This window comes from Hordeum vulgare, chromosome 5H (genome assembly GCF_904849725.1).
Source record: "Hordeum vulgare subsp. vulgare chromosome 5H, MorexV3_pseudomolecules_assembly, whole genome shotgun sequence".
In the NCBI taxonomy this organism is placed as follows: Eukaryota; Viridiplantae; Streptophyta; class Magnoliopsida; order Poales; family Poaceae; genus Hordeum; species Hordeum vulgare.
In genome coordinates, this window is record NC_058522.1 from 7,102,402 (window position 1) to 7,174,490 (window position 72,089).

A 72,089-nucleotide genomic window follows, 5' to 3' on the forward strand; every position below is an offset into this window, starting at 1 on the left:
GAGGTACAAGGGGAAGAAATCGGTACATGTTAGGTCGCCATCACTGCGTGAAGCCAAAAGCAATTGTCGGCCACACAATTGGATGATATTTCTCGTCCTGAATGTACTGCCATTTTTTAGTTTTAATTTTCTGCTCAATGAATAGTTATTTCACAATCACGTCAACAGTATCGCTGTTACAACGGCTTTATTGGTGACCACGCCATACATCGTTGTCGGCTGCAGCGCTTGAGCGGACTAATGAAGCTTGCAGCTGGTGTTAACGAAGTTAAGTGAATTATACTGAAGTCTATCTGTCTATTCTTCTATTCTATTGTATTATCTATCTATCTATCTATTATATACTAAAAGTAATATAAGGTGAACCAGGAGCAAGAGAAATACTATGTTAGAAAATTCCACATTCGACATTAATTAGAAGATATCAGCCGTCGATTGCTATATCTCTTAAAAGTAAGATTCCGTGATAGCTTAACATTTACAATATGGTGGGCCTCAAAGGATTTACGTGACACATGTCCATGCACATATGTTTAGGGAAATACATTTGCCAAGGAAACAATGTATAACTAAAAATACTGTACAATCTCATACGTACAATCCTCAAAAATAAACAGGATCTTCTTATATCTGTTAAAAACCTGGATCATTCAGCTGTCAATAGTAACATGTTGCGAGAGGAAAGAAACGCCTATCACGTTACCTTTTTTGGCGTGCCTGCCTCACAAACTCATATATGGTCAGGTATCATATATAGTTATATCATTTTTCTTAGTAGTTAGGGATATAACATTTGAACACTTCCGGGTATCTTCAAATGATTATCCTGATATTGGTGGCTAGCGGTTGGAATTTAAAATTCTACTGGTCAAATACCATACCTTTAATTTTACATATCATTTTTCCCGGGACAAACTTAAATCTCTACATATGGTTATATGTAATGACAATAACCCAATTAATGGCTCTTTACATGGAACTCGTCTGGGATGCACTCTGAGCTTTACTGTTTTTTACTATTACACCGAGCTTTACTTCAACGTACCGATAAATATCACGTAGATGGCTGAATATCACATGAACTAATCAAGTGTCAGCTCAACATACATCACTTTTGTGTACTTATCTAATATCTGAAATTAGTTGTTTGCGCCTGGGAAAAAACATATACTCTATAGGTTATGAAATATAAACTTAGTTACATGTATAGATGGATGACTATACAAATGTAACAGAAAGATAACAATATGTGCATTATAGTACAATGTTAAAACGTGAAAAAATATATAAAAAATAATTATTTAATAAACTATTGCACTTAACACTGGATGCTATTATTATGAGAGAAAAAGCTCCACACTGACCATTGAATGGAAAATTAAAAATTATTTTACATAACTTAAAAATTAATGATATAAAAAACAGCCATCCGTGATTGTCTCTTTTGCAGATTAGGCATGCTAATATGGTCACATACTAGCACACATTGATTATTTTTAGTGCTTATAGCTAGCAATTACAATGCTAATGTACCATAGTATACTAATAACCTCACAAATTGGTGCCAAAACGTAAATAGATTGGATTCTTTTATTGGATTTGAGATTGATTGAAGAACCTTATTTGCATAGTCGGTATCGAACAAGGGGAGGATCAGTGGCGGGTAATTATACACGTGCTTGCAAAAGAGAGGAAAATGACACATATGTGACATAACAAATACATATGAGCCAGATTGTGAAATATTAAAATAAGGGAACAACAAGGTGAGATTTAAACAAATTTCTAGAAATAATAGTACATATAGTTTGAACTAGAGGTTAGTCTACAAGACTTGTAGTGGCACTTCTTTAACTACAGCTATGATAAATAACACCATTGACACAGTTGGAAACAAAATACATAAATTTTGGAACCACACTCATATACATAATAATTCTCATAGCTTGCTCCTTGAAGATAGTATCCATGTCTTCAACGTCATATATTTCATTACAATAAATGTAACGGAGAGACAAAGATCTAGAAAAAGGTAAGTAAATTGTATATTTTCATTGTTTAGTTTTCCTACATATGTCGATAATTACTTTCATATTCACTCCATTTATATAATTTATTATTATTCCATCAAAACATCACATAAGAATAATCTCAGCTTTATTAGACACTCACCATTATGGAAAACATAAAACTTTATAGTCATACATCTAAGGTTAGTGGGCGATAATTTTAATGTTAGAATGGTATATTGATGTTATGTAGAACTAACACTATGGGCTACATCCGAATGATATACATGCCATAAATATATTACATTTACCTAGTTATTCACCCATAAATTTGAAAGTATTATAAATGGAAAATGCAACTCCGATAATTTAATTTGAATTTATCCGTGGTAGTTATAGAATGGATTGTTTCATATCGTTCTATGTGAACTCAAATATTCATAAAAGCATAATTTCATTTTTCAAACACTATATGACTAAAGATGAGGCCCTCACATATGTGAGACACTTTACTAGTTAAATCAACAAGGGCTTGAACCTTTGCCCAATAATTAACTGGATATGCCTGATAAAATCTTATCAAATGCTTAAACACCTCACTTAGAAAACTATGAACTTAATTACAGGAAAAGGTATACAATTAATTAATATACTTAACAAAGTTAACACAGGGTCCCATCTCATATAAAGAAGATGTTGAATTCACCATGATTAATTTTATTGTGATCAACTAATTTACAATTGTATCCAATTCCAAGATCTAACCCACCTTTAAATACAAAGTCTATCTGTAATAGAAGTCGTATGTTTCTTACAATTCCAACAAAATCCACATTGACGAATATGCATGCCATCTTAAAGTTATCATGTAGAATCTTTGTGTCCTTTACACTTAGTTATTTTACCATGAACCCCGCTGCAACTTCATCGACTTTAGATGACTACACCTATAATTGTAGTCCCATTTTCATTCATCACCGACAATGCTCTCATGAAAATTAAGTTCTTTCCCGTTCATCATCATCACATTATTATAAAATCATCACCATTGTAGCCTCTTCCTTAATCTACATGAAAGTAAACAACTCATATCAGGTTTTACATATATTAGTTACTTGAACTCACCATCCCAGCCTTGTTGAGTGTGTGTGTGGAACTTGAATAATCTTTTCGGCTACTTTTATTCACACAGAATAACATGGAAGTAGACATCTTAGAATTTCCACACATGCATATAACTACGAACCCAGAAACAAAGTAAGGGAGAGGCTGGATTGCATGCGGTGCATGAAAAGTTCCGCGGTCTGTGTGCCAACAGCTGGTTCTCCAGTTAAAACCTTCTTATCAAAAAAGTGTTCCCCATTTCATATTATAAAGCAATCATCATCAAATACAATGAGAGACCGAACAAACACGCACCATCACCGCACACAACACACACACCCAGGGCTAGATACAAAGGTGCCGGACACGACATCCCCCCCTACCGACAACCAAGCAAACTAGAGATGAGCGAGGTGGATCGTTTGGAGCCGACGGAGACCTCCACCATGATCATCCACAATAGAGAGGTGAACCGGACAGACCACGAATATATGCATAAAAACGGTGCCTTCCATAAGGGTGCGACCATGGATAGTCGCCACCACCCGATCGCAGAGATCAGGTTTTCACCCGGGGGAAGACGACAAGAGTGGAAACACCACGACAGAGCCTTCAGGAAGGATACAATGTCAACCGCTGCCACCATCTTCGGGCAGTCAAAGGACTGGGCAAGTGGTGTACCTCGGCGCTCAACCCCCCCCCCCCTGTCGCACCCTAGCTACGTCAACCACCCGCAACCACGTCGCCCGTGCGTCCATCGTTGCCCACCCACACCTAAGACACATGCTCCGCCCCCAAACGCCGCGCCTCCCGCCGCCAGAGCCGCCGCCCTGCAACCAGACAACCCCAAGATCTACACAAAGGCACCAACCGGCGACCCTCAACCGACAGAACTACCTACATGTGCTTCGCTGGAAGACCTGCACCAACCCGTTTGCAACCGAGGAAAGGGGGAAAAAGGGGAGCAGACGAATCCAGACCAACACCCTCGTGTCGGCGAAAGGTGATGCGAACGCACTGAGGCTACCCATTCCTCCAACCAAGTTCCCGCCGAACACGAGGGAAGGGGGAGAAGGAGGAGCGGACACATCCGAACCGACAAACTATGCCGGCGACAGGTGGCTCCACCGCATCGAGGCCACCCATCCCTCCTACCAAGCTCCCCATTGAGCACACCCTCGTGTCGCCCACCATGGAAGACGACACACATCCCCGCAAGGCCACCAGCAAACATGTACCCACCGGTGAGGGGTACCAGACCCACCCGCAGCCGCAGCCAAGGAAGATCAGCAGGGGAGCCTTCCCGCGCCAAGCGCCACCGTCCAGCCGCAAGGGCCCGACTGGACGGGGGTGGATGGGTAAGGTGCAGACTAAATCGGAAAGGACAGAGAAAAAAAAGTTATGCACGGAGCGAAAAAGAAAGGAGGGGAGTACCACCAGTCAGATCTCTAGTTGACATACACGTGTATATGTTTACTTCCTACAAAATTTAATCTGAACCACACAGTTTATTTCCTACAGTGTATCTCCTCCTCTCACTCTTCCTCCAACGGCTCCGACGAGGATGAGGACTCGGCCTGCCCGTTGCAACCCAGACCCTCCCTACCCCCAAACAATTCTGATTTGTATCCATGATGTAATTTGGAGGTCCGATTTTTTCTTCTTCGTTAATAATATCACAGGTGCCATTTCTTTGCTAAACTTTGTTAATAGACAAACCGATCTAGTTAATAGAACAACCGATCTAGTTTGGTAACCTTGAATTGTAGAATTGTTTGACTTATTTGCCTTTTTATTTTATTTTACTGCTTATAGTGGGTGCGTGGAACCATATTCACCATTGCATTTTCGAGATCCAACCATCTAAAAAATTAAGATTACATGACTTAACATGGTGTCTCTCCGAGTGCCTCCAGTTACTAGATATATAAGATAGCAATGCATGGAGAATCTTTTTGGATGGCCTGCCAAAAGGGAACAATGTACTATGAAAGAGATACATGTCTTAGAATTTTCAAACCTCTACCTAACTTATTGAATATTGTATTTTAGTTAATGAGCACATTTGTGTGACAATACTGAAAGTGACAGTTACAATATCACGTGAATTTTGCATTCAGTGTTCCTGTGTGTCTCCAGTATTATACACGTGTGCCATTTAGGGGCCTCTCCTGTTCTATCTATAAAGCCAACCAGTTCACAAGGCATGCATCACTAACCTTAGCATTATCATAGACAAGTGATCAGCTGAGCTCCATCGTTCTCCAGCAATGGTAGCCTCTGTGGAGATTCGCCGCTGCCCACACTCGCAGCCTGTGATGAACGACGACCAGGGCAGCCACCTGTTTCACCACCCCACCGTCTGGGGGGACTTCTTCCTTGGTTTCAGGCCATTCACTCCGACGCAGGTGAACTAAATATAATTAGCACACACCAGTATTGTACTTTCCTGTTGGAGGCTGGCATCAAATGAACTAGCACTACTTCCATTGCACAACTCTAAATAGATGTACGATATGCATTAATTAAACAACTTAAATTTTAACACACATCATGTAGTATATATCCTTTTGTTTAAACATATTTTCATGCAAAATGGACCGTGGAAGCATAACCTCGAACACTGTGCAGGTCTAATTGTCTAAGACAACATGCATTGGGACACCAAGTAAGTACTAATGCTACATGCTCTTGCAGTGTCTTCTCATGAAAAACAAGGCTAAAGTAATGAAAGAAGAACTGAGGACAATGATAGTAGATTTGCGTTCTGTTGATCTGCCTCAGAAGCTTGAGCTTGTCGATACTTTACAACAGCTTGGTTTGGATTACCACTATGGGAAGGAGATCAATGATTTGCTGTGTGGGATTCATGATGCCGGCGATGACGCCAGCGATCTTCACACAGTGGCCCTTCGGTTTTATTTGCTCAGGAAACAGGGATTCAATGTTTCACCAGGTATTACAAACATAACTAAAATCTCAAAGAGGTGGACAGGTGTGATTTTCTATAAATATTTGTCCTAATAGAACTATGCACTATACATGACAATGCCGCAGATGTATTCTTAAAGTTCATAGATGCCGAAGGAAATATTACCTGCAACGACACAAGAAGCCTTTTGGCCATGTACAACGCTGCCCATATTCGAACCCATGGTGAAGAAACACTCAGCAGTGCGATGGCTTACACAAAAGACCATCTCCAGCGTGCGGTGGAGCAACAAACAATTCCACCATCAATATTGCTCGATCAGGTGCGGCGTGCGCAGGAAACACCTCTTTTCAGGAGGCCTCAAAGAGTTGAAGTGCGACACTTCATCTCAGTTTATGAGAGAATGAGTACAAGGAATGAGGCCATTTTGGAGCTTGCAAAGCTGGATTTCAGTATTCTGCAAGCTCTGTACTGTCAGGAGCTGAGGGCTCTTACTTTGTAAGTGACTCTCTATGATGAAATCTGCTATTATGTCGGTATAATTTCACCTACTTTCCCTTGGTGGAATTTATATTTCATCACTAAACTCTAAGTCCAGACACAACGCGGTGCCTCTTAACTCTTGACATGCGTTTCATATATACCATCTATCGTACCATTACAATCTGAGCTCATGGTTTATTTGCAGGTGGTGGAAAGAACTTCAACTCCAAGACCATTTGAGCTTCGCACGAGACCGGATGGTGGAGATGCACTTTTGGATGCTAGGAGTTCTATTTGAGCCACAATATTCATACGGACGAATCGTGCTCACTAAGTTCTTTACATTTATATCGATCTTTGATGACATTTACGACAGTTACAGCACCTTAGAAGAAAGCAAACTCCTCACCATGGCAATGGAAAGGTCTCTATATAGAAGTGTGGGATAGGGTGGTTTTAATAACCAATTAATGTGTTGCTTGATACTAATTCTGGAACAACTAACCATTCTTGTTAGGTGGGATGAACAAGCTGCTGAACAGCTCCCAGGTTACATGAAGTTCTTCTACAACAAAGTACTTGCTACCATGAAGGTTATTGAAAAAGACTTGGATAGTCAAGGAAACAAGCATGCAAACTATGTAAAAAAGCTAGTAAGTCGATGTCTCATGAACATGTTCAATTAAACAAAAATATATCGTTAAATACTTGCATAAGATCATTATGTATGGAACGCAACTAGCACTATGGTACGGATCCCCTGAATCGCATTTAGCAATTGATGCAGGGCCATTTGCATGGGTGTACAAGTAGATAAAAGTGATGAAATCATCATGGCTCTGCATAAATTTGAAGTATAAAATATTTTAACCCATCAACAGTGTAGTCGATGTATGGTGCATGGGTGTAGAAGTAGATAAAAGTGATGAAATAATCGAGGCTCTGCATAAATTTTAAGTTTAAAATATTTTAACTCATAAACTGTGTAGTTGTTGCATGGTTCATCTTAACTGTTGACTTCGTTTAAAAAAACCTACAAAACTAATATTACAATATTTGTTGCTAAAAGTTATCACCTAGCTTATGTTTTCTTTATGTTCGCTCGTAAGACAAATCTGCTACATGAAAGAAATATGTGTATGGATATCGACAATTAATTTTCCCAGGAAAAATAAATATACCATTGTACTTGTGCAGCTAATCGATGCTACGAAATGCTACTACAACGAGGCAAAATGGCGTGAGGACAGCGAAACATCAGTTACTGTTGAGGATCACCTGCGATTCTCGGTGCCTAGCTCTTGTTGCATGCATATTGTATGCCTTGCCCTCGTTGTCATAGGGGCAAGTGTTGACGCCATCGAATGGACCATGACCTATCCCAAAATCATGCGAGCTTCTTGCATCATCGGCCGTGTCATCAACGATGTGGCTTCACACGAGGTTACATACTTAAAACTGAAAATATATGCCATGTTTGATTTTATTTGCAGTTTTTGGTTCATCGATAAGTTTGGCATCCTTTTAGTTTGTAGCTTGTCTCTTATATTTGGTGATGAATATTATGCAAAAACATAATAAATCCTAGTTGTGTGCAACAGGATGTCTATGCCAATTAAAAGACAGCTAAGTACATTATTGTAATCCCTCCATTCTGAAATAGTATCTAAGACTCTAAACACCTACTCCCTCCTTTCTGGTTTATAGGGCTCATCTCAAAATTTTCATATTTCCATTATAATAGGCTCATTTTAAGTCTAATTGAGTTAAAGTGCTTTGAGTCTCACACCATATTTAATTCATAGAGATAAGAGAAATGACATTAGTGGCTATGCATGCATCTTTTTCTATATGCACCATGCAAGTCCAATGAAAGGAAGGATGCTACATTTATTGCCTTGGAAATTGAATATGTGAGAAATATTTCATTGGCTAGTTAGAACTAGTGACATCCACTCACAGTTCACCCTGGTTAATGAGATTTCAGATTTGAGCCCTATAAACCGGTAAGGAGGGAGTATATGCATATATCATTGTAAATTATAAACTTGCAGAACTTAAATGTATTAAATCTAGTGATATTATTGTAGTTGAAAAAGCTCGAATAATTTCGTATATACAGCCAATTCCCTTATAGATATTTGAAAAAATATTTTCTAGAACACCATCTATTTTGGAGGCGGGATAATAGTTAACTGGTCATACAAACTACATACCATAAAATATTGGTTAACTAATAGAAAAGTTATTTAACTAGAGAAGGATAACTGGTCTCTGCATCAATTGATGCATTGATGTATGTAGCCATATTAATAGAAGGTAATATCACTTTGTTAATATGACAATTTTTCCTCTCTCGTGAATCAGCGAGAACAAGAACAGAGCTCTGGTGAGAGGCCCGTGATATCAACGGTGGAAGCGTGCATGGAGGAGAACAACTACACTGCAAAGGAAGATGCATACAGAAAGCTCAGGGAGCTCATAAAGGAGTCATGGATGGACATCATTGAGGAGATGCTCAAGTCAGCCGCCACACGGCCGACAGCGCCCCTCCTAGAGGCCGTGGTGAATTCAACACGGATGTTGGACTTCTTGTACAAGGATCAAGACGCGTACACCGATCCACGAGCACTCAAAGTGGTAGTAGATTCTATATATGCAAATCCTATATAGAGAAAAGTATTTCAATTTGTATAAGCACATAATCATGCTATGAGAAACCATATAACTCACCACTCTATCATGCAATGTATCCATGATAGAACTGTGAGAAAAAAATGTACTAGGGATACCCCTTTAGTGAAAGAATTATTGTACTCCAATTGTATCTTACACAAATTTTCACGTCCAAACAATCTGATTCACATTTATGCTTTAGCAGTCAATAGATACCAAGTGCTAAGGACCACTAGTACAATGCTGGTGGTGTGTCGCAGTCGGTGTTAAAGAAAATATACATTTGCTGCTCATAACGGTTTTAGCAAATGCATTTTAGGCATACTATTTCCTTTTTTAGGCAATCGTTTCTTGCCCAAACTGAATACAGCTCTTGGTGTGGACTTCCATATCATTGTCGATACAGAACAATCCATGTGAGGCCACATGAAGAATCCTTTGTGCCCCCACTGTGAAACCGATAGGCGCAGCTCCGCTACTAACTTCATGAAAAATATGTTTTGTGCGGCCAAAAGTTTCAGAAAACGAAACCGCTATCTGTTGGCCAAACAAGTTGATGAATGGATAGCGATGTTTCTTAGCTAGGACAGACAATGTCACAGCTGTCACAATGGCTTTATTGGCGATGCCAATAATACTACTCCCTCCGTTCCAAAATTCTTGTCTTAGATTTGTTTAGATATGAATGTATCTAGTCAAGTTTTAGTATTTACATACATCCACTTCTAAATAAAGTTAAGACAAATTTTTTGAGACGGAGGGAGTATTATTGTTGGCTGCAGCACTTCAGCAAACTAATTATCGGTGCTTGTAGCTCGTGCTAAAATGCTATCAAGTGTGCTTCTGTATAACCATCTGAAGATTTCTTTTGTGATCAATATCAATAAAAAAATAGTCTAATCAGTTGTTGGGTAATCTATTAGGGCATGTGAGTTAATCACGTTGCCCTGTACACATAAGATTAGGAAAAAAAGCCAAACCGAGTCCTAGTAGTATTAGGATACCTAGTCCTAGTCTATTTCCATAGTCTCTTGTGTATGTGTATAAAAGACACCCTAGGGGTGGTGATTGTAACACCAGATTAGATAGCAAAGCAATATAAAGTATTACAACGGGATCGACACGAGCCTGTGGCCATCAACGATTCAGTGCCTTCGTGTTTTTACGTTCTTGTTGAGAGAGCCGAGTTGATCCGTTGCCACGTGATTGATCCAATCAACCGAAGCTAGCCGGGTGAAGCGTATTCATACTCAAGTCTCTGGCTAATTGCACGACGTGTGTACAGGGGCTAATGTGCTTGTTCGAGTTAGCTTTGCACGTACACATACGTGGTGCTCCTGGGTGTTTTGATCTACGGTTTAAAAGCCAACAATTGGTATCTAGAGCCTCGACGATCTACGATCTACGATGACGGACAGCGACGCTGAATCGGTCAAGTCCGGCAGTGGCCGTGCCAAGGTGAACAAGAACGACGACAAGGTGGAGAAGGACGGCAAGTCAGCGACCAGTGGTGGGGAAACGGGCGGCGCCAACGTCCAAGCGCATCGCAACATCCCCATCCAGTACCCGATGCTCACCGATGTCAACTATGGCGTGTGGACGGTGAAGATGAAGATTATTCTCCGAACCCTCCGAGTGTGGCAGGCAATCACGGACGACGACGTCGATGACGAGTCCGATGAAGGTGCCATGGCCGCCATAGCCCAGTCCGTGTCGGATTCCGTGTTGATAACATTGGCGGAGTTCGAGACGGCAAGAGAGGCGTGAAACGCACTCAAGGAGATGACGATCCGAGAAGATCGCGTCACCAAGGCTCGGGCACAAGTGCTGAAGCGCCAATTTCACAAGTTGCAGATGGAGGAAACTGAATCGGTGAGCGACTACGCCATGCGTCTTACTACTTTGGTGGGAGAGATCCGCGCGCTTGGTGCAAAGCTTGAGGAGACCGAGATTGTGGATAAATTTTTCAGTTCGATGACTGACAAATTCACGTACATCATCGGCACGCTCGAGCAGCTTTACGACATCGACGACATGACCATAACGGAGGCGATCGGACGCCTGCAGACGTGAGAAGAGAATGCTCGTGGTTGTCGAAAAGGCAACGGAGGAGGTAGTGACCAACTCATGTACTCGCGTGCAGATTGGGAGTCCCCAAGTAGAAAAGGAAGGCGTGATAGCAACGAAGGCTCAAGCAACGCAATGCGCGGCGGACAAACCGGAGAAGGCAAAGGAAAAGGCAAGCCACAAGGTCGTGGTAAGGCAGACCGATCTAAAGGGTGGAAGTAACGTTACTTGGATATGTCCGAGGTCAAGTGTTATAACTGCAACGAGATGGGTCACTTTGCAAAGAATCGTCCGGAGCCTGACAAGCGGGAGATCAAGGCTAATTTGGCAAAGCAGGAAGACGAAGGTCCAGGTCTTCTGATGGCCGAAGTTTGTGATCTCGCTGAAACGGTGGTTGTGAAACCAAGCCAGAAGCTGCTACTTCATGAGAAGACTGTGACAACTAAGTTATTCGGGGATCATAATGTGTCGTGGTATCTCGACACGTGTGCCAGTAACCACATGACGGATGCAAGGAGAAATTTCTCGAGCTGGAATATGATGTTGAAGGCTCGGTAAAGTTTGGTGATGGTTCAAATGTGGAGATTTGTGGGCAACGATTTGTCCTCTTCGAGGGTCTCACAGGCGAACATCGCATACTCACCGGAGTGTACTACATCCCACGACTTCGCAACAACATCATCTCTATTGGGAAGCTTGACGAGAATGGATGCAAGGTGGATATCCAGAACGGAGTGATGACGATCTTCGACAACCTCCGAAACGTGCTAGCTCGTGTTACTCGCACGCGGAACAGGCTCTATATCCTCAACCTTGGTCAATCTCAACCGGAGTGTTGGCTCGCCAAGAGTGATGATGATTCGTGGTTATGGCATGCTAGATTTGGACACGTTAACTTCTACGCTATGAAGAAGATGTCAAAGATGGAGATGGTATCCCGGATGCCAGTTATTGACCATGTTGACCGAGTATGTGACGGGTGCTTGGTTGGAAAACAGCACCACAGGTTGTTCCCTGCTGAGTCTACCTATCGTGTAAGTGATGCACTCGAGCTGCTCCATGGTGATCTATGTGGCCCTATCACCCCGGCAACTCACGCAAGAAAGAAGTATTTCTTCCTTGTGGTAGACGACTACTCGAGATATATGTGGGTCGTTCTCCTATGATCTAAAGATGAGGCGTTTGAAGCGTTCAAGAAGCTGAAGGGTGCAACGGAGATGGAGCACAAGTTGAAGGTTCGCGCTCTAGGATAGATCGCGGCGGAGAGTTTACGTCGAACCAATTCAACGACTACTACGAGAAGATTGGCAGAAAAAGGTTCCTCACGGCACCTTACACGCCGCAGCAGAACGGGGTCGTTGAAAGGCGCAACCGAACCGTCGTTGACATGGCAAGGAGTTTACTCAAGAGCAAGAACCTGTTGGGACTTTTTGAGGAGAAGCTGTCTCGACGGCGGTCTATCTTCTCAACCGGGCTCCAACAAAGGTGGTGCTCGGCTAGACTCCGTATGAAGCAATTTACGGACGTAAGCCGAATGTGTCTCATCTACGGACGTTCGGGTGTGTGGCACATGTGAAGACGGCGGAGCCACATCTCTCAAAGCTTGTCGATCGTAGCACCAAGATGGTGTTCATCGGATACGAGAGGAGTTCCGGCACCAAGGCATACCGCTTCTACGATCGACAAACCAAGCGTCTACGGATTTCACGCGACGTCGTGTTTGAAGAAAATCAACCGTGGAATTGGAGTGCCGCAACTGACGATGCTCCAAACGGTAACATATTCACAGTAGAATTTCCAACTGATGATGATGTAGGGGAGGATGTCCAGGTGGTTGGCAAGACGCCAAACCAAGGTGACCACAATGTTAGTGATCATCATGGTGCCAACACCGACGACGACGTGCATAGGTCGCAAGGAGATAGCGACAACGCCGCGCACGACACAGGCGGAGATCTCGACGACAACATCGACAACGATGCGCATAGTGACGACGACAATCAAGATGATGGTCACGGTCACGACGACTACGCCGACGACGCGGATGTCGATGACACGCTCGGGACTCTGCCATCTCCCTCAAGTGCATCAACATCGACACAATTTGTGTCACCTCCTTCGCAAGCCACAATGGACTCCTCAGGGCCTCGTCGCTACAAGACCCTCAAAAACGTCTACAAGTACACAAAGCCAGTTATGCTCGAGTACTCCGGACTATGTCTGCTCGGAGTTGAGGAGCCGGCGAACTTTGTAGAGGCGAGCAAAAGTCCTAGCTGGATGCACGCCATGGATGAGGAGATGAAGGCGATTGAGAGTAATGACACGTGGACTTTGGTAACCCCACCTCCAAACCAAAAGGCGATATGTTTGAAGTGGGTTTACAAATTAAAGAAGGACATGGAGGGTGCCACTGTGAAGTACAAAGCAAGACTCATTGCAAAGGGCTGCGTACAACATCAAGGAGTTGACTATGATGAGGTGTTTGCACCGGTTGCTCGACTCGAGACGGTGAGAGTGCTCCTAGATTTGGCAGCACAAGAGGATTTGAAGGTTCATCATATGGATGTTAAATCCGCTTTCCTCAATGGAGATCTCACAGAAGAAGTGTACGTAGAACAACCCCTCAGCTACGAGAAGAAAGACGAACAAGCGGAAGTTGAGAAGCTCAAGAAGGCACTTTACGGTCTGATGCAAGCGCCAAGAGCTTGGAATTCAAAGTTAGACCAAAGTATGGTAACGCTCAGGTTCAAAAGATGTGCCCTCTATGATCCGAAGGACAGTCTACAAAGCACCGAAGAAGAGGTGAAGATTGAAGACACGACCAAAAAGGAGTGTTGTCATCGAGCTACGGACGAGCCGACGACAGTAAAGACGGTACATAAAATGCTGCAAGGGACGGCAAAGGCCATGCCAATGATAACAGTTATGAGAAGCAGCAATCGTGTTTGGGACCCAGGTCGGAAGTAAGGACATCGTGATAAGGGGGTGAATGTGAGTTAATCACGTTGCCCTATACACATAGGATTAGGAAAAAAGCCAAACCGAGTTCTAGTAGTATTAGGATACCTAATCCTAGTCTATTTCCATAGCCCCTTGTGGATGTGTATAAAAGGCACCCTAGGGGTGGTGCTTGTAACACCAGATCAGATAGCAAAGCAATACAAAGTATTACGACAGGCGCGACACGAGCCTGTGGCCATCAACGATTCAGTACCTTTGCGTTTTTACGTTCTTGTTGAGAGAGCCAAGTTGATCCGTTGCCACGTGATTGATCCAATCAACCGAAGCTAGTCGGCTGAAACGTATTCATACGCAAGTCTCTGATTAGTTGCACGTACGTGTGTATAAGGGCTAATCGATCAAGCTGTTAGTGTGCTTGTTCGTGTTAGCTTTGCACGTACACATAAGGGCTAAAAATGATGTACGTGCAACTAGCTTTCCAGGAGCACCACGTATGTGTACGTGCAAAGCTAACTCGAACAAGCACACTAGCAGCTTGATCGATTAGCCCTTGTACACACGTACGTGCAACTAGCCAGAGACTTGCGTATGAATACGCTTTAGCCGGCTAGCTTCGGTTGATTGGATCAATCACGCGGCAACGGATCAACTCGGCTCTCTCAACAAGAACGTAAAAACGCGAAGGCACTGAATCGTTGATGGCCACAGGCTCGTGTTGAGCCTATCATAATACTTTGTATTTCTTTGTTATCTGATCTGGTGTTACAAGCACCACCCCTAGGGTGTTGGGGAACGTCGCATGGGAAACAAAAAATTTCTTACCCGCACGAAGACCTATCATGGTGATGTCCATCTACGAGAGGGGATGAGTGATCTACGTACCCTTGTAGATCGTACAGCAGAAGCGTTAGTGAACGCGGTTGATGTAGTGGAACGTCCTCACGTCCCTCGATCCTCGCCGCGAACAATCCCGCGATCAGTCCACGATCTAGTACCGAACGAACGGCACCTCCGCGTTCAGCACACGTACAGCTCGACAATGATCTCGGCCTTCTTGATCCAGCAAGAGAGACGGAGAGGTAGAAGAGTTCTCCGGCAGCGTGACGGCGCTCCGGAGGTTGGTGATGACCTTGTCTCAGCAGGGCTCCGCCCGAGCTCCGTAGAAACGTGATCTATAGGAAAAACCGTGGAGGTATGTGGTCGGGCTGCCGTGGAAAAGTCGTCTCAAATCAGCCCTAAAACCTCCGTATATATAGGTGGGAGGGAGGGGACCTTGCCTTGGGGGGTCGGCCGAGTCCAAGGGGGAAGGCTCCCCCCCAAACCGAGTTGGACTTGGTTTGGTGGGTGGGAGTCCTTCCTTCCCTTCCCACTCCTTTTTTTTATTTTCTCTTTGATTTTCTTTCCTAGGCGCATAGGGCCCTTTTGGGCTGCCCCACCAGCCCACTAAGGGCTGGTGTGCCACCCTCAAGGCCTATGGGCTTCCCCGGGGTGGGTTGCCCTCCCCGGTGAACTCCCAGAACCCATTCGTCATTCCCGGTACATTCCCGGTAACTCCAAAAACCTTCCGGTAATCAAATGAGGTCATCCTATATATCAATCTTCGTTTCCGGACCATTCCGGAAACCCTCGTGACGTTCGTGATCTCATCCGGGACTCCGAACAACATTCGGTAACCGACCATATAACTCAAATACGCATAAAACAACGTCGAACCTTAAGTGTGCAGACCCTGCGGGTTAGAGAACTATGTAGACATGACCCGAGAGACTCCTCGGTCAATATCCAATAGCGGGACCTGGATGCCCATATTGGATCCTACATATTCTACGAAGATCTTATCGTTTGAACCTCAGTGCCAAGGATTCATATAATCCCGTATGTCATTCCCTTTGTCCTTCGGTATGTTACTTGCCCGAGATTCGATCGTCAGTATCCGTATACCTATTTCAATCTCGTTTACCGGCAAGTCTCTTTACTCGTTCCGTAATACAAGATCCCGCAACTTACACTAAGTTACATTGCTTGCAAGGCTTGTGTGTGATGTTGTATTACCGAGTGGGCCCCGAGATACCTCTCCGTCACATGGAGTGACAAATCCCAGTCTCGATCCATACTAACTCAACGAACACCTTCGGAGATACCTGTAGAGCATCTTTATAGTCACCCAGTTACGTTGCGACGTTTGATACACACAAAGCATTTCTCCGGTGTCCGTGAGTTATATGATCTCATGGTCATAGGAACAAATACTTGACACGCAGAAAACAGTAGCAACAAAATGACACGATCAACATGCTATGTCTATTAGTTTGGGTCTAGTCCATCACATGATTCTCCTAATGATGTGATCCCGTTATCAAGTGACAACACCTGCCTATGGCCAGGAAACCTTGACCATCTTTGATCAACGAGCTAGTCAACTAGAGGCTTACTAGGGACAATGTTTTGTCTATGTATCCACACAAGTATTGTGTTTCCAATCAATACAATTATAGCATGGATAATAAACGATTATCATGAACTAAGAAATATAATAATAACTAATTTATTATTGCCTCTAGGGCATATTTCCAACAGTCTCCCACTTGCACTAGAGTCAATAATCTAGTTCACATCACCATGTGATTCCAACGAATCCAACACCCATATAGTTATGGGGTCTGATCACGTCTTGCTCGTGAGAGAGGTTTCAGTCAACGGTTCTGAAACTTTCAGATCCGTGCGTTCTTTACAAATCTTTATGTCATCTTATAGATGCTGCTACTATGTGCTATTCGGAAATGCTCCAAATATCTACTCTACTATGCGAATCTGTTTCACTACTCATAGTTATTCGGATTAGTGTCAAAGCTTGCATCGACGTAACCCTTTACGACGAACTCTTTAACCACCTCCATAATCGAGAAAAATTCCTTAGTCCATTAGTTACTAAGGATAAATTTTGACCGCTGCTAGTGATTCAATCATGGATCACTCTCTGTACCTCTCAACAGACCTTGAGTCAAGGCACACATCAGGTGCGGTACACAACATGGCATACTTCAGATTCTACGACTAAGGCATAGAAGACGACCTTCGTCTATTCTCTTTATTCTGTCGGGGTCGGGTTTTGAGTCTCACTCAAATTCACACCGCACAACGCAACCAAGAACTCCTTCTTTACTGATCTATTTTGAACTCCTTCAAAAACTTGTCATGGCATGCATCTTGTCGAAACTTCCATTAAGCGCTTTCGATCCATCTCCATAGATCTTTGATTCTCAATGTTCAAGTAGCGCAATTCAGGTACTCCTTTGAAAACTCCTTTCAAACAACCTTGTATGCTTTGCAGAAATTCTACATTACTTCTGATCCACAATATGTCAACCACATATACTTATCAGAAATTCTATAGTGCTCCCACTCACTTCTTTGGAAATACAAGTTTCTCATAAACCTTGTACAAACCCAAAATCTTTGATCATCTCATCAAAGTGTATATTCCAACTCCGAGATGCTTGCACCAGTCCATTGAAGGATCACTGGAGCTTGCATACTTGCTAGTATCTTTAGGATCGACAAAACCTTCTGGTTGTATCACATACAATGTTTGCTCAAGGAAACCGTCGAGAAAACAATGTTTTGACATCCTACGTGCAATATTTCATAAATAATGCATCATCAACTAACATAATTCTAGCAGACCTTTAGCATCGCTACGAGTGAGAAAGTCTCATCATAGTCAACTGTTTGATCTTGTTGAAAACATCTTTGCGACAAGTCGAGCTTTTCTTAATAGTGACTTATCACCATCATCATTTGTCTTCTTTTAAAGATCCATTTTACTCAATAGTCCTATGACCATCAAGTAGTTCTACCAAAGTCTACACTTTGTTTTCACACATGGATCCTCTCTCGGATTTCATGGCTTCCAGCCATTTGTCAGAATCTGGGCCCACCATCGCTTTCTCCATAACTCGTAGGTTCACTGTTGCTCAACAACATGACCTCCAAGACAGGGTTACCGTAATACTCTGCAGCAGTATGCGACCTTGTCGACCTATGAGGTTTGTAGTAACTTGATCCGATGCTTGATGATCACCATCATCAGCTTTCACTTCAATTGGTGTAGGCGCCACAGGAACAACTTCCTGCGCCCTGCTACAATCTGGTTGAAGTGATGGTTCAATAACCTCATCAAGTTCTACTACCCTCCCACTCAATTCTTTCGAGAGAAACCTTTCCTCGAGAAAGGATCCGTTTCTAGAAACAAACACTTTGCTTTCGGATCTGAGATAGGAGATGTACCCAACTGTTTTGGATATCCTATGAAGATGCATTTATCCGCTTTGGGTTCGAGCTTATCAGACTGAAACTTTTTCACATAAGTGTCAAAGCCCCAAACTTTCATGAAACGACAGTTTAGATTTCTCTAAACCTCAGTCTATACTGTGTCATCTCAACGGAAATACGCGGTGCCCTATTTAAAGTGAATGCGGTTGTATTTAATGCATAACCCATAAACGATAGTGGTAATTCGATAAGAGACATCTTAGCATGCACCATACCAAATAGTGCGTGGCTATGACATTCAGACACATCATCACACTATGATGTTCCAGGTGACATGAACTGCGAAACAATTTCCACATTGTCTTAACTGCGTACCAAAACTCGTAACTCAGATATTCATTTCTATGATCATATCGTAGACAGTTTATCCTCTTGTTACGACGAACTTCACTCTGAAACATAATTGAACTTTTCAATATTTCAGACTTGTGATTCATTAAGTAAATACTCTTGCATCTACTTAAATCGTCATTGAAGTAAGAACATAATGATATCCACTGCGTGCCTCAGCACCCATTGGACTGCATACATCAAAATGTATCACTTCCAACAAGTTACTATCTTGTTTCATCTCAATGAAAACTAGGCCTTGCTCATGTGGTATGATTTGCATGTCACTAGTGATTCAAAATCAAGTGAGTATAAAGATCCATCAGCATGGAGCCTCTTCATGCAATTTATACCAACATGACTCAAGCGGCAGTGCCACAAGTAAGTGGTACTATCATCATTACCTCGTTTCTTTTGGAACCAATATCATGAACATGTGTAACACTACAATCGAGATTCAATAAACCATTGAAGGTGATTATTCAAGCAAATAGGATAACTATTATTCTTTTAAATGAATAATCGTATTGCAATAAACACGATCCAATCATGTTCATGCTCAACGCAAACACCAAATAACAATTATTTGGGTTTCACCACCAATCCCGATGATAGAGGGAGCGTGTGACGTTTGATCATATCAACCTTGGAAACACTTCCAACATGTATCGTCACCTCGCCTTTAGCTAGTCTCTGTTTATGCCGTAGCTATCATTTCGTGTCACTAATCACTTAGCAACCGAATCGGTATCCAATATCCTCATGCTACTAGGAGTACTAGTAAAGTACACATCAACATCATGTATATCAAATATACTTCTTTCGACTTTTGCCAGCCTTCTTATCTGCCAAGTATCTAGAGTTGCTCTGCCTCAGTGACTGTTCCCCTCATTACAGAAGCACTTAGTCTCGGGTTTGGGTTTAATCTTGGGTCTCTTCATTAGTGCAGCAACGGTTTTGCCGTTTCACAAAGTATCCCTTCTAGCCCTTGCCTTTTCTTGAAACTTAGTGGTTTTACTAACCATCAACTATTGATGCTCCTTCTTGATTTCTACTTTCGCAGTGTCAAACATCACGAATCGCTCAAGGATCATTGTATCTATCCTTGATGTGTTATAGTTCATCACGAAGCTCTCACAGCTTGGTGGCAGTGACTTTGGAGAACCATCACTATCTCATCTGGAAGATTAACTCCCACTTGATTCAAGCGATTGTCGTACTCAGACAATCTGAGCACACGCTCAACGATTGAGATTTTCTCCTTTACTTTGTGGACAAAGAATCTTGTCGGAGGTCTTGTACCTCTTAACAAGGGCACAAACATGAAATCACAATTTCATCTCTTTAGAACATCACTTATGTTCCGCGACGTTTCAAAACGTCTTCGGCGCCTTGCTTCTAAGCCATTAAGTATTTTGCACTGAACTATCGTGTAGTCATCAGAAACGTGTATGTCGGATGTTCACAGCATCCACAGACGACGCTCGAGGTGCAGCACACCTAGTGGTGCATAAGCCTTCTGTGCAGCAATGAGGACAATCCTCGGTTTTACAGACTTAGTCTGCAAAGTTTGCTACTATCAACTTTCAACTAAATTTTCTCTAGGAACATATAAAAAATAGTAGAGCTATAGCGCAAGCTACATCGTAATTCGCAAAGACCATTTAGACTATGTTCATGACAATTAGTTCAATTAATCATATTACTTAAGAACTCCCACTCAAAAAGTACATCTCTCTAGTCATTTGAGTGGTACATGATCCAAATCCACTATCTCAAGTCCGATCATCACGTGAGTCGAGAATAGTTTCAGTGGTAAGCATCTCTATGCTAATCATATCAATTATACGATTCATGCTCGACCTTTCGGTCTCATGTGTTCCGAGGCCATGTCTGCACATGCTAGGCTGGTCAAGCTTAACCCGAGTGTTCCGCGTGCGCAACTGTTTTGCACCCGTTGTATGTGAACGTTGAGTCTATCACACCCGATCATCACGTGGTGTCTCGAAACGACGAACTGTCGCAACGGTGAACAGTCGGGGAGAACACAATTTCATCTTGAAATTTTAGTGAGAGATCACCTCATAATGCTACCGTCGTTCTACGCAAAATAAGGTGCATAAAAGGATTAACATCACATGAAATTCATAAGTGACATGATATGGCCATCATCTTGTGCTTCTTGATCTCCATCACCAAAGCACCGGCACGATCTTCTTGTCACCGGCGTCACACCATGATCTCCATCAACGTGTCGCCATAGGGGTTGTCGTGCTACTCATGCTATTACTACTAAAGCTACATCCTAGCAAAATAGTAAACGCATCTGCAAGCACAAACGTTAGTATAAAGACAACCCTATGGCTCCTGCCGGTTGCCGTACCATCGACGTGCAAGTCAATATTATCTATTACAACATGATCATCTCATACGTCCAATATATCACATCACATCGTTGGCCATATCACATCACAAGCATACCCTGCAAAACAAGTTAGACGTCCTCTAATTTTGTTGTTGCATGTTTTACGTGGTGACCATGGGTATCTAGTAGGATCGCATCTTACTTACGCAAACACCACAATGGAGATATATGAGTTGCTATTTAACCTCATCCAAGGACCTCCTCGGTCAAATCTGATTCAACTAAAGTTGGAGAAACTGACACCCGCCAGTCATCTTTGAGCAACGGAGTTACTCGTAGCGATGAAACCAGTCTCTCGTAAGCGTACGAGTAATGTCGATCCGAGCCGCTTCGATCCAACAATACCGCGGAATCAAGAAAAGACTAAGGAGGGCAGGAAAATGCACATCACCGCCCACAAAAACTTTTGTGTTCTACTCGAGAAGACATCTACGCATGAACCTAGCTCATGATGCCACTGTTGGGGAACGTCGCATGGGAAACAAAAAATTTCCTACGCGCACGAAGACCTATCATGGTGATGTCCATCTACGAGAGGGGATGAGTGATCTACGTACCCTTGTAGACCGTACAGCAAAAGCGTTAGTGAACGCAGTTGATGTAGTGGAACGTCCTCACGCCCCTCGATCCGCCCCGCGAACAATCCCGCGATCAGTCCACGATCTAGTACCGAACGGACGGCACCTCCGCGTTCAGCACACGTACAGCTCGACGATGATCTCGGCCTTCTTGATCCAGCAAGAGAGACGGAGAGGTAGAAGAGTTCTCCGGCAGCGTGACGGCGCTCCGGAGGTTGGTGATGACCTTGTCTCAGCAGGGCTCCGCCCGAGCTCCGCAGAAACACGATCTAGAGGAAAAACCATGGAGGTAATGGGTAGGCTGCCGTGGAAAAGTCGTCTCAAATCAGCCCTAAAACCTCCGTATATATAGGTGGGAGGGAGGGGACCTTGCCTTGGGGGGGTCGGCCGAGTCCAAGGGGGAAGGCTCCCCCCAAACCGAGTTGGACTTGGTTTGGTGGGTGGGAGTCCTTCCTTCCCTTCCCACCTCCTTTTTTTTCTTTTCTCTTTGATTTTCTTTCCTAGGCGCATATGGCCCTTTTGGGCTGCCCCACCAGCCCACTAAGGGCTGGTGTGCCACCCTCAAGGCCTATGGGCTTCCCCGGGGTGGGTTGCCCCCCCCCCCCGGTGAACTCCCGGAACCCATTCGTCATTCTTGGTACATTCCCGGTAACTCCGAAAACCTTCCGGTAATCAAATGAGGTCATCCTATATATCAGTCTTCGTTTCCGGACCATTCCGAAAACCCTCGTGACGTCCGTGATCTCATCCGGGACTCCGAACAACATTCGGTAACCAACCATATAACTCAAATACGCATAAAACAACGTCGAACCTTAAGTGTGCAGACCCTGCGGGTTCGAGAACTATGTAGACATGACCCGAGAGACTCCTCGGTCAATATCCAATAGCGGGACCTGGATGCCCATATTGGATCCTACATATTCTACGAAGATCTTATCGTTTGAACCTCAGTGCCAAGGATTCATATAATCCCGTATGTCATTCCCTTTGTCCTTCGATACGTTACTTGCCCGAGATTCGATCGTCAGTATCCGTATACCTATTTCAATCTCGTTTACCGGCAAGTCTCTTTACTCGTTCCGTAATACAAGATCCCGCAACTTACACTAAGTTACATTGCTTGCAAGGCTTGTGTGTGATGTTGTATTACCGAGTGGGCCCCGAGATACCTCTCCGTCACACGGAGTGACAAATCCCAGTATCGATCCATACTAACTCAACGAACACCTTCGGAGATACCTGTAGAGCATCTTTATAGTCACCCAGTTACGTTGCGACGTTTGATACACACAAAGCATTCCTCCGCTGTCCGTGAGTTATATGATCTCATGGTCATAGGAACAAATACTTGACACGCAGAAAACAGTAGCAACAAAATGACACGATCAACATGCTACGTCTATTAGTTTGGGTCTAGTCCATCACATGATTCTCCTAATGATGTGATCCCGTTATCAAGTGACAACACTTGCCTATGGCCAGGAAACCTTGACCATCTTTGATCAACGAGCTAGTCAACTAGAGGCTTACTAGGGACAGTGTTTTGTCTATGTATCCACACAAGTATTGTGTTGCCAATCAATACAATTATCGCATGGATAGTAAACGATTATCATGAACTAAGAAATATAATAATAACTAATTTATTATTGCCTCTAGGGCATATTTCCAACATAGAGTGCCTTTTATACACATCCACAAGCGACTATGGAAATAGACTAGGACTAGGTATCCTAATACTAATAGGACCAGGTTTGGCTTTTTTCCTAATCCTATGTGTACAGGGCAACGTGATTAACTCACATTCACCCCCTAATCACGATGTCCTTACTTCCGACCTGGGTCCCAAACACGTTGCTGCTTCTCATAACTGTTATCATCGTCATGGCCTTTGCCGTCCCTTGCAACATTTCATGGACCGTCTTTACTGTCGTCGGCTCGTCCGTAGCTTGATGACAACACTCCTTTTTGGTCGTGTCTTCAATCTTCACCTCTTCTTTGGTGCTTTGTAGACTGTCCTTTGGATCATCGAGGGCACATCTTTTGAACCTGAGCGTGACCATACTTTGGTCTAACTTTGAATTCCAAGCTCTTGGCGCTTGCATAAGCTAATAAAGTGCCTTCTTGAGATTGTCAACTTCCGTTTGTTCGTCTTTCTTCTCGTAGCTAAGGGGTTGTTCTACGTACACTTCTTCTGTGAGATCGCCGTTGAGGAAAGGGGATTTAACATCCATATGATGAACCTTCCAATCTTCTTGTGCTGCCAAAGCTAGGAGCACTCTCACCGTCTTGAGTCGAGTAAACGGTGCAAACACCTCATCATAGTCAACTCCTTGACGTTGTACGTAGCCCTTTGCAACGATTCTTGCTTTGTACTTCACAGTGGCACCCTCCGTGTCCTTCTTTAACTTGTAAACCCACTTCAAACCTATCCTTTTTATGCCAATCTTCTCGCAGTAGTTGTTGAACTCGTTCGACGTAAACTCTCTGCCGCGATCTCTCCGTAGAGCGCGAACTTTCAACTTGTGTTCCATCTCCGTTGGAGCCTTTAGCTTCTTCAACGCTTCAAACGCCTCATCTTTAGATCGTAGGAGAACGACTCACATATATCTCGAGTAGTCATCTACCACAAGGAAGAAGTACTTCTTTCCTCCGTGAGTTTCCGGGGTGATAGGGCCACATAGATCACCCTGGAGCAGCTCGAGTGCATCACTTGCACGATAGGTAGACTGAGCAGGGAACGGCCTGCGGTGCTCTTTTCCAACCAAGCACCCGTCACATACTCGATCAACATGGTCGATAACTGGCATCCCGAATAACATCTCCATCTTTGACATCTTCTTCAAGGCGTAGAAGTTAACATGTCCAAATCTAGCATGCCATAACCACGAATCATCATCACTCTTGGCGAGCCAACACTTCGGTTGAGATTGATCAAGGTTGAGGATATAGAGCCTGTTCCGTGTGCGAGTAACACGAGCTAGCACGTTTCGGAGGTCGTCGAAGATCGTCATCACTCCGTTCTCGATATTCACCTTGCATCCATTCTCGTCAAGCTTCCCAATGTAGATGATGTTGTTGCGAAGCCGTGGGATATAGTACACTCCGGTGAGTATGCGATGTTAGCGTGTGAGACCCTCGAAGAGGACAAATCCTTGCCCGCAAATCTCCAAAGCTGAACCATCACCGAACTTGACCGAGCCTTCAACATTGTCTTCCAACTCGAGGAATTTCTCCTTGCACCCCGTCATGTGGTTACTGGCACCCGTGCCAAGATACCACGACACGTTCTGATCACCGGTTAACTTTGGTGTCACTCTCTTCTCATGAAGTAGCACCTTCATGCTTGGTTTCACAACCACCGTTTCAGCGAGATCACAAACTTTGGCCATCAGAAGACCTGGACGTTCGTCTTCCTGCTTTGCCAAATTTGCCTTGATCTCCCATTTGTCAGGCTCCAGACAATCCTTTGCAAAGTGACCCTTTAGATTGTTCAGCCTTACCACGACCTTGTGGCTTGCCTTTTCCTTTGCCTTCTCTGGTTTGTCCGCCGCGCGTTGCGTTGCTTGAGCCTTCGTTGCCATCACGCCTTCCTTTGCTACTTGGGGCCTCCCAATCTGCGCGCGAGTACATGAGTTGGTCACTACCTCCTCCTTTGCCTTTTCGACAGCCACGAGTATTTTCTTCCCATCTCCGCAAGCGTCCGATCGCCTCCGTTATGATCATGTCGTCGACGTTGTACAGCCGCTCGAGCGTGCCGATGATGTACGCGAATTTATCAGTCACTGAACTGGAAAACTTCTCCACGATCTCGGTCTCCTCGAGCTTTGAACCAAGCGCGCGGATCTCTACCACAAGAGTAGTAAGACGCATGGGGTAGTCGTTCACTGATTCAGTTTCCTCCATCTGCAACTTGTGAAATTGGCACTTCAGCACTTGTGCCCGAGCCTTGGTGACACGATCTTGTCCGATCCTCATCTCCTTGAGTGCGTTCCATGCCTCTCTTGCCGTCTCGAACTCCGCCAATGTCATCAGCACGGAATCCGACACAGACTGGGCTATGGCGTCCATGGCATCTTCGTCGCGCTCCTCGTCGACGTCGTCGTCCGTGATGGCCGCCCACACTCGAAGAGATCGGAGAATAATCTTCATCTTCACCGCCCACACACCATAATTGGCGTCGGTGAGCATCGGGTACTGGATGGGGATGTTGCGATGCGCCTGGACGTTGGCGCCGCCCGTTCCTCCACCACTGGTTGCTGACTTGCCGTCCTTCTTCACCTTGTCGCCGTTCTTGTTCACCTTGGGACCGCCTTTGCCGGACTTGACCGACTCAACGTCGTTGTCCGTCATCGTAGATCCTAGATCCTCGAGGCTCTGATACAAATTGTTGGTTTTTGAACCGTAGATCAAATTAGCAGGCAGCAACACTCCAGCACTCCTACGTGCAAAGCTAACTCGAACAAGCACACTAGCAGCTTGATCGATTAGCCCTTGTACACACATACGTGCAACTAGACAGAGACTTGCGTATGAATATGCTTCAGGCGGCTAGCTTCGGTTGATTGGATCAATCATGCGGCAACGGATCAACTCGGCTCTCTCAACAAGAACGTAAAAACGCGAAGGCACTGAATAGTTGATGGCCACAGGCTCGTGTCGAGTCTGTCGTAATACTTTGTATTGCTTTACTAGATTATCTGGTGTTACGAGCACCACCCCTAGGGTGCCTTTTATACACATTCACAAGGGACTATGAAAATAGACTAAGACTAGGTATCCTTATACTACTAGGACACGGTTTGGCTTTTTTCCTAATCCTATGTATACAGGACAACGTGATTAACTCACACTCGAATTGTGTTTTGCACACACGTCGAAGTCCAAACAATGAGGATCATTCAGGCTTGACCGGTTGATAGATATCCACTGCTAAGAACCACTACTAGTATGATGGTGGTGTGCGGTGCGTGCACATATATGTGTCTACCATTCACATCAGTTTTAGCAAAAGCATTTTAGGCATATATATACTTCCATTTTCTAGACAATCAATTCTGCATATAAGGAAATGCATCCGCCTCATGTCAACGCTATATTGTCGCCACAGAACCATCCATGCGAGACCACCTGAAGAATCTTTTGTACGCCCACGGTGAAATCGATAGATGCTTCTCAGCGACTAGCTGCATGAAAAATCATGTTTTTCTTCGGTTGAAAAAAATTTGTGTGGCCAAAAGTTTCTGCTACATATGTTAATTGCGTCAAATACTATCACTGTTACAATGGCTTTATTGGCGAAGACGACGTACTATACCATTACTGTTGGTTGCAACGCTTGAGCGTACTAATTATCCATGCTTGTAGTTCGTGCTAAAATGCTATCAAGTGTGCTTCCGTACAATATGTGCCCCTGCAGATTTCTTCGTCATCAATATCATATAAAAGATTGGTCAAATGGATTGTTTTGGGTAACATAATAGGGCATACGTGTCTGAGAAGATCCGGTTCGAACTCTATAAGAGCATCTACAACTGCGAACATAAAAAATGAGGCCTAAAATGGCCGCGGTCACGTCCGGGCAACAGGTCATGTCCCTTTCAAACGTTTATTTTATGCATACATGCAACCATGTCCCCTATTTCCTTCCTAAATTGTCTAATCAAATGCACATGGTTGGTAGGTACAAAGAGAAAGTGAGAGAATATGAAAAGAATAAGAATAAGAGAAAAAATGGTTCGGGGTGGGCGACATCATAAATGGAGGGCTGCCTAGACATCCACGTATGGTCTTCATATTTAATATGGATATGAGGATTTTTGGATATCATGGTTATATAGAGACAAAATGTGGGCCTGGTTAGGTGGCTTCTTTCCTTCTCTCTTCTTTTCGGGCCGGACTGTATGCGCGGACGATTTTAGTGTTCCGGTTTGTAGATGCTCACCCTGGCCCTGTATGAGGTGCCTAGGCAAGTAAAGGCCAATTTTTTTAATCAATCCTATGAACTAAAGCCCTCTAGTTTATATAGATACCAAGAGTTCTAGGTTACACAATGTTGGTTACTCACCAAGGAGGGAACATGCCGATCACCACGTGACCATGGAGTATATGCCAATTCTTTGGAAGAGTCCATCTTGAATACACCCTCACTTTACTTCCCCGGAACCTAATAATGATGATAGAACGACCCAGGAGTCCCGCCTATTGAAAAAGGTAAGCGGCCCAAGGACCCCTTAGTCCTGGACTCCCTCAACGACTTCTTCCCCGATGTCATCAACCTGTTCGACGACATGGGCGACGTCAACACCAACGCTAGCGCTAATGCTACTGTCACTGCTTCATACGTGTTCGTGACTTTTCTGTACGAGGTCCTGCTAGAGTTTCTTGGTCTAGTTTCTGCTCTAGATATGTTTTTGTATAGTTCACATGTTCACATAATATTTGCCTACTATCCTTTAGTTTTCTGATAAGCCTTGTTCCTGTTATTGTGGTATACTCTCCTCTCTTTGCATGACTTGTGTCATTTCTGTTACTATGATCTTTTTCTACCTAATGTTTATTTCTCTTAAACCATTTGGTAAATTGCTTATTTATCCAACAATACATACGGAAACCACACACACCGACCCCAAGATCATGCACCAGTCGAGCCGCCAGCTTCGTCATCTGAGCTACCACAGCCGACACCTACCAACTATATCTAGAGCCGCTACTCTGACCTTCATACCGACCCCAAGGCTACGCACTAGACGAGCCTCCAGCTTTGTCACCCCAGCAACCAGAGCTGACACCGAGCAATCATATCCGGATCTGCTCCTCTGACCTTCACGCAACCCCGAGGCCATGCACCAGGAATCTAGAACAAGGGTTCCGCTGGAGTGCGAGAAAAGAGGTCAGAGGTCCTCGAACAATGACGCCTCCAAGAAGGTGTGTGTCACCCACAGACTTCGCAACCATCGGCCCCGGCCAAGGACAGGGCAAGGCATTCACCTTGAGAAACCAACAGAAGTCCCCCTCGAAACGACATACGAGATCCACCACTCGCCTGAACCACCATCCGCCTCAAAGACCGAAGCAACCGATGAGAGCAGCCCTCCGCCGCCACCTGCACCGTGTAGAGCCACCGACAAGGCTACTGCAACTCCACCGCAGGAGTCAAAACTGGCCACGTCTAGATATATCTGACGCCTTGCGCAACAGCAATAGCCAACCCATGCATCGGCCAGCACCAAGCATCCCAGTTGCAACCGAGGGTCAATGTACTGGCGTAGAGCACCGAAGCCCCCGAGCTCCATCCATGTCGCTTCCCACACAAACACCATAGCCAATTTTGCCGAAGAAGAGGCCCAGGGCCACTGCCCTAGCGTTCGAGTACCATTCACCATCACGTCATCAGATCCGCCACGCTGAAGCGCCAGGACATCCCTGCACGCACACCGCCGCGTCAGTCCTTGCTCGCGAGATCCCCACGGTAGGCCTCAAGAGCACCTGTGCCGCAGCTCCATCGCAACCGATTTTTTCTTCTTCGTTAATAATATCACAGGTGTCATTTATTTGCTAAACTTCACATGTGAATAGAACAACCGATCTAGTTTGGTAACCTTGAATTTTAGAATTTTTTGATTTATTTCCCTTTTTATTTTATTTCACTGTCTCGTGTGGGTGCGTGGAACCATATTCATCATTGCATTTTCGAGATACAACCATCTAAACAACTTAGATGACATGACTCTCTGCTAGTGCCTCCAGTTACTGAAAATGCCTTTTGGAGCTCGGCTTCCATGAAGGCCGGTTTTTGGAAAAAAAATCATCAAAATTCATATTTTTACAATTTAAAAAATCTGAAAAATACGGATATACATGAGGCATAACACACATGCGTGTAATTTTTTAGGACAAAATACATTCAAACAAGTTCTGTACAAAAAAAGACAAATTTATGGTTTTTTAACACATTATACTATTCATCCCAAAAGTTCATGAATTTGTTCTTTTTGCACAGATTGCATCTTAAGGTATTTCATCCTGAATTTATGCACACATATACATTTCATCCTTGTGTACTAGCATATTTTTCATATTTTTAAAACCGAACAGTTTGAATTCTGCATTTTTCAAAAATAAAGTGCTCCATGGAGGCCGAGCCCCAAAACGCCCTACTCCTCCAGTTACTAGATATATAAGATAGCAATGGAGTATCGTTTTGGGTGGCCTGTAGAAAGGGAACATTGTACTATGCAAGATATACATACATGTCTTAGAATTTTCAAACCACACATAACTTCTTGAATATTGTTTTATAATTAATGAGCACATTTGTGTCACAATACTGAAAGTGACAGTTGCAATATCACGCGAATTTCGCATTCAGTGTTCCTGTGTGTCTCCAGTATTATACGTGTACCATTTAGGGGCCTCTCCTGTTCTATCTATAAAGCCAACTAGTTCACAAGACATGCATGCATTATCATAGAGAAGTGATCAGCTGAGCTCCATCGTTCTCCAGCAATGGCAGCCTCCGTGGAGATTCGCCGCTGCCCAAACTCGCAGCCTGCGATGAACGACAACCAGGGCAGCCACCGGTTTTACCACCCCACCGTCTGGGGGGACTTTTTCCTTGGTTTCAGGCCATTCACTCCGACGCAGGTGAACTAAATTTTATTAGCACACACCAGTATTGTACTTTCCTGTTGTTGGCTGGCATCAAATGAACTAGCACTACTTTCATTGCACAACTCTAAATAGATGTATGATATGCATAAGTTAAACAAGTTAAGTTTTAACGTACAATATAACACACATCATGTAGTATATATCCTTTTGTTTGAAACATATTTTCATGCAAAATGGACCGTCCAAGCATAACCTCAGACACTGTGCAGGTCTAAATGTCCAAGACAACATGCATTGGGAAACCAAGTAAGTACTAATGTTACATGCTCTTGCAGTGTCTTTTAATGAAAAACAAAGCTGAAGTAATGAAACAAGAACTGAGGGCAAGGATAGTAGATTCGCGTTCTGTTGATCTGCCTCAGAAGCTTGAGCTTGTCGATACTTTACAGCAGCTTGGTTTGGATTACCACTATGGGAAGGAGATCAATGATTTGCTGTGTGGGATTCACGATGCCGGTGATGAAGCCAACGATCTTCACACGGTGGCCCTTCAGTTTTATTTGCTCAGAAAACAGGGATTCAATGTTTCACCAGGTATAACAAACATAATTAAAATCTCAAAGAGGTGGATAGGTGTGATATTCTATTTTTTTTCCTAATAGAACGATGTACTATACATGACTATGCCGCAGATGTATTCCTAAAGTTCATAGATGCAGAAGGAAATATTACCAGCAACGACACAAGAAGCCTTTTGGCCATGTACAACGCTGCCCATATTCGAACCCATGGTGAAGAAACACTTAACAGCGCGATGGCTTACACAAAAGACCATCTCCAGCGTGCGGTGGAGCAACAAACAATTCCACCATCAATATTGCTCGATCAGGTGCGGCGCACGCTGGAAACACCTCTTTTCAGGAGGCCTCAAAGAGTTGAAGCGCGACACTTCATCTCAGTTTATGAGAGAATGAGTACAAGGAATGAGGCCATTTTGGAGCTTGCAAAGCTGGATTTCAGTATTCTGCAAGCTCTGTACTGTGAGGAGCTGAGGGCTCTTACTTTGTAAGTGACTATGATGAAATCCGCTAGTATGTCGGTAAAGTTTCACCTACTTTCCCTTGGTACAATTTATAGTTCGTCACTAATCTCTAAGTGCAGACACAACGCGATGCCCCTTTAACTCCTGAAATGGGTTTCATATATACCATCCCTCGTACCATTACAATCTGAGCTCGTGGTTTATTTGCAGGTGGTGGAAAGAACTGCAACTCAAAGACTATTTGAGCTTCGCACGAGACAGGATGGTGGAGATGCACTTTTGGATGCTAGGAGTTTTATTTGAGCCACAGTATTCATACGGACGAATCGTGCTAACTAAGTTCTTTACATTTATGTCGATATTTGATGACATTTACGACAGTTACAGCACCTTAGAAGAAAGCAAGCTCCTCACCATGGCAATGGAAAGGTCTCTATATAGATGTATGGCATAGGGTGGTTTTAATAACCAATTAATGTGTTGCTTGATACTAATTCTGGAACATTTATCCATTCTTGTTAGGTGGGATGAACAAGCCGCTGAACAGCTCCCAGGTTACATGAAGTTCTTCTACAACAAAGTACTCGCTACCATGAAGGTTATTGAAAAAGACTTGGACAGTCAAGGAAACAAGCACGCAAACTATGTAAAAAAGCTAGTAAGTCGATGTCTCATGAACATGTTTAATTAAACAAAAATATATTGTTAAATACTCGCATAAGATCATTATGTATGGAATGCAACTAGCACTATGGTACGGATCCCCTGAATCGCATTTAGCAATTGTTGCAGGGCCATTTGCATGGGTGTACAAATAGATAAAAGTGATGAAATCATCATGGCTCTGCATAAATTTGAAGTTTAAAATATTTTAACTCATAAACAGTGTAGTCGATGTATGGTGCGTGGGTGTAGTCGGTGCATGGTTCATCTTAACTGTTGACTTCGTTTCAAAAAACCTACAGAACTACAATATTTGTTGGTAAAAGTTACCACCTATACTATGAAGCCTATGTTTTCTTTTTGTTCGCTCATAAAACAAATCTGCTACATGAAAGAAATATGTTTACGGATATCGACAATTAACTTTCCCATGAAAAATAAATATATCATTGTAATTATGCAGCTAGTTGATGCTACGAAATGCTACTACAACGAGGCAAAATGCCGTGAGGAAAGCGAAACTTCAGTTACTGTTGAGGATCACCTGCGATTCTCGGTGCCTAGCTCTGGTTGCATGCATATTGTATGCCTTGCCTTCATTGTCATAGGGGCAAGCATTGACGCCATCGAATGGGCCATGTCCTATCCCAAAATAATGCGAGCTTCTTGCGTCATCGGTCGTGTCATCAACGATGTGGCTTCACACGAGGTTACATACTTACAACTGAAAATATATGTCATGTTCGATTTTCTTTGCAGTTTTTGGTTCATGGATAAGTTTGGGATCCATTTAGTTTGTAGCTTGTCTCTTATATTTGGTGATGAATATTATGCAAAAACATAATAAATCCTCGTTATGTGCAACAGGATATCTATGCCAATTAAAAGACAGTTAAGTACATTGATGTAATCCCACCATTCTGAAATAGTATCTAAGACTCTAAACACCTATATGCATATACTGTTGTAAATTATAAACTTACAGAACTTAAATTATTAAATCTAGTGATATTATTGTAGTTGAAAAAGCTCGGATAATTTCGTATATACAGACAGTTCCCTTATAGATATTTGGAACACTATATTCTAGAACACCATCTATTTTGGAGCCGGGATAATAGTTAACTGGTCATACAAACTACTTGCCATAAAATATTGGTTAACTAATAGAAAAGTTATTTAACTAGGGAAGGATAACTGGTCTCTGCATCAATGGATGCATTGATATATGTAGCTATATTAAAAGAAGGTATTATCACTTTGTCAATATGACAAATTATCCTCTCTCGTAAATCAGCGAGAACAAGAACAGAGCTCTGGTGAGAGGCCTGTGATATCAACGGTAGAAGCGTGCATGGAGGAGAACAACTACACTGCAAAGGAAGATGCATACAGAAAGCTCAGGGAGCTCATAGAGGAGTCATGGATGGACATCATTGAGGAGATGCTGAAGTCAGCCACCACACGGCCGGCAGCGCCGCTCCTAGAGGCCGTGGTGAATTCAACACGGATGTTAGACTTCTTGTACAAGGATCAAGACGCGTACACCGATCCACGAGCACTCAAAGTGGTGGTAGATTCTATATATGTAAATCCTATATAGAGAAAAGTAATTCAATTTGTCTAAGCACATAATCATGCTATGAGAAACCATATAACTCACCACTCATGTATCATGCAATGTATCCGTGATAAAACTGTGAGAAAAAAAATGTACTAGGGCTACCCCTTTAGTGAAGGAATTATTGTACTCCAATGGTGTCTTACACAAGTTTTCACGTCCAAACAATCAGATTCATTTATGCTTTAGCAGTCAATATATACCAAGTGCTAAGGACCACCAGTACAATGCTGGTGGAGTGTCGCAGTCGGTGTTAAAGAAAATATGCATCTGCTGCTCACAACGATTTTAGCAAATGCATTTTAGGCATACTATTTCCTTTTTTAGGCAATCAATTCTGCCCAAAGTGAATACAGCGCTTGGTGTGGACTTCCATATCATTGTCGATACAGAACCATCCATGTGAGGTCACATGAGGCCTTGTTCGGTTGCAACGAACTTGAAAGGGATTGGAGTGGATTGGGGAGGATTAAATTCCCTGTAAATCAAAATCAACCTTAATCCCCTCCAATCCTCTCCAATCCCCTTGTGGTGGGGATTAACCGAACAAGCCCTGAAGAATCCTTTGTGCCCCCCACTATGAAACTCATAGGTGCAGCTCCGCTACTAACTTCATGAAAAATATGTTTTGTGCGGCCAAAAGTTTCAGAAAACGAAACCATTATCTGTTGGCCAAACAAGTTGATTAATGGATAGAGATGTTTCTTAGCTAGGACAGACACTGTCACAGCTGTTACAATGGATTTATTGGCGACGACAAAATATTATTATTATTGCCTGCAGCGCTTCAGCAAACTAACTATCGGTGCTTGTAGCTCGTGCTAAAATGCTATCAAGTGTGATCCCGTAGGAAGATTTCTTTCGCATCGATACCAATCAAAAGGTTAGTCTAATGAGTTGTTGGGTAATCTATTAGGGCACGCGTGTGTGTGTGGGAAGTTTGGCCATAGCAGAAGTATTATAGCTAGTATCATATTCTTCGGACTAGCGAACATGTTGATGTGACAAATAATTAAAGAAGAGAGAGAGGGTTAGAATAATATAAGTAGATACCGTATCAATATTAAATGTCATAGTACTATGTATCATGCATGTCAATAAATAAGACTATCTATAATACTAGTTTATGATACTATGCATTATGAAGATAGTATCATATGCATGATACTATTATATGATACTCCCCACTATGAGTAACCTAACCCAGCTAGTCCTCTAGCAGGTTCCTATAGGTAGGCAGCTAAGTGATGGTGTCGGAACGGGCGGTGAGTGCATCTAAGTATTCAATGCTCAGATATTCTGATAGGTGGCCCTTCATGCTCGCCTGACGACGTCGTCCTTCATGCGAGTCCATCAAAGTTGATGTCGTTTTCAAGGAGTACACTAGTGGGGACGGGGCCTTTAGCCCCGGCCCGTAAGGGGCTTTAGTCCCGGTTCAACAACCGGGAATAAAGGGGCGGGACTAAAGGCCTAACCTTTAGTCCCGGCTCTGTTACAAGCCGGGGCTAAAGATGCTCCACGTGGGCGCCTCGTAGCACCCCAGGGGCAGGCCCTTTAGTCCCGGTTCGTTACACGGACCGGGACTAAAGAGTTTCAGATTTTGCTTATTTTTGAGTTCTTTTTTAGAATGAAATTATTTTTGGGTTTTAGGGTTTTAGGGTTTAGGTGTTCGGGAGATTAACGTGATGGCTCGTTTGGTGTTCGGGAATTAGTTTTCATATAATTTAAATAGAAATAATTATGCATATATATATAAGATTAACTTATCTTACAAGCGAGCATATATATACAATTATATGTAGATCTGAATTATCGGGACTAGAGCCCGTCTATTCGATTACATGGACGAACATCAGTAATGGCCCCTAGCTACACTAAATCGTCCTTTGTCATCTATAGCTTCCGTCCTCAGAAATCCCGCAAGCTCCTCTGCAACAGCAATCGCGCGTTGCTCTGGTAGGACCTTCGTCCTCATGGCCTTGTGCTATATAAGAAGAGGAGATGAATATGAATATCAATCATGATAACAAAGAATGACGGGTAAAAATAAAGGTGTGAATGTTCATTGCTTACGTCGAATCTGTGATCCTTGTGCTCAGAGGTAAACGTGCGAATGGTCTCGCAAACATAGTATCCGCATAGATGTGTTCCCCGTGGCTGCTGGTCGCACTTTACGAGAATAGAATATATATAATCAGAATAATAATCTAGCATCATAAATGTATTGAAAATAGAAGTATATCATACTACTACTTACCTGAGCCGCTCTAAAGGTCAGCTTCTCAGGAAAGTTACCGGGAGTCACGCACTTGAACCGCTTCCAAACCCTGCCCGACAAGGATAATGATTTGCTAAGTTTTTCATTAATTGATATATCAGAAAATCATCGAAAGAGACCGATAGAGCGCAAGAATGATTGAAATTACCCTTGGAGCATGTCCTGCAGGCTTTGGAACTGTTCCAAGGGTCTCGATAATGGGTCGAAGGCATCAACTCTTCCCTTATCAATTTGAATGTCCAACATAATCCAATGGAAGCTGCACATGTATATATGTGTGTGTGTGTGTGTGTGTGTGTGTGTGTGTGTGTGTGTGTGTGTGTGTGTGTGTGTGTGTGTGTGTGTGTCAGTAACTTATCAATTACACTTATAAGTGAATGGACTCAACAGAGTAAAGACCCTCACCTGAAGTTGTATGGAAACAGTATGTGGTCACATAAATTTTGATCTGTTAGAAACCTTAGAAAGTTTTCCTGTGTCTCCTTGGGTTTATCAGTTAGCGTCGCTATATGTATTTTATCTGGGTCAATAAACCCAATATTTAGGATATTCTTACTTTTACAATCCAGAATCTTCATTCTGCATAATAGAGTACAAGTTATATATAGACAATGAATTGAAATAACTAAACAAGTTATATGTAGACAACGAATTGAAAAACTTACAGACAATAGCAACTCATAAGCGATTTGTCGAGGGCGTCGCCATTGTACATCTGGAAGAGTTCATCAAAGTCGATATGGATTTCTTCGGAGCGGCCGTAGTACTCTCATGGGACACTCAGCACGATCATCGTTCTCCCATCCTTTGATTCACTTAAGTACCATTGATGCAAGTAACGCATATTTGTTGGGAGATCATCTTTGCTGACCAAAGGCTCTCCCATGACAAACTGTGGCTTAGGGGTTACCACAGCCTTGGGTATCCTGTCGTCTTGGAAAGCCAGCAAATCTTCAACCGAGACACCACATTCAGCCGCCCACTCCTTTGCTATTTCAAAAGCTTGCCCCTGCACCGGAGGGGAACATTCTCGGTTAACACCTTGAGGGGTGGGATCGACTGTTTGGCCTATTGTCCAAGCTGAGGAACGTCTGATTTTTTCTTGCTTGTAGTTGAACTTGATTTGCTCCCACTTGCACTTGCACGTGATCTGCTCTTTTTCACTTCCTTCTGCAATGTGCGTGTATAGTCATCAGGCTTATGGTGTAAGTCATACTGTGATGGAAGGGTCATGAAGTCTTTTGCCCATGCTATTTGCTTCTCGGTGTATCTCGGGCGGGGCTCGGGTTCCTTTTTTTCATTTGCGCATCATGATGTTCCTTTGCTATCCTGGCGTTTTCCTCGGGGGTACGATCATAAGGTCTGATAGGAAGATTAGCATGAGGTACCTTTGGGAGGGGCGACCGTTTGCGCTTTGGGGGGCTCCGTCGCTTAGGAATCGTCGGCGGAGCATTCTTGGTGGCACGCTTCCGCTTAGTATCCTGTGCGGGCGGCGTCGGAGACGGACGACCCAAGTCCGGCGGCGGTGATCGAGATGGACTCGTGTTGTGCTGGCCGACGTCATGTGGAGGGCTTGGAGGTAATGAAGGTGTAGGTGACCTGCGACGAGTCGGAGGCGGTGTTGTCCTTGGGGCCGAGCCTGGAAGCTTGATGTAGTTCTTGTCCCATAGGATGACTCCACCCAGTACTTCTCCGAGTGTACTCTCATCTTCGGGTCCAACTATGTCGAGCTCCATATCATGAAACCCCGTCATGATTTCATCCACCCCGACTTTAGCAAAGCCAGCTGGAATCTCACGGCCATGCCAGCGTGCATCAAGGCCAGAAGGTAAAGCTTGTCCGACGGCCACCTTCATGGATATGTTCTTGAATTTCTGATGGAGTTCACATGATGTTGACTCCTTGATTCCATCCACGGGGTAGCCGGGACCGCCCTCTATCATTCTTCGTGCATCGTCGAGCGGGGCCTCAGATTCAGCCACGCTGCTTTTCCGCTTAGATGGGGCGCCGGTAATATCAAGTGCAGGATATTCCTGGTGCGCTACTCCTCTAAGCTCATCAATCTGCTTCTATTGCTCGTTAATCCTGGCAAGCAACTGGTTGAACTTGTCATTCTCCTCATTCTGCTGCCGCTTCTTTTCTCTCTCTCGACTTCTGTAAGTGTCTTGGTCTCTGGCAAACCCAAGCAACCACGGGTAAGAAGGACCGAAGCCTCGCGTTCGTCCTCCATGTTCGTCATTGCCGAGGACCAGTGTGAACAAATCTTTCTCTCTATCTGCAGTGAACTTTCTTTTTCCCTCCTTAATTTCTTTCACTATCCTTTTCCAATTCTCCCTGGGTATCCTAAGACCGTCATTGCAGATGAGGTCCCCTGTTTTTTCGTCGTACGACCCACCATGCGCAAGGAACCAATTTCTTGCTTTCAATTCCCACTCATCACGGAGTGGTTGAGGTACGATGCCTTTATCTAGCAGATCTTGCTCTTTCTTATCCCACATTGGGATGGCAGTCTCATAGCCCCCTGGCCCCAGCTTGTGGTGATATTTCTTCTTGTCGGCATTTATCTTGTTCTTTTCTGATAATGCCTGGGCATCTTCTGACTCCTTGTACTCTTGAAATGCCTTCCAGTGATTCGCCTGCTTGGCTAGATACCTCTCGAATACTGGCACTTTCTTTGTCTTCAGATAGTTTTTCCATAGCTTCTTCTTCCAGTTACGGAACAGTTCGGCCATCTTCTTTAGAGTCCACTGCTTGACTTTGGCCCTCAGTTTGTCTGCGGCGTCTTCATTCTCACATTCTGGCAGGTTGAAATGTGACATCAGATCATTCCAAAGATTATATTTGTACCTTTCGGCGACATAGTCACTATCGGCTGCCCCTTTGCGCTTGTTCCACTCCCGAACGCTGATCGGGACGTGATCCCTAATGAGAACTCCGCATTGCTTCTTGAATGTGTCAGCAGCATTCTTAGGAAGCTTGGGTTCGCCCGTAGGCAATATCACCTCAAAGGTGTAATGCGTCCGTGCATCCAACTTTCTAGTCGGGCCTCGTTTTGTAGCTTTGCTCGATGTGGAGGCCTAAGAGGGAGAAACAATCGTCAAATGAATGTATATGTGTACAATATAGAGCTATCTCCAATATTTTTCACATATTACAAGTGATTGTCGAACTTCATATGTATACCTCGCCGGACTTTATTATTTCTTCACCGGCTTCTCCATTAGTGGAGCTATCACCTTCTCCGTCATTGGACCTATCTCCTGCCCCATCGGCTTCATCTTCGTGTCGCTCGACCTCCATTCCAATGTCGAGGTTTAGATATGACGACGGAGATTCAGCTGGTTCAACGTCGGGGCCGTCTTTGATTATATCTTCGAGAAGTTCTTCCTCTTCGAGGTTCCTGATATGTGGATCCATAGTTCTGCAAAAAAAGGATTCTCTTAACCTTTGTACCAAAAAAGAATTATTCTATCAGGAACTCCGTTCCAAAACAACTTTAGTCCCGGGTCGTGGCTCCACCCGGGACTCCTAGATTTCTGCATAGTATTCAAAGTAGGAGTAATTTTCCAATTTGAGCATTCAATAAGCAAAACCAAATCGTAAAATAAAGTAGTATTCAAATTAGCATGCATTCAATTATAAGCAAATACATCATCTCTTTTGTCCGTACATCGTCGAATATTATCACTAATACTCCTCGAATACTATCATACATATAGCATCACTGATACATCTAGAACCGTAGCGCCCGACGGGTATCGGCGCGGGCGGTGGACACCCAAAGAGAAGGAACCATCACAGGATCATAGCTCCAGTGAGATCCCCGAAGAACCTGCCAGGTATGCTCGAACCTGCCCTCCAACGCAACCATGTAGCGACGGACGTGTTCATCCTCCTCGCCGACACGGTGACGTACCACCTCCGCGGTGTCCGGAAGCCTCGGCACCCTCACTGGCCCACGCGACCGCCACCAAACAAGGATCGGGTCAACGACGGGCTGGCTCCTCACCAACCTACGCCCCCCGGAAGGTAGCACCTCCCAATACCAGTCAGGCGGAGCCCAGTCCCGGACAGGGCCCCTCTGATCAACCAGGTGTCCTCCGCCGAGTCGACGACGAGGATGTGGGATAGGCATCGTAAAATGAACTAAAAAAATAAACTAGTTCTATTAATTTTCTTGCTAAAAATAAACTATTAACACTTAAGCATATACAATAGGAAAATTAAACTATTAACACTTAAGCATATACAATAGCAAAATTAAGCAATAATCTAATAAACACTATTAACACTTAAGCATATACACTATACAATATTTCTTCTTCTTGTAACCCTAAACTAATTTTTCCTCTTCTTCTATTTCTCCTCTTCTTCTACTTCTTCTTCTACTTCTACTTCTCCTCTTCTTCTACTACTTCGCCTCTTCTCTTCTTCTACTTCTCCTCTCCTCCTCTTCTAATTTTTTCTCTTCTTCTACTTCTCCTCTTCTTCTATTTTTCCTCTTCTTCTCCTCTCCTCCTCTTCTTATTCTCCTTTTTCTTCTTTTCTTCTCCTCCTCTTCTTATTTTCCTTTTTCCTAATTATAAATATTACTAACCCTAATAATCTAGCACAAACATAATAACAATAGGCATTAAATGACAAAAAAAATATTTTTCTTCTTTTCTTCCCTTTTTCTTCCTTTCTTCTCCTTTTTCTTCTTTTCTTCTCCTTTTTCTTCTTTTCTTCTACTGGCCGGAGTGTTGGGGTGGAGGGGGCGGGGGGCTTACCGGCCGGAGGTGTCGACGGCGCGCGGCGAGGAGGACGGCAGGCGGCGGCGAGGAGGACGGCGGGCAGCCTGACGACATCGTCGAGTTCGTCGCTGTGCCGCGCCGGGCAGGAGAACGAGAGGAAGAAGAAGAGAATTGGACGATTTGGGTTGGAATTTTTCAAAGTCCCGCTTATATAGGTGGATCTTTAGTCCCGGCGCGTTGCTTGAACCGGGACTAAGGACCCCCTTTAGTCCCGGGTGGAGCCACGACCTGGGACTAAAGGCCTCTTTTCGGGCAGACCAGGAGGCGGGAAGCAGGGGGTCTTTAGTCCCGGTGCGTGGTTCCAGCCGGGACCAAAGGGGGTCTTTAGTCCCAGGGCGTGGCTCCACCCAGGACTAAAGCCCCTCCTCGGCTGCACGATAAGTTTAGTCCCACCTCGCCCAGCGAGGGGGACTAACACTTGTTTATAAGCCCCGTCGCAGCTTGTCCATCGAGCTCCTCTCTAAAGAAGGCTTACGGGCCTAAACTCACTGAAAATTGAAACTATATTCGAAATTATGGAGAAAATTCATTCTGAATCCAAAGTGAGTTCACTTTGAATTTAAATTGAATTTTCTCTATGAATTCTCATATAGTTTCAATTTTTTCTATTTTCAAAATTAATTATTTTGACTATCCAAACTATTATCTATTTTGTTATTTTCAATTAAAAACTATGTTTATTAAAATTCTTTTTGCATATTTGAGAATTTGACAAAACTATGATAATGAAAAGTGTTTGAAATTGAATAAATAATTCAAAACTATTTTCTATTTTCAAAAGTAATTATTTTGACTATCCAAACTATTAATTATTTTGTTATTTTCAATTAAAAACTATGTTTATTAAAATTCTTTTTGCATATTTGAGAATTTGACAAAACTATGATAATGAAAAGTGTTTGAAATTGAATAAATAATTCAAAACTATTTTCTATTTTCAAAAGTAATTATTTGGACTATCCAAACTATTCACTATTTTGTTATTTTCAATTAAAAACTATGTTTATTAAAATTCTTTTTGCATATTTGAGAATTTGACAAAACTATGATAATGAAAAGTGTTTGAAATTGAATAAATAATTCAAAACTATTTTCTATTTTCAAAAGTAATTATTTTGACTATCCAAACTATTAACTATTTTGTTATTTTCAATTAAAAACTATGTTTGTTAAAATTCTTTTTGCATATTTGAGAATTTGACAAAACTATGATAATGAAAAGTGTTTGAAATTGAATAAATAATTCAAAACTATTTTCTATTTTCAAAGTTAATTATTTTGACTATCCAAACTATTAACTATTTTGTTATTTTCAATTAAAAACTATGTTTATCAAAATGCACCATTCAAAGGCACATCACAAAATTTCAACAATTTCTGACTTCATTTGGTATTCTTCGTGCATTTACTTATTTTTTTTTGAGCTAGTTGACCCTGAAATTGAAAAGCACTACAAATGAACTATGAAAATGTTGAAAGTTGGCATGCTATAATTATTTCACCCACATAGCATGTGTTAAAAAGTTGAGAGGGCTACGACAAAAACTGGATGCACTTCGTGTACAAAACGGACAATCTCTCTCAAAGTATCAGGGTTTCGAACGAGAACTCATCTCTTACAAAGGGATTTCATTTTTTTGAACTTATTTGAACTCCATACTTTTTGTGTGTTCAAAATGCACCATTCAAAGGCACATCACAAAATTTCAACAATTTCTGACTTCATTTGGTATTCTTCATGCATGTACTTATTTTTTTTGAGCTAGTTGACCCTGAATTGAAAAACACTACAAATGAACTATGAAAATGTTGAAAGTTGGCATGCTATCATCATTTCGCCCACATAGCATGTGTTAAAAAGTTGAGAGTGCTACGACAAAAACTGGATGCACTTCGTGTACAAAACGGACAATCTCTCTCGAAGTATCAGCGTTTCGAACGAGAACTCATCTCTTACAAAGGGATTTCATTTTTTTGAACTTATTTGAACTCCATACTTTTTGTGTGTTCAAAATGCACCTTTCAAAGGCACATCACAAAATTTCAACAATTTCTGACTTCCTTTGGTATTCTTCGTGCATTTACTTATTTTTTTTGAGCTAGTTGACCCTGAAATTGAAAAGCACTACAAATAAACTCTGAAAATGTTGAAAGTTGGCATGCTATCATCATTTCACCCACATAGCATGTGTTAAAAAGTTGAGAGGGCTACGTGGTTCCGCTGCACGCCACGTGAGACTAATGGTCTTTCATTTTTAAATGACTGTTTTAATCAAAAACAGATCTGTTACAAAAGGGATTTCATTTTTTGAACTTATTTGAACTGAAGACTTTTTGTATATATATGTGGTCGAAATGCATGAGACCATGAAGTTAGAAAGGGCTAAACCATTCAAAAGTAGCAAATGAAGTTAGAAAGGGCTAAACCATTCAAATTTGGAAACTATAATGGCACAAACAGAAACTAGACATATATAAATTGGTCCAAGCAGTACATGATACTAGTCCAGACAGTACATAATAATAGCTACCATAGATATATATACAAGTGTTCGATGTTGAGAACACTACTCGTCTGAATCGTCTGAATCAAAATGTCCACCTTCCTCGAGGTGACGCTGGCCATAGTTGACGACTCGAATCTTGCGGTACAACTCGTATGAAACGTATGCATCTTTTGCTGCATACTCAATGTTGATAGGATCAAGTGGGGCCTTCTCCCAAACTTTGTGCTGAGACTTTGGGAAACTGGTCTTCATATCACCATATTCCTCGTCGATCAAGGCAACTGCCATATGAGCCATCGAAGTCCTGACATGTCGAAGCCTGAATACCGTTTGGAGATCAATGAGGCAACCAGTTGGTATCTCAATACCGAAGCTGTACCTCATCTTCAGCTTTTCGTTCCTTATGTCAACGGTAGCAAAAGTGATGCCGCTCCGAAGGAAGTCCATGAGTTCTGGACAATGCTTGTCACTACTGCAACAGAAACAAATTAAAATGGAACAAATGTTACATACTGCTGCAATAAGGAAACATGTTTCACTACAACTAAAGATAAAATTATATTTAGGATTCAAATAGAACATATGCAATGGAACCTAGAGAGATCACTATAGCTATCCAATGGAACCTAGAGAGATCACTAGCTATATGCAATTTTCATGACTATGACATATCATATTGCTATCCAATGGAACCTAGAGAGATCACTAGCTATATGCAATTTTCATAACCTTGGATCAAAGAACACCGCATAAAATTGTATCACTACAACTATGATTTCAATGGAACATATTGAACCAATCAGATTTTTCAGATTGTGGAACACTATTCCAATCAGATTGTGTTCCCTTCAACTAATCAAAATTGTTTCATACAACTATTTGAAGCGAACCAACTATGATTCCAATGGAACATATTAAACACTAGTTGATTCTAATACGATTTTTCAGATTATGGAACACTATTCCAATCAGATTGTGTTCCCCTTCAACTATCAAAATTGTTTCACTACAACTATTTGAAGGGAACCAACTATGATTCCAATGGAACATATTAAACACTAGTTGATTCTAATACGATTTTTTAGATTATGGAACACTATTCCAATTAGATTGTGTTTCCCTTCAACTAATCAAAATTGTTTCACTACAACTATTTGAAGGGAACCAACTATGATTGAAACAAATAAACTTACAATGTCATTATCTTGGATCAAAGAAAGCCTCAAAACTTACCTCGCCCATTGGAAGATCAAGACATGGCGTTCGAAGCATAGTTGGATGACGGCAACACCGCGTTGATCGGCCGTGTACTAAAGATCAAGCCCCAAGAACTTCTCATGATCCATTGCGGCGTCAAGCCATTTTTCCTTCAACTGTTCAAGAAAAAACGGCACCTCCCTGCTCTCGTTCGTCTACACGACATCGAGCATGGTCGTGCCATGTGCGAGCACCTTTCGAAAGCGAGTTGGCATGGTGGAAGAAAAGAAGGAAAGAAGAGAGGAGAAGAACAGAGAGGGAGAGCGAGAGAGATGAAGAAACAGAGAAATGACGACTGTGCTTCGGTTCGTGCTTTTCATCGCCCGAAACGACGCGGGATGCAAACCGTTTGGGCCTTTAGTCCCGGATTGAGCCACCAACCGGGACTAAATAGGTATACCAACGGTTGCCACCACTACGCCAGGCCACGTGTTAGGCCTTTAGTCCCGGGTTGAGCCACCAGCCGGGACTAAAGGGGGATACGAACGATTGCCACCACCACTGCCCGCCGCGTAGCCCTTTAGTCCCGGTTTGGGACACGAACCGTGATTAAAGGCTCCTTACGAGCCGGGACTAAAGCCTCGAGGGAGGCATTGAGAATTGGGGCGACGTGGCCGGGCCTTTATTCCCGGCCCAGAGGCAGGCCGGGACTAAAGTGTCCCGGCCAAAGGCCCGTTTTCCACTAGTGATAGTAATATGAAATCTAGGTTAAATAGAAATAAAAGACTATTCAGATTAATAAGGTAAACCTTGTTTATCGGAATCTTATTTTGAAGGAACCTTCAGATTAACTGTGCTCGTCATGTGGTAATTTAAGAATGTGTGACCGGCCGACATGTTCTCAGGTGCGCACTAGCAAGGTCAATGTGAGCAGGAAATGTGTTGGTTTGTCATTTATAGTTTACAAGTACGCCTAGTATATTGTGGGATTATGTTCCCACTCACTAATGGGGACGGGGCCTATAGCCCCGGCCCGTAAGGGGCTTTAGTTCCGGTTCATCAACCGGGACTAAAGATGCTCCACGTGGGCGCCTCGTAGCGCCCTAGGGGCAGACCCTTTAGTCCCGGTTCGTTACACGGATCGGAACTAAAGAGTTTCAGATTTTGCTTATTTTTGAGTTTTTTTTTTGAATGAAATTATTTTTGGGTTTTAGGGGTTTAGGGTTTCGGTGTTCGGGAGATTAACGTGATGGCTCGTTTGGTGTTCGGGAATTAGTTTTCATATAATTTAAATAGAACTAATTATATATATATATATATATATATATATATATATATATATATAAGATTAACTTATCTTACAAGCGAGTATATATATACAATTATATGGAGATCTGAATTATCGGGACTAGAGCCCGTCTATTCGATTACATGGACGAACATGAGTAAAGGCCCCTAGCTACACTAAATCGTCCTTTGTCATCTATAGCTTCCGTCCTCAGAAAGGTCGCAAGCTCCTCTGCAACAGCAACCGCGCGTTGCTCTGGTAGGACCTTCGTCGTCATGGCCGTGTGCTATATAAGAAGAGGAGATGAATATGAATATCAATCATGATAACAAAGAATGACGGGTAAAAATAGAGGTGTGAATGTTCATTGCTTACGTCGAATCTGTGATCGTTGTGCTCAGAGGTAAACGTGCGAATGGTCTCGCAAACATAGTATCCGCATAGATGTGTTCTCCGTGGCTGCTGGTCGCACTTTACGAGAATAGAATATATATAATCAAAATAATAATCTAGCATCATAAATGTATTGAAAATAGAAGTATATCATACTACTACTTACCTGAGCCGCTCTAAATGTCAGCTTCTCAGGAAAGTTACCGGGAGCCACCCACTTGAACCGCTTCCAAACCCTGCCCGACAAGGATAATGATTTGCTAAGTTTTTCATTAATTGATATATCAGAAAATCATTGAAAGAGACAGATAGAGCGCAAGAATGATTGAAATTACCCTTGGAGCATGTCCTGCAGGCTTTGAAACTGTTCCAAGGGTCTCGATAATGGATCGAAGGCATCAACTCTTCCCTTATCAATTTGAATGTCCAACAGAATCCAATGAAAGCTGCACATGTATATATATATATGTGTGTGTGTGTGAGTAACTTATCAATTACACTTATAAGTGAATGGACACAACAGAGTAAAGACCCTCACCTGAAGTTGTATGGAAACAGTATGTGGTCACAGAAATTTTGATCTGTTAGAAACCTTAGAAGGTTTTCCTCCGTCTCCTTGGGATAATCAGTTAGCGTCGCTATATGTATTTTATCTGGGTCAATAAACCCAATATTTATGATGCTCTTACTTTTACACTCCAGAATCTTCATTCTGCATAATAGAGTATAAGTTATATATAGACAATGAATTGAAATAACTAAACAAGTTATATGTAGACGACGAATTGAAAAACTTACAGACAATAGCAACTCATAAGCGATTTGTCGAGGGCGTCGCCATTGTACATCTGGAAGATGTCATCAAAGTCGATATGGATTTCTTCGAGACTTTACTCCCAGTTTGAGACACAAACCGAGACTATAGGTGGCGTACATGCAGACTGCCCACCGCGTAGCCCTTTAGTCCCGGTTTGAGACACGAACCGGGACTAAAGGTTCCTTACGGGCCAGGACTATAGCCTCGAGGGAGGCATTGAGAATTGGGGCGACGTGGCCGGGCCTTTAGTCCCGGCCCAGAGGCAGGCCGGGACTAAAGGGTCCCGGCCTAAGGCCCGTTTTCTACTAGTGGCTTCTACCTTGCTGGTCCGTAGATGCATCTCTTCTCCTTGTGTACATTTTGCACATGACACTAATGGTCGGTACAGAAATGCACAGATGTTCCATCAACCTCTTAAATTAAAGTCCACACGATTTTATTCGCCTTTAGACGGTACTAGCAATTTCCTTATCCACCGACTATACAACCTCTCCCTCTGTCCACCAACATACTTGTCAGCTTTGTCACTAATTGCCAAGGGATATGAGGTAGCTCGATGCTGCAAGCCAGCCAACCACATTTCCTGAACGTGTATCTATTGTGACGTTTTGGACGAAAGTGTCCTCCTACTCCCGAGCTCAAGTAAATTTGGTGGACAGTAAAGAAAAACGAAATTCAAAATAAATGTTTTTTTATGACAAACACGGATAAATGTTTAAATGGCTTGCAAAAGTTCATCATGGAATCACATTCTCATAAGGCGTGGCAAAAAAAAAAAGTGTTTCAGAGTGCTTTTGAAAGTAGCATTTTCAGAGTATCGATTTTGTTTTTCTTACCACGTCTTTTAGGAATGTGATTCCATGACGAATTTTTATAGGCACTTGACACTATTGTTAATGTTTGTCACAAAACAATTCATTTTTTTCTCGATTTTAGCGTACACCAAGCTCATTTGAGCTCGGGGAGCAGAAACTCTACATCCCATTTTGGAACTGTTTAATCTGTGTGACTTGTTTTTGCTGAAACACATGTTTTTTTTTCAGTAGTGAAAATTGGCGGCTGCGATGAGAAGTTGAAGATATTTTTATATTGCTTTTTTACTTGACAATTTTTTCTTTAGAGAAAGAATTATCGTACTCCAGTTGTGTTTCCCGCACACGTCGAAGTCCAAAGAGTGAGGTTCATTCTTGCTTGACCGGTTGATAGATATCCACTGCTAAGAACCACTAGTAGTATGATGCTGGTGTGCGGTGCGTGCATATTTATGTGTAAACGTTCACATCAGTTTTAGCAAAACCATTTTAGGCACATACTTCCGTTTTCTAGACAATCAATTCTGCATATAAGGAAATGGATTCGCCTGATGTCGACGCTATATTGTGGCCACAAAACCATCCACGCGAGACTACCGGAAGAATCTTTTGTAAGCCCGCGGTGAAATATAGATGCTTCTCTGCTACTAACTGCTTGAAAAAATCATTCTTTTTTTTTTTCGGTTGAAAAATATGTTTTTGTTGCCAAAAGTTTCTGCAACACAAAACCTAGCTACCTGTTCGCCACACCTTCACGAACGGGTAGCCACATTTGTTAGTTGCGGCAAATACTATCACTGTTACAATTACTTTATTTGCGAAGACGACGTACCATTATTGTTGGCTGCAGCGCTTGAGCGTACTAATTATCCATGCTTGTAGTTCGTGTTAAAATGCTATCAAGTCTATAAGAGATTTCTTCGTCATCAATATCATATAATAGGGCATACGTGTCTGAGACGATCTGGTTCAAAGTCTATAAGAGCATCTACAACTACGAACACAAAAAATGAGCCATAAAATGACCGCGGTCACATCCGGGCAACATCAGGTCATATCCCTTTTGAATCTTTATTTTATGCATACATGCAACCATGTCCCCTATTTTCTTCCTAAATTGTCCAATCAAATGCACACATGGTTGGTAGGTACAAAGAAAAAGTGAGAGAATATGAAAAGAATAAGAAAAAAAAGAAAAAAAATGGTTCGGGGTGGACCACATCATAAGTGAAGGGCTGCCTAGACATTCACGTATCGTCTTCATATTTAATGTGGATATAAGGATTTTTGAACATCACGGTTATTTAGGGGGCAAAATGAGGGCCTGGATAGGTGGCTTCTTTCATTCGCTCTTCTTTCCAGGCTGGACTGTATGCCCGGACGACTATAGTGTTCCGGTTTGTAGATGCTCAGTCTAGCCTTGTATCAGGTGCCTAGGCAACTAAGGGCCAATTCTTTTGAGCTATGCTATGAAAACAAGGGTCGTCTCTTTTTCAGCTTATTGTTAAAATAAGGTAAAACTGCAAAAAAAAAAACTCGTTTCAAATACTAGCTTAACTTATTTTCACATCTCCTCTCTTCACAATGAAAAAAGTTGGGGGTGAGGAGCTTCCCGCAGCTTTTCACTTAACCCCGAAGGGGTATAGTAAAGGGACCCTATTTTTTACAAAAATTACAGCAAAAATGACCTTGGTCAGCCCGCGTCCTACCCGACCGAATGAGCGCTCAAAACGCACCCCGCTCCCTCGGTCCTCTCGTTCTAGCATCCCCTCTCGACACCCACCCCGCTCGCTAGGGTGTCCCATGCCGTCATCATTACCGCCGCCGCCGGGTCCGGCTCCTCCTCCACGAAGATATCTCCGGCGACATGGACGGCGACAAGGACCTCTGCCTTGTCGCTGCTCCTGCCCTAGGCCGACCCCTCCCTCCCCCTGTGTACCACGACGTGGCAGTTCGTGGGTGGTCCGGACGGTGCTCCAGGCCGATGGACGACGACCCACACTGGCCGACTCCCCAGTCTGGCGAAGGACTCCCGTTTCCCCTCCACTCCTCCAAATAGGCAAGGTGTACCTCCTTTGTTTTTTGGCAACTTTGAGGTAGACTTACAATGATATTGATGTTTTGATACTGCACAATTTGTAGCATTAGAAAGATATGGATGTGGTGATACGGATTGCACAGTTTGCTATGATATGGATGTTTTGATATGTGTGTGCTACCGAGTAGTACTAGAAGATAGATTGACTTTGTGGATGCTACCATTGTATTTCATTATAAAAAATATTGAGGGTCTGTTTATCCTACATATTAATTCTTGCAATGCTTTTTATATTGACATGATGAAAAACATATGAAAGCATAATGGAATAATGTGGGTCTTAGGACTTTCATTTATATGTGTGTGGAAGAAGTGAATGCCAATAACCACGGCAAAGAAGGGACATTGACACCAATTGGGTACAAAAATTTTCTAAGGAATTTTTTCAGCGCACGAGGAGAGAATATTGCAAAAAGCAATTCAAGAATAAGTGATGAATAATGTTGTGAAAAAATATTACGTTGTTTGGAAGACATTAATCCAATAGTCATCCGACATTGGGTTTGATACCATTACGAAGACCACTGCAGCTAATGATGAATGGTGGGCAAATGAGACACATCTCAAATTAACATTGATGATGAGGAGGAGGAGGCATGATCAGGATGTGAAGTAGGTGTTACCCATGTGACACCTACGAGAGCTAAATGTCAAAAAAAAGATCATGTCCTTATTCACCTAGTCTTGCGATGGTGCACAAGATTGCAAAAGATAGTGAGGAAAGACTACAATTTAAGTGTATTGCTGACCTTTGGGAAAAGAGAGAGACTAGTCAAAATCTAGCGACATCTGAAATGAAGGAGGTTCCCGTGAGAGATGAGATTACAGGGATGAAGGAGATGGTGGTGAATGATGGAGGTAAAGGTAAACCTGGAAGTGAAATGTATTTCCATGATCTTGAACTCTTTAAAAAGAAGGAACATCGTGATGTCTTCGGTGCCCTCAAGGACGAAGATCCTAGTGTGAGGCTTGAATGGATCAAGAGGGCATGGAATACATTTATGAAAAAAGATTAGAATATTTGTATTTGTGTGCACTTTTTTTATTTGTAGGGAACTCATATGTATTGATGTAAACTTATTTGCTTTGTTGGGAACTCATAGATATTGTTGTGCACTATTTTGCTTTGTTGGGCACTCATTTGTATTATTTTGAACTAATTTGTGTTGTTGTGGAATCAGTTGATACATTTGTACTGTCATTTATCTTGTGTTGTGGACAAATGTTAATGATATGTCTCGTGTGTTGTTTTATATAACAGATGGATATCTCTGTTGAAGAGGAGGATCAATGATATGTCTCCAACGTATCAATAATTTCTGAAGTATTTCTGACATTTTCACCTATGTTTACAACACTTTTATATGGCTTTGATGCACTTTTTCTGATTTAATTAGAACTAATCCCGACTGACGTTGTTTTGAGCAGAACTACCGTGGTGTCCTTTTGTGTGCGGAAAATGGAAGTTCTCGAAATCACCCAAAACTTTTTGGTGATTTTTTCTGGAACATATTAGCAACATTCAAGCGAAGAACCAGCTGAGGGGCCCCCTTGTTGGCCACAAGCCAACAGGGTGCGCCCACGGGGGGAGGGCCTTGATGGCATGTGGGCCCCTCGTAACTCTTCTTTGCATGATTCCAACGCCAAAAAATCCTATAAATAGAGAAACCCTCAGAAATTAGTAGAGACTCTTGGCTCACTGCCACAACTCTCTGTATCAATAAAAACCAATATGGGGAGAAAACTGTAGCGAAAACAGGAGAGAATCAAAGAGAGAAATCCAATCTCAGAGGGCTCTCACCCCTCCAGGAGCCATGGCGCCCAAGGACCAGAGGGGAGAACCTCTCCCCATCTAGGGAGAGGCCATGGAGGAGGAGGCGTAAGGGGGGAGATTTCCCCCCTCACTTCCAATGGCGTCAGAGAGCCGCCGGGGGAACCATCGCAGTGGTGATTGTCTTCATCAACATCACTGTCTCCATCACCTTCCGCATCTATCTATGGCGGTCCACTCTCTTGCACCTTGCTATAATCCCCTACTTAAACATGCCACCAATTATTAATCAATGATGTGGTGCCATCCTATGATGTTTCAGTAGATTTATGTTGTCCTTTGGGATGATTGATGATCTTGATTGATTTGAGTGTATGTTTTATTTTGGTGCTGTCCTATGGTGCCCTTCATGCCGCGCCCACGTGAGGGAATTATTGCTGTAGGGTTTGCAATATTTTCATGATTTTCTTATAGTGGGTGGCTAGAGTGAAAGAACCTTACACCCGAGTAAGGGAGTTGTTTGCGTTTGGGAGTAAAGGGGACTTGATGTTCAATGATATGGTTGGGTTTACCTAATGATTCTAGTAGTTGCAAATGCTTTCTAGAGATCCAATCATAAGTTCATATGACCAAAGTACGGAAAGTATGTTAGCTCATGCCTCTCCCTCATATAAAATTGCAGGAATGATTATTGATCTTGTTATCAATTGCCTAGGATGATTGCACACCATACCATCATTATTCCACACTTGCTATTTATAATATATTGTGACATATTCTAACTCTATTTTGTGCAACAACTAATTTTCATATTTTAGTTCTCCAATATCATGCAAAGCTATCCTCTATATACCCACAACGAGGTTTCATTTCTCGTTACTAGATAGAAGCAAATATTTGTTGTATGTAGAGTCGTATCGGTGGCAGATAGGACTTGAGAGAATATTGATCTTACCTTTAGCTCCTTGTGGGTTCAACACTCCATACTTACAATTTCCATCTTTGGAAATTGCTATGATGATTCCTTGCACTTGGGGGTTATCAAGCTCTTTTGTGGCGCCGTTGTCAGGGAGCAACATCGTGGGGTTAATATTTTTGTGTATGGTTGTTTGCTTCTATCACTAAGTAGATTTTGTTTTCCTTTTGTTTCTATTTTATTGTTTTATTTCTTTAGTTGTGGGTAACAAATAAAAAATTAAAAACACAAAAAAATTACTTTCCTTTTATAATAGAAGCGATTGGAAAGCTATGCATTGGAGAAGTGAGGGCGACCTTGAACACTTGTGTCCATGCTAATGGAAACGATGTAGAATTTTTCATGGAAGTTTCTCATAAAAATAATGTGCTTTTCCTAATATTTATGATGCACTTTTTCATGTTTCATACACTATTCTTATGTGAGCATCATTGAAATTATCATGCCTAGCTAAAAGGCTTTAAGGAAAAGCGCTTGTTGGGAGATAAAACAACACTTATCCTTTCAGTTTTTTTGTGCTCATGGTTTTTTTATCTTATTTCAATAATGTGCCAAGTAAAGCCTTTAGGATGATTTGGATGATAAGTAGAATAGATACAGTGCAAAAACAGAAACTTTGACGTCCGGTGCAGAATATTTGTGATTTTACCAGAACATATTTTTGATCTGAATTTTGTACATAACACTAATATATAAGTTTCCCATGACTTCCTAATTTTTCATAATTGTTTGAGTTACAGAAGTTTGGTATTTGCGCTGATCATTACAGACTGTTCTGTTTTAGACAGATCCTGTTTTTTGCTTGCATAGTTTGCTTGTTTTCATGATGCTATGGATTGGATGAGGGAGGTATAAGCCATGGAGAAGTTAGAATATAGTACCTTATGCAATAATTAAATATGAATCATTTTTTAGCATTACCTAAAGTTTATGATTTGCCTATTATACTAGCGGATCTCATGAGGTTTCTATTAAGTTTTGTGTGATTGAAGTTTTCAAATCTTGGGTGAGATACTGATATGAGAAGAATAAGGAGTGTCAAAAACCTAAGCCTGGATATGCCCAAGGCACCCCCAAGGTAATATCCAAGGAAGACTCAAGCGTCTAAGCTTGGGGATCCCTCAGAAGGCATCCCTTCTTTCATCTTCAACACTATCGGTATATCTTACTTGGAGCTATATTTTGTTTCATCACCTAATATGTTTTTTTCTTGGAGCATCATTTATTTTGTTAGTATTTTCTTGATGTTACTTATAATCTTGTTTCCCAATTTTTTTTTCAACGAATTGCCTTTAGAATGCTTGAATTGCATGAGTGAGGTGTGTTGTACAAAAACAGAAACATTTGTTGTAGTATTTGAATTATGAGATTTTACTGAAACATGGAAAGTTCCTGACATTTTTATAAAATACCGTCAAACATATGCTTTAGCTTTTCCTAAATTTTCAGAATTTTTAGTGATACATAAGTACACTATTTAAATGAATTGCTACAGATTGTTCCGTTTGGAAAGATTGTTGTCATACTTTTGCTATCTACTTATCCTAGAGTTTTAATGGCTTATATTGGTAGCTATAAATTGTGGAAATGATAGTATACAGTAACTACTGTTTGAAAACTATTATGAAGCTTGTTTTTGCAGTACATGAAGTGTAGATTTATTCTTATGTGTACTAACCTATCTCACAAGTTCTTTTCAAGTTTTGTGTGGGTGAAGTTTCTGAGACTTATGTGAAACCAGGATATGAGAAGATTGAACGGGGTACAATAGCTCAAGATTTGGGATTCCAAAGGCACCCCAAGCAAATATTACAAGAAGTTTCAAGAATCTAATCTTGGGTATGCTACGCATCCCACCTCTCTTCGTCACCAATTATTGATTAGCCAATGTTGGTCCTAAGTTTTCACTCCTTCACATGTGCTATTCTTGGAGCATATTTTGTGTTTACTATTCCCTTTTATTTTATGCACCATGCTGGTATGATACAATCCTTGGTTGATTTATGGAATTCTTCATGTGCTTCACTTAAATCTTGTGAGTGTGGCTTTATAGAATGCTTCGTGTGCTTCACTTATATATTTTGAGCTTGGATATTGGTCTCTCTATATTCGTTGAAGAATGCTCTATGAACTTCACTTGTATCTTTTCAAGAGTAGTTTGATGATCATTCTTGTGCTTTGATACGTCCATTTTGCATCATGTTTTCATGTTGATATTTATCGCTTCTTTGGCTGTTGTTTCACTTCACGGTACAATTCTTATGCCTTTTCTCTCTTATTTTGCAAGGTTTTACATGAAGAGGGAGAATGCTGGCAACTGGAATTCTAGCCTGAAAGTGGAGCAAAGTTGAGATACCTATTCTGCGCAACTCCAAAAGCCGTAAAAATCAACGAGGATTTTTTTCCGGATTTATAAAAAATACTGGGACGAAAAAGTGCCACAGGGGCGCCAAGGGTTGGCCACAAGCCTGCACGGCGCGGCCACCCCCCCCCCCCCAGGTCGCGCCATGAGGGCTTGTGGGCAACTTGCTGGCCCACTTGCCCCCCTCTTTTGCTATATGAAGGGTTTCGTCCAGGAAATAATCGGGGAGGAGCTTTTTCGTGGATTCACCGCCGCCACGAGGCAGAACTTGAGCAGAACCAATCTAGAGCTCCGGCAGGATGATCCTGCCGGGGAAACTTCCCTCCCGGAGGGGGAAATCGTCGCCATCGTCATCACCAACACTCCTCTCATCGGAGGGAACTCGTCACCATCAACATCTTCATCAGCACCACCTTATATCCAAACCCTAGTTCATCACTTGTAACCAATCTCCGTCTCGCGACTCCTATTGGTACTTGTAAGGTTGCTAGTAGTGTTGATTACTCTTTGTATTTGATGCTAGTTGGATTATTTGGTGGAAGATTTTATGTTCAGATCCTTGATGCTACTCATTACCTCTCTGGTCATGAATATGATTATGCTTTGTGAGTAGTTACTTTTGTTCCTGAGGACATGGGATAAGTCATGCTAATAGTAGTCACGTGAATTTGGTATTCGTTCGGTAATTTGATATGTTGTATGTTGTTTTTCCTCTAGTGGTGTTATGTGAACGTCGACTACATAACACTTCACCATTATTTGGGCCTAGAGGAAGGCATTTGGAAGTAGTAAGTAGATGATGGGTTGTTAGAGTGACAGAAGCTTAAACCCTAGTTTATGCGTTGCTTCGTAAGGGGCTGATTTGGATCCACTAGTTTAATGGCTATGGTTAGACTTTGTCTTAATTCTTCTTTCATAGTTGCGGATGCTTGCGAGAGGGGTTAATCATAAGTGGGATGCTTGTCCAAGTAAGGGCAGTACCCAAGCACCGGTCCACCCACATATCAAACGATCAAAGTAACGAACGCGAATCATATGAACATGATGAAACTAGCATGACAAAAATTCCCGTGTGTCCTCGGGAGCGTTTTTCCTCCTATAAGACTTTGTCCAGGCTTGTCCCTTGCTACAAAAGGGATTGGGCCACTTTGCTGCACCGTTGCTACTTTTGTTACTTGTTGCTTGCTACGAATCATCTCACCACACAATCACTTGTTACCGACAATTTCAGTGCATGCAGATTTTACCTTGCTGAAAACCACTTGCCAGATCCTTCTGCTCCTCGTTGGGTTCGACACTCTTACTTATCGAAAGGACTACGATTGATCCCCTATACTTGTGGGTCATCAAGACTCTTTTCTGGCGCCGTTGCTGGGGAGTGAAGCGCCTTTGGTAAGTGGAACTTGGTAACGAAACATTCATATAGTGTGCTGAAATTTATTGTCACTTGTCACTATGGATACTAATCCTTTGAGGGGCTTGTTCGGGGTATCTTCACCTCGAACGGAAGCACAAAGAGTTGCTCCTCAACCTTCTGCACCTACTGAAAATATTTGCTTTGAATTTCCTACGGGTATGCTTGAGAAACGCTCGCTAATCCTTTTACAGGAGATGTAACATCACATCCAGACTTGCATCTAATCTATGTAGATGAAGTTTGTGGTTTATTTAAGCTTGCAGGTTTGCCCAAGGATGAGGTCAAGAAGAAGGTCTTTCCTTTATCTTTGAAGGATAAGGCGTTGACATGGTATAGGCTATGTGATGGTACTGGATCGTGGGACTACAATCGGTTGAAATTGGAATTACATCAAAAGTTTTATCCTATGCATTTAGTACATCGTGATTGGAATTATATTTACAATTTTTGGCCTTGTGACAGAGAAAGCATCGCTCAAGCTTGGGGAGGCTTAAATCAATGCTATATTTATGCCTCAATCATGAGCTCTCGAGAGAAATTATCATCTAGAACTTCTATGCTCGGTTTTCTCATGATGATCGCACCATGCTTGACACTTCTTGTACCGGTTCTTTTATGAAGAGAGATATTGACTTCAAATGGAATTTATTGGAGAGAATTAAACACAACTCTGAAGATTGGGAGCTTGAAGAAGGTAAGGAGTCAAGTATGAATTTCACGTTTGATTGCGTTAAATCCTTTGTTGAGACAAATAACTTTAGTGATTTTAGCGCTAAGTATGGACTTGACTCTGAGATAGTAGCTTCATTGTGTGCATCATTTGCTGCTCATATTGATCTCCCCGAAGAGAAGTGGTTTAAATATCATCCTCCTTTAGAAGTCAATGTAGTTCAACCCACTCCAGTTGAAGAGAAAGTCCTTGCCTATAATGATCCTGTTGTTCCTAGTGCTTACATTGAGAAACTGCTATCCCACAAACAACAGCGCCAGAAATTGACACGTTGACAGAGGCTGGGCTTGCGTTGGTTTTTCCCTTGAAGAGGAAAGGGTGATGCAGCACAGGAGCAGTAAGTATTTCCCTCAGTTTGAGAACCAAGGTATCGATCCAAAAGGAGGGTCTCGTCAAGTCCAGAGTACCCACGCAAACACAAACAAGCTTGCACCCAACGCTTCAAAGGGGTTGTCAATCCCTTCAAGATTGTTTGCAAAGTGAGATCTGAAGGCGGAAAGTGCAACGAAGTAAAAAGTGTAAGGCTGAAAATATGGTGTGGAGTAGACCCTGGGGGCCATAGTGTTCACTAGAGGCTTCTCTCAAAATAGCAAGTATCACGGTGGGTGAACAAATTACTGTCGAGCAATTGATAGAACCGCGCAAAGTCATGACGATATCTAAGGCAATGATCATACATATAGGCATGACGTCCGAGACAAGTAGACCGATACTTTCTGCATCTACTACTATTACTCCACACATCGGCCGCTACCCAGCATGCATCTAGTGTATTGAGTTTATGACAAACAGAGTAACGCTTTAAGCAAGATGACATGATGTAGAGGGATAATCTCAAACCAATGATGAAAACCCCATCTTTTTACCCCTGATGGCAACAACACGATGCGTGCCTCGCTACCCCTTCTATCACTGGGTGAGGTCACCGCATGGTATGAACCCAAAACCAAGCAATTCTCCCATTGCAAGAATCATAGATCTAGTTGGCCAAACAAAACCCACAACTCAAAGAGAATTACAAGGATATGAAATCATGCATAAGAGAGATAAGAAGAAACTCAAATAAGATTCATAGATAACCTGATCATAAATCCACAATTCATCGGATCTCGAGAAACACACCGCAAAAGAAGATTATATCGGATAGATCTCCATGAAGATCATGGAGAACTTTGTATTGAAGATCCAAGAGAGAGAAGAAGCCATATAGTTACTAACTATGGTCCCGTAGGTCTATGGTGAACTACTCACGCATCATCGGAGAGGTCATGGTGTTGATGAAGAATCCCTCCGTGTCCGATTCCCGCCCCCCTCCGACAGGGCACCAGAACGTGCTCCAGACGGGATCTTAAGGAGACAGAAGCTAGCGGCAGCGGAAAAGTACTTTCGATGATCTCCTGATTTTTTGGGGATTTTTAGGGAATTTATAGGCGCAACCCCTAGGTCAGGGGACACTCAGGGGGCCCACAAGCCTGGATGGCGCAGCCTCCCCCGCGGGGTGGGGGCTTGTGCGGCCCCTGGGGCTCCCCTGCCTTGGCTCCCAAGCTCCCCGATCTTCTTCCGTTCCAGAAAAAATCTTTTCGGGGATTTTCTTCTGTTTGGACTCCGTTTCAAAATCTCCTCTGAAAGGATCAAAAACATGGAAAAAACAGGAACTCGCACTTGGCACTGAGTTAATAAGTTAGTCCCAAATAAAAGGCATGCAAAACATCCAAAGTTTGACAAGATAATAGCATGAAACCATCAAAATATATATATACGTTGGAGACATATCAGAAACCACCTTTCCCTGTTAGGATAAAGGATCATTCTAAAGCTTCAACTGTGATACGTAGAGGCTATATTAGAACACCTACACCCCCTGAGCAAATTAGAGTTGAACCTAGCATTTCTATTATCAAAGATCTTCTGTCCGACGATGTTGAGGGACATAATATTCACTTCTGTGAAGATGCTGCTAGAATTGCTAAACCTCACGCTAGAGACAAACATAGGCATGTTGTTGGCATGCCTGTTGTTTCTGTTAAGATAGGAGATCATTGTTATCATGGCTTATGTGACATGGGTGCTAGTGTTAATGCAATACCTCAATCCTTATATGATGAAATCAAAGACGAGATTGCACCTGTTGAGATAGAGCCTATTGATGTCACTATTCAGCTTGCCAATAGACATACTATCTGCCCTGTGGGAATTGTTAGGGATGTTGAAGTCTTGTGTGATAAAACGAAGTATCCTGCTGATTTCCTTGTTCTTGCTACCGCACAAGATAGCTTTTGTCCCATCATATTTGGCGGACCTTTCCTCAATACCGTCAATGCTCATATTGACTGTGAGAAGCAAACTGTCACTGTTGGCTTTGAAGGTGTGTCACATGAGTTCAATTTCTCTAAGTTTGGTAGACAACCTCATGAGAAGGAGTTGCCTAGTAGGGATGAAACTATTGACTTAGCTTCTATTGCCTCCTACTGATCCCTTAGAGCAAGACTTGCTTGAGCATGAAAACGATATGCATAAGGATGAAAGGAATGAGATAGATAGAGTTGCCCTAGAACAATATCCTATCCTTAAGAATAACTTGCCTGTTGAACTACTTGGGGATCCACCCCCACCAAAGGGTGATCCTGTGTTCGAGCTAAAACAGCTGCCTGATACTCTTAAGTATGCCTACCTTGATGAAAAGGAGATATATCCTGTTATTATTAGTGCTAGCCTCTCAGAGCATGAAGAAAAGAAGTTACTAAAAACTCAGAGGAAGCACCGTGCTACTATTGGATATACTCTTGATGATCTTAAGGGCATTAGTCCTACCCTATGCCAGCACAAGATTAAAACTGATCCTGATTTCAAACCAGTTGCTGATCATCAAAGGAGATTAAATCCTAAGATGAAAGAAGTAGTAAGAAAAGAAATACTAAAGCTACTGGAAGCAGGTATCATCTATCTTGTTGCTCATAGTGATTGGGTGAGTCCGGTGCATTGCGTTCCTAAGAAGGGAGGCATTACCGTTGTCCCTAATGATAAGGATGAATTGATCCCAGAGAGGATTATTACTGGCTATAGGATGGTGATCGATTTTAGGAAACTGAATAAAGCCACTAGGAAAGATCATTACCCTTTGCCTTTTATCGACCAAATGCTAGAAAGGTTGTCCAAACACACACACTTCTGCTTTCTAGACGATTATTCTGGTTTCTCCCAAATACCAGTTGCACAATATGATCAGGAGAAAACCACTTTCACCTGCCCTTTCGGTACCTTTGCTTACAGACGTATGCCTTTTGGCTTATGTAATGCACCTGCCACCTTTCAAAGATGTATGATGGCTATATTCTCTGACTTTTGTGAAAAGATTGTTGAGGTTTTCATGGATGACTTCTCCGTCTACGGGTCTTCCTTTGATGATTGCCTCAGCAACCTTGATCGAGTCTTGCAGAGATGTAAAGACACCAATCTTGTCTTGAATTGGGAGAAGTGCCACTTTATGGTTAATGAAGGCATCATCTTAGGACATAAAATTTCTGAAAGAGGTATTGAAGTCGATAAGGCTAAGGTTGATGCAATCGAGAAAATGCCATACCCCACAGATATCAAAGGTACAATAAGTTTCCTTGGTCATGCTGGTTTCTATAGAAGGTTCATTAAAGACTTCTCTAAGATTTCTAGGCCTCTTACCAATCTCTTGCAAAAGGATATTCCTTTTGTCTTTGACAATGATTGTGAGGAAGCCTTCGAAATACTTAAGAGGGCTTTGATAACTGCACCTATTGTTCAACCACCTGATTGGAACTTACCTTTTGAGATCATGTGTGATGCTAGCGATTATGCTGTTGGTGCTGTTCTAGGGCAAAGAGTCGATAAGAAGCTGAATGTTATTCATAACGCTAGTAAAACTCTAGACAGTGCCCAGAGAAACTGTGCTACTACGGAGAAGGAGTTTTTAGCAGTCGTGTTTGCATGTGAAAAGTTTAGGTCTTACATAGTTGATTCCAAAGTCACTATTCACACTAATCATGCTGCTATTAAGTACCTCATCGAGAAAAAGACGCTAAACCTAGACTTATCAGATGGGTTCTCTTGCTACAAGAATTTGATTTGCACGTTGTCGACAGAAAGGGTGCTGATAACCCAGTAGGAGATAACTTGCCTAGGTTGGAGAACGTTATTGATGACCCACAACCTATTGATGATAGCTTTCCTGATGAGCAATTGAATGTCATCAATGCTTCACGTAGTGCACCGTGGTATGCTGATTATGCAAACTATATCGTTGCCAAATACATACCACCTAGTTTCACGTACCAGCAAAAGAAGAAATTCTTCTTTCACTTGAGACATTACTTTTGGGGTGATCCTCACCTTTATAAGGAAGGAGTAGATGGTGTTATTAGACGTTGTGTACCTGAACATGAATAGGGACAGATCCTACAGAAGTGTCTCTCCGAGGCCTACGGAGGACACCATGCGGGAGATAGAACTGCACACAAGGTATTGCAATTAGGTTTCTATTGTCTCACTCTCTTCAAGGATGCCCGTAAGTTTGTCTTGTCTTGTGACGAATGTCAAAGAATAGGTAATATTAGCAAACTCAGGAAATGCCTATGAACTATTCACTTGTCATTGAACCATTTGATGTTTGGGGCTTTGATTATTTGGGACCTTTTCCAAAATCCAATGGGTATACTCATATCCTAGTTGGTGTTGATTATGTCACTAAGTGGGTAGAAGCTATCCCCACTAGTAGTGCTGATCACAACACCTCTATCAGGATGCTGAAAGAAGTTATCTTCCCTAGATTTGGAGTCCCTAGATATCTAATGACCGACGGTGGTTCACACTTCATTCATGGTGCTTTCCGTAAAACGCTTGCTAAGTACGATGTCAACCATAGAATTGCGTCTCCCTATCACCCTGAGTCCAGTAGTCAAGTAGAGCTAAGTAATAGAGAGATTAAACTGATTCTGCAAAAGACTGTCAACAGGTCTAGAAAGAATTGGTCTAAGAAGCTCGATGATGCACTGTGGGCTTATAGAACTGCCTATAAGAATCCCATGGACATGTCTCTGTACAAAATGTTGTACGGTAAAGCATGTCATTTACCTCTTGAGCTAGAGGATAAAGCTTATTGGGCAATCAAAGAGCTCAACTTTGATTTCAAACTTGCCGGTGAGAAGAGGTTATTTGATATTAGCTCGCTTGATGAGTGGAGAACTCAGGCATATGAGAATGCCAAGCTGTTCAAAGAGAAGGCTAAGAGGTGGCATGACAAGAGGATACAAAAGCGTGAGTTCAATGTAGGTGATTATGTCTTGCTATATAACTTGCGTTTAAGATTCTTTGCAGGCAAGCTTCTCTCTAAATGGGAAGGTCCCTATGTTGTTGAGGAAGTATATCGTTCCGGTGCTATCAAGATCAACAACACGGAAGGTAATTGTCCAAGAGTGGTAAATGGGCAGAGAATCAAGCATTATATCTCAGGTACTCCCATAAATGTTGAAAGCAATATCATCAATACCATAACTCCGGAGGAATACCTAAGGGATATTTATCAGCCTGTTTCAGTCTCCGAAAACGAAGAGGTATGTGATTCAGTAAGAAAACAGAGTCCAAAACTTTTCCAGTAGGAAATTTTCTCCATTTTGGAATATTAGAAAAAATACAAAAATTGGAAGTAGTCCGGAAAGTGCGCGGGTAGGCGATAAGCCTGCACGGCGCGGGCCCACCCCTGGCCGCGCCGTGAGGGCTTGTGGCCACCTCGTGCGCCTCCCGGATTCCGTTTTCGTGCGGGGTACTCCTTCTGGTCTGAAAAAAAATCATTATATATACTCCCATTTGGTGTGACCCCTGCATCACGTAGATTTCCTCTGTTTTTCGTTTCGAGCCTGTTTCTGTTGCAGATCTAGATCGCTATGACTTCCCCAAAAGCTCCGAAGGACAAGATCTTCGAGAAGGTCATCAATCCCTACCTCACGGGAGTGCTGCAACACCCTCAATCTATCAAGATGCGTGAGGGGATGTTGCACATCTGTGATGTTGAGGGGCCTAAGAAGACCAGAAGCGTGGAGACGAGGCTCGAAGCAATGGAGCAACGAGTCTTCAAGTGCCAAGGGATGGTGGAGCACGGACTCGACGCGAACCACATGATGATCACGGAGTTCACCAACAAGCACAGGATTGATGCCATTGACATTGGGAAGCATCTCTCTAGGCTCTATGACAGGATTGATCAACTATATGCCCAGATCTATGACCTGCAGAACCAAAACTGTGAGTATGAGTATAGATTTAAATCAATACGGTTGGCTGCAGATTTGAGGATTCCGGGGACTCGTTCATCTTTCCATGATGGAGCACCTATGCCTTGGAAGATGGAGTATCAAACTCATGTTGCAACAACTCCACCACCATCACCACCAAAGGAAGACAACTGAGCATTGGTATGGGCAATCCCCTTGGCTTGTGCCAAGCTTGGGGGAGTTGCCCCGGTATCGTATCACCATCACATCTTTTGCCTTTACCTTTGTTTTAGTTTTCCTTTTAAGTTTTCTCTTTCTCTAGTAGATTAAAAGTCTTAGTGTTTTAGTCTTGAGTCTTGCTTTGTGTCACCCCTGATGTATTCGAGCTCGTGAGCCATATAATAAAGAGTGTCTTAGTTGAAGGGCTTTGCCTCTTGCCATGATCAAAAGAGTGAGAATAGAACAAAAGCATGACATATCATGTAATGATCTTATGGGAAGTGATGGCTTCACATATAAAAAGAATGAAGATTGAGACTTGTTGAGGGTAGGCAAACGTAGACCTTGGTCATTGTTGCAATTAATAGGAAGTGATAAAGAAGGAGAGGTTCACATATAAATATATCATCTATGACACCATCTATGATTGTGAACACTCACTAAACTATTACATGCCTAGATGTAGATGTTGGACAAGGAAGACAACATAATGGATTGTGTTTGCTTGGCTCCGAACAATGTTATATGATTAGAGATCCCTTAGCATGTGACGATTGCTTCCACCTCATATTAGCCAAAACTCCCGCACCAAGTAGAGATACTACTTGTGCATCCATAAACCTTCAAACCAGTTTAGCCATGAGTGTCCACCATACCTACCTATGGATTGAATAAGATCCTTCAAGTAAGTTGTCATCGTTGCAAGCAATAAAAATTGCTCTCTAATATGTATGTCAATTAGTGTGTGGAAAATAAGCTTTGTACAAACCTGTGATGAGGAACACATAAAAGCGACAGACTGCATAATAAAGTTCTTTATCACATGAGGCAATATAAAGTGACGTTCCTCCGCACTAAGAGGACACGCATCCAAACCTCAAAAGCGCATGACAACCTTTGATTCCCTCTGCGAAGGGCCCATCTTGTACCTTTACTTTTTGTTCCTGAAAGAGTCATGGTGATCTTCACCAATTCCTTATTTCGCCTTTATCTTGGCTAACGTCATATGCTAGGGAAAGATCTATATTCATATGTCAACTTGGAGGTAAGTATTCATGAATTATTATTGTTGACATTACCCTTGATGTAAGCAGTTGGGAGGCAAAACTGTAAGCCCCTATCTTTCTCTGTGTCCAGCTAAAACTTTGATCTCATTTGCTTTACAAGCTCTTATTTGACTCTTTGTGATGCAATTGTAGAGAACGAAAGAATGATTGAGTATGTGGATTTGCTTTACAAGCTCTTATTTGACTCTTTGTGATGTTGTGATAAATTGCAATTGCTTCAATGACTAAAGGCTATCGGTTGTTACTTCTCGGTAAGGTTCTTGATCCATGCTTTACTTTGTGAAGGAATTATCACTTTAGCATGAGAGATTATATGTTGGTATTTGTTGGGGATGTTACCTGTGGGTAACCCGCCTGTAATGGGCCGGGTCACCAAAGGGGCGACTCACCCTTGGTCATGCGTCCAGTGGCCCATGAGTTGTATGGCGATTCAAGAAGAACATGCGGATGATTGAACATCAAGGAAGCTCCTCGTCGTGGGGAGCACGATGACTTAGAGATAAGGAAAGCTACCAAGAGTAGGATGGCATGACTTTGTAAACCCTAGGGCCTCGACCTGTATATAAAGGCGAGTCCCAGGGAAAGGCCAAGCGAGTTAGAGAGAATCAAGAGCTAGGTTTGGCGAGTTACGCCCTCCTTGTAATCGAAACCACCATTAATCTAGACAAAGCAGGACGTAGGCTTTTACCTCCTCACGAGGGGCCGAACCTGGGTAAATCTGAGTCTCGCTTTCGCTCACCCCCTTTGAGTCGCCACCAAGGTGTGATGGCTCCATCTTTAAGTCCTTTCACGAGGACATCTGTCGTGACAAAACCACGACAGTTGGCGCCCGTCGTGGGGCAAGCGCACGGTGGAGTTGAGTTCTCGAAGGGAGCCCTATCAGGGTTAGAAAGCTATGAGGTTGGCATCATGACCAAGAGTCACCGCGGGAAGTATTACATCGACAACTCACTATGCGAATCGAAGGCCGATTCTGTCGAATATGGCTACCGAGTCCCCTTCGGCAAGATCAACATCTTCATCGGCATGATCGGAACGCTTGTTCCTGAGCCGGACACCTCCACCGACATCGTCGAGCCGGCCAGGTACGTCCTCCCCGTCACACGGTGGAACAAGAGCCACCAGGTCTTCGTCGGCTTTACGGGGGGAGGCGACTCACAAGATGAAGAGGCGGGCCAGGACGTCACCCCCATCAATTCTGATGGCGATTCATCCATGGGCGAGACGGCGTCGATCTACCCCCTTGAGGAAGGGCAGCTCGGGGGGCTTTCGCTGGCGATGGATCCCGAAGTCCTCGAGAGATCTTGCCGGCAAATCGCCATCTACACGGCGGGGTCAGGCAGCCTCCTCAGAACCCTACTGGCAACAACGAGACCGGGGGAACGTCCAAGCCTCCAGCGCAAACCATGACGGAACTAGCAGCGGAGATAACGAGCCTTATGGCAACCCCGGTTACATCTGAAAATCAGTAGTCGGTTAATGCCGAGCTAACCAAACTGCGGGAGGCAATGGCCAAAGCACATCGCGACATGGAAGCAGAAGCCACCAGGATCGAGACATAGCGAGCCGCGATCGCCGCGGAGACCGATCAGCTGAACACCGAAGGCTGGCGGCTTGGGATACAGCAACGCGCGTCCGATGCCGTCCACCAAAGAAGACACGGCGGGCGCGACCCGGCAGATTTACACCCAACTCGCCTCTTTCACACTCCACGCACCCTTGGGGCCGATCCTGATCGGCCTCTGCAAGCCGCCTCGAGGGGAGGAACGATTCCACCACCCAATCCGTCGCCGGATCAGCCCATGGACGCTCATGCGACTCGATTCCAAACACCGCGAGGTCACTTCTCAAACCCCGTCGACAACGTGCTCGCTGCAACCCGCCACCTGGAGTCTCTTCCAATTTATGGAAACACCCCGGCCGAGATAGAAGCTAGAAACGCCATTGAGATGCTGAAAACGGCCATGGTTCAGCACGCGCAGTATTCCCATAGCCTTGATCGGATCCACTCTATGCCTCACGCGAGTCACACCAGAAGTCGCCACGAGGATTTCCCTGTAGTAACCAGCGGGCCGCGACGGCTCCCCCAACATGATCTGCTTGGGATGCCTGACACACGAGCCCAGGATATTGTGGACGCAGCACGAGCCTTGCAGCACATGGAGCCAACGGCCATGGCGGGTCAGGTCTATCCGGCCTACGTACCACCGTCTCCCGCGCCCTGGATGGTGGAGGCAAACACATTGGAGTATCATGTCTCGCGCCAGCTTTGCGCAACAAGCGCATGCCGAAGGACTTCAAAGGACCCAGGAAGGTTCCCAACTACTCGCCAGATCTCGAGCCCGGATCATGGATCGAGAACTATGAACTCGCGATGGATATGCTAGACGTTAGCGAGGCGATATGCACGAAATATTTCACCATGATGCTCGAAGGGACGGCACGCACTAGGCTCAAAAACCTGCCGCCCAACTGTATCAACACTTGGGCAAAACTGAAGGAGCGCTTCATCAAGAACTTCAGAGGGACCTGCAAGCGCCCGATGACCATCGTCGACTTACAACACTGCGTTCAGCGGCCAGATGAGTCGGCCCATCATTGGACCCGGCGAGTCGCGGAAGTCATTCATTCGTCGAAAGGTATTTCGGCGGCTGAGGCGGTGTTGATCCTGGAGAAAAATTGCCACTACGAGCATCTGGTGCTGAAACTAGGGAGACTTAAGCGAAAGGTACAGGACATGGGCGAGCTGATGGACGCCCTTACCAGATATGCTGAGTCGGATGACACTAAGGATCCCGGGGAGGGCGATGATAAAACTAGAGCTACCCGCAAGGGCGAGTTACAAAAGGGCCAACCCCAGTTCCAGAACCGGGGAAATAACCACCATGGCGGGCATGGCCAGAAGCGGCAGAAGGAGGGTCCCATGGAATTTGTAGCTAATACTAATGCCGGCAACACAAACCCGTGTTAGAAGAAACGGGGCTTCAATGGGAAGAAACCGCGTAACTACCATGAAATGCTTAAGGGCCCGTGCCCGCAGCACGCCACAGCTGATGGACCGGCGACTCACTCATGGGAGGATTGCTATGTCATGTAAGAGTTCCAGGCCGAGGCGCTCAAAAGGAGTCAAGGCGGCGAGCAGGGCCAGCGGCAGGAGCAACCCGGCCCGTTCGGGTCACGACAGGTCACGTTCGGGGGCTTCCCCAACCAAGGACCACATGGCGGGTCGTGATAACCCACAAGTATAGTGGATCAATTGTAGCCTTTCTCGATAAGTAAGAGTGTCGAACCAAATGAGGAGCTGAAGGTAGGACAAATATTCTCTCAAGTTCTATCGACCACCGATACAACTCTACGCACACTTTACGTTTGCTTTATCTAGAACAAGTATGAAACTAGAAGTACTTGGTAGGAGTGATAGGATAGGGTTGCAAGAAAGTAAAGAAGACGTAAATAAAACTAGGGGCTTGTTAGATAAAGAAACAACTACGAGTGTCTAACGAGTGTGGAAAAGTGGTGGTAGGAGTTGCGGAATTGTCCCTAAGCAATTGACTACGTTACTAGATCAATAGCAAGTATCATGTGGGAGAGGCCTCAGCTAGCATGTCATCTCTTACTTGGAATTCTATGCACTTATGATTGGAACTATTAGCAAGCGTCCGCAACTACTAACGTTCATTAAGGTAAAACCCAACCATAGCAATAAGATATATTGGTCCCCCTTCAATCCCATATGCATCAATTTCTATGCTAGGTTTGAAGCTTCTGTCACTCTAGCCTGCCAATACAAAGTCCTATCAACATACAACTAACCCTATGGTGTGATCCACACGCGCGATCATATGATGGGCACCAAAGGACAGCAACATAACTACAAGCAAATTAAACCAATCATAGCGATTCATCAATCACCGATAGGACAACGATAATCTACTCAGACATCATAGGATAGCAACACATCATTGGATAATAATATGTAGCATAAAGCACCATGTTCAAGTAGAGGGTACTGCGGGTTGCGGGAGAGTGAACCGCTGAATATAGATGGGGGAAGATAATGGAGATGTTGGTGAAGATGACGGAGGTGTTGGTGTAGATCGCCGTCACACGATGATGTTGCGGGCGGCGTTCCGGCGCCGCCGGGAGAGAGGCGGAGAGAGCCCCCTTCTTCTTCTTATTCCTTGACCTCCTCCCTAGATAGGAGAAGGGTTTCCCCTCTGGTCCATGGTCTCCATGGCGGCGGAGGGGCGAGAGCCCCTCCGAGATTGGATCGATCTCTCTGTGTCCTTCTGTCTCTGCGCTCCCAGAATCTGGGTTTCACCATTTCTTAAATTCCCGGAGATCCGTAACTTCGATTGGGTTGAAATTTTAACACGATTTTCTTCTGGATATTATCTTTCTTGCGGCGAAAGAAGGGATCCAACCGCCTTAAGAAGTGTCCACAAGCCTGCCTGCCGCGGGCCCACCCCCTGGTCGCGGCGACAGGGCTTGTGGGCACTCCGTGCATTGCCTCGCGTTGATTCTTCTTCCCAAAAATCATAAATATTCCAAAAAAAATCCCTGTAAGTTTTTATTATGCGAAACAAAAAAATTGGACTTCGTTTGGTATGGATATTCTGCGAAACAAAAAACATGCAACAAACAGGAACTGGCACTGGGCACTAGATCAATATGTTAGTCCCAAAAATAGTATAAAAAGTTTCCAAAAGTATGTGAAAGTTGTAGAATATTGGCATGAAACAATCAAAAATTATAGATACGACGGAGACGTATCAGCATCCCCAAGCTTAATTCCTGCTCGTCCTCTAGTAAGTAAATGATAAAAAATATAATTTTTTATGTGGAATGCTACCTAGCATAATCTTGATCATATAATCTAATCATGGCATGAATACTAAAACACGAGTGATTCGAAGCAATAGTCTATCATTTGACATAAAGACAATAATATTTCAAGCATACTAACAAAGCAATCATGTCTTCTCAAAATATCATGGCCAAAGAAAGTTATCCCTACAAAATCATATAGTCTGGCTATGCTCCATCTTCCCCACACAACGTATTTAAATCATGCACAACCCCGATTTTAGCCAAGCAATTGTTTCATACTTTAGTGTTCTCAAACTTTTTCTACTTTCACGCAATACATGAGCGTGAGCCATGGACATAGCACTATAGGTGGAATAGAATATGGTGGTTGTGGAGAAGACAAAAAGGAGGAGATAGTCTCACATCAACTAGGTGTATCAACGGGCTATGGAGATGCCCATCAATAGATATCAATGTGAGTGAGTAGGGATTATCATGCAACGGATGCACTAGAGCTTATAAGTGTATGAAAGCTCACAAAAGAAACTAGTGGGTGTGCACCCAACTTGCTTGCTCACGAAGACCTAGGGCAATTTTGAGGAAGCCCCGTCATTGGAATATACAAGCCAAGTTATATTATGAAAATTTCCCACTAGTATATGGAAGTGACAACATAGGAGACTCTCTGTCATGAAGATCATAGTGCTATTTGAAGCACAAGTGTGGAAAGAGGATAGTAGCAATTGTCCCTTCTCTCTTTTCTCCCATTTTTTTGTGGGCTCTTTGGCCTCTTTTTTTTGGTGGGCATCTTTGGCCTCTTTTTTATAAATGGGCTTCGCTGGCCTCTTTTATTTCCTCACATGGGACAATGCTCTATTAATAATGATCATCACACTTACAACTCAATACTTAGAGCAATGATGACTCTATATGAAATGCCTTCGGTAGTGTACCGTGACAATGATCTAGCATAGCAATGTCATCAAAAAACGGACAAGCCATGGAAACATCATGCTAGCTATCTTACGATCATGCAATGGCAATATGGAAGTGGTGGCACATGTCATGAGACGGAATGGTGGTAGGTGCATGGCAATATATCTCGGAATGGCTATGAAAATGCCATAATAGGTAGGTATGGTGGCTGTTTTGAGAGAGGCTATATGGTGGGTGTAATGCACCGATGAAAGTTGTGCGGTACTAGAGAAGCTAGCAATGGTGGAAGGGTGAGAGTGCGTATAATCCATGGACACAACATTAGTCATAAAGAACTCACATACTTATTGCAAAAGTCTATTAGTCATCGAAACAAGGTACTACACGCATGCTCCTAGGGGAAAGGTTGGTAGGAGTTAACCATCGCGCGATCCCGACCTCCACACAAAGGATGACAATCAGTAAATAAATCATGCTCCGACTTCATCACATAACGGTTCACCATACGTGCATGCTACGGGAATCACAAACCTTAACACAAGTATTTTCTAAAAAAACACAATTACTTACTAGCATGACTCTAATATCACATATTCATGTCGCAAAACTGTTGCAAGGAATCAAACATATCATATTTAGTGATCTACAAGTTTTATGTACGATTTTATGACTAACCATGTGAATGACCAACTCATGTTAACTCCCTAAATAGGTATAAGTGAAGCATGAGAGTTTAATTTTTTCTACAAAAGATATGCCCTGCTCTAACAAATATAAGTGAAGCAAAAGAGCATTCTACAAATGGCGGTTTTCTATGTGTAGGGAAACAGGCAATCTAAACTTCAAAAGATATAAGTGAAGAACAAGAAGCATTCTATAAAGCCAACCAAGGACTATCTCATACCAGCATGGTGCATAAAATTAAAAGGAAAAATAAACACAAAAGACGCTCCAAGCATTTGCACATATCATGTGACGAATTAAAATATAGCTCCGAGTAAAATTATCGATAGATTGTAGACGAAAGAGGGGATGCCTTCCGGGGCATCCCAAGCTTAGACGCTTGAGTCTTCCTTGAATATTACCTTGGAGTGCCTCGAGCATCCCCAATCTTAGGCTCTTGCCTCTCCTTATTCCTTCATCCATCGTGCTCTCATCCAAAACTTGAAAACTTCAATCACACAAAACTCAACAAAACTTCATGAGATCCGTTAGTATAATAAAATAAATCACCACTTCAAGTACTGTTGTGAACTCATTCTAAATTCATATAAGCATTATATCTACTGTAATCCAACTTCACCATGGTTCATACCCCCCGATACTACCCATAGATTCATCAAAATAAGAGAACAATGCATAGAAAACAGAATTTGTCAAAACAGAACAGTCTGTAGCAATCGGTATATTCCGTATACCTATGTTATCTCAAAACATCTGAAAAATTATGAAAGTCTGGAAAATTTGCATATGAATCAGCATAAAAAAGAATCAACTCAAAAGCTCTTCCAGAATAAAAATGAAAATTAATTTCGTGAGCAGAA

The 72,089-nt window shown here is 42.9% G+C and overlaps 2 protein-coding genes across 2 annotated transcripts; both read left to right on the plus strand.

Annotated features, from left to right (window-relative positions):
* Positions 1–5,329: 5,329 nt before the first annotated feature.
* Positions 5,330–9,377, plus strand: LOC123397946 ((E)-beta-caryophyllene synthase-like). The gene is made up of 7 exons (XM_045092457.1): positions 5,330–5,521; positions 5,811–6,069; positions 6,171–6,543; positions 6,734–6,952; positions 7,046–7,181; positions 7,726–7,971; positions 8,896–9,377. The coding sequence occupies exons 1-7, from the start codon at positions 5,384–5,386 to the stop codon at positions 9,199–9,201; spliced, it is 1,677 nt and encodes a 558-aa protein (XP_044948392.1). The 5' UTR covers positions 5,330–5,383; the 3' UTR covers positions 9,202–9,377.
* A 20,947-nt stretch (positions 9,378–30,324) lies between these two features.
* On the plus strand, positions 30,325–33,974 carry LOC123399579 ((E)-beta-caryophyllene synthase-like). The gene is made up of 7 exons (XM_045093981.1): positions 30,325–30,546; positions 30,849–31,107; positions 31,206–31,578; positions 31,766–31,984; positions 32,078–32,213; positions 32,682–32,927; positions 33,516–33,974. The coding sequence occupies exons 1-7, from the start codon at positions 30,409–30,411 to the stop codon at positions 33,819–33,821; spliced, it is 1,677 nt and encodes a 558-aa protein (XP_044949916.1). The 5' UTR covers positions 30,325–30,408; the 3' UTR covers positions 33,822–33,974.
* The last annotated feature ends 38,115 nt before the right edge of the window (positions 33,975–72,089 follow it).

Coding starts and splice junctions, on each gene's coding strand:
- LOC123399579 (XM_045093981.1), top strand. CDS start 30,409: ATGGCAGCCTCCGTGGAGATTCGCCGCTGCCCAAACTCGCAGCCTGCG. Junction 31,579..31,765: donor GAGCTGAGGGCTCTTACTTT/GTAAGTGACTAT, acceptor GTTTATTTGCAG/GTGGTGGAAAGAACTGCAAC. Junction 31,985..32,077: donor CTCACCATGGCAATGGAAAG/GTCTCTATATAG, acceptor CATTCTTGTTAG/GTGGGATGAACAAGCCGCTG.
- LOC123397946 (XM_045092457.1), top strand. CDS start 5,384: ATGGTAGCCTCTGTGGAGATTCGCCGCTGCCCACACTCGCAGCCTGTG. Junction 5,522..5,810: donor GGCCATTCACTCCGACGCAG/GTGAACTAAATA, acceptor ATGCTCTTGCAG/TGTCTTCTCATGAAAAACAA. Junction 7,182..7,725: donor CAAACTATGTAAAAAAGCTA/GTAAGTCGATGT, acceptor GTACTTGTGCAG/CTAATCGATGCTACGAAATG.